This window comes from Nicotiana tabacum, chromosome 2, assembly GCF_000715075.1.
Source record: "Nicotiana tabacum cultivar K326 chromosome 2, ASM71507v2, whole genome shotgun sequence".
NCBI classification, from domain to species: Eukaryota; Viridiplantae; Streptophyta; class Magnoliopsida; order Solanales; family Solanaceae; genus Nicotiana; species Nicotiana tabacum.
Window position 1 is genome coordinate 24,448,738 of NC_134081.1, and position 72,089 is coordinate 24,520,826.

Consider the following 72,089-nt stretch of genomic DNA (forward strand, 5'->3'; position numbering starts at 1 on the left):
GTTAAATTACCCGAATCCATGGTTGTTTTTAACATTTAATTGGTGAATTAAGTTGAAAACTTGTGAAAACCCTCTTGGTTTAATTTGAAGATTTGAGGGTCGAGTTGATGTCGGATTTGAGTAAAATTTATATGGTTGGACTCGTGGTTGATTGGCCGTTCATATTTTGTAACTTTTGTCGGATTCTGAGATGTGGGCCCCACGGGCAATTTCTGAGCTAAATATCGAATTTTTATGAAATATTAGCATTTTCTTATGTAATTAATTCCATTAAATTTTATTGACCGAATCAAATTATTTATGGCTAGATTCGAGGCGTTTGGAGGCCAATTCACGAGGTAAAGGCTTAGCGGAATAAGAATTTCATGGTAAGAGGTAAGTAATAGTTTTAAATCTAGTCCTCAGGGTATGAAACCCGGGATTTTGTATCATGTGGTTATTTTGGAAGTGACGCACAAGCTAGGTGACGGGCGTGTGGGCGTGCACCGAAGGGATTGTGACTTGGTCCGTCCCGTGAAACTGTAAAGTTGAATAACTTGTTGTTAGCTATATGCTCTCTATGTGTTGAAGAAATTTGACTGTAAATCATGTTAGAAATCATGCTTAGGCTATGTGATAGTATTGTTGGGACCCACAGAGGCCAAGTACTTGTTGAATTATTTGCTAATTGCTATCTTATACTCAGTCATGATTTTACTTGTGTATCATACCTCAGTCTTTCTTGATATTTGTTGATACACTATATTATCTTTGTTTGGGCTGATCTTTATGATTTCCGAGAGCTCGAGAGACTAGAAACGTTGAGGACTGAGTAAGGCCGAGGGCCTGTTGGTGAGGTAAGGATATTATGGCACGTGAGTTGTCCGTGCAGGATATTATAGCACGTGAGTTATCCGTGTGGATTATGGCGCTTGGGCTGTAGGAGCCCCTCCGGAGTTTGTACTCCCCCAGTGAGCGCGGGTACCCATTGAGTGTGAGTGCTGAGGGCTGAGAGCCGAGTGGTTGAGCTGTTGTGACGAGTTGAGTGACTGTTGCCCTGAGAGGCTGTACTTGCTTTCCATTTGTTGTTGCACTTAGTTGCTATTTGTCATTGTTATGAAATTCTCTGAAATATTTTATATCCGAATTACATGAATTTGAACTGTATAAATTGACTTGACTTAAACTGGTGGATTTGAAAGCATGTCTACTCTCTGTTGGAATTACTGGAAATGAACTATAACTGTTTAGCTCGTCACTATCTTCAGTTCCTTATTTATTATTGTTACTTGCTGAGTTGGTTGTACTCATACTACTCCCTGCACTTCGTGAGCAGATCCAGGTGTTCTCGGACATAGCGGGTGTTGATCTTTTCGCGTTGTTGATTTTTCGGAGTTTCTGAGGTAGCTCCCGTGTTTCGCAGACCTTGTCTCTCCTTTAAATCTTGGCCTAAACTCAAGCTATAATTTATTCTCCATTTCATGCCCAATTTCGTGATCAAAATCCAAGAATACCAATTTCTAGGTTTCCTACCAAAACCCCACAATTTCTACAAATTTCCATGTCTAAATCCATATATAAACCATGTATTTAACTTACAATGTACGGGAATTACTTACCTTATAATAGATGATAAAATCTCCTCTTCAAAAGCTCCAAAAATCGCCCAACCAAAATGAAATGTGGAGAAAAATGACCAAATCTCGTATATAAAACTTCACTGCCCAGGTCCGCCCTTCTTCGTGATCGTGGAAAGACCATCGCGAAGGCCAAAGACACACTACCCCCAAATTTCCTCTTCGCATTCGCGTTCCTCACGACGCATTCGCGAAGCTTTCCGCCTTCACTGCTTCGCGTTCGCATACCCAGCCTTGCATTCGCGTAGGCCAAACATCCTCAGGCCCAGTCCTCCTTTCCTTCTACGCGTTCGCGACTCCCCACTCGCGTTCGCGTAGGTTCCTCAAGTTCTTCACCGCGTTCGCGTCTCAACCTTCACGTTCGCGAAGGCCAAATCCCAGCAGCCTCAAAGTTACTCTCCGTGAACGCGGGACTCCCTTCGCGTTTGCGAAGAAGGAAACCAGATACCAAATACAGCAAGAGCAAATCATTCCGTTTTGGTTCGAAACTACCCCGAAACACACCCGAGGCCCCTGGGACCCCGTCCAATCATACCAACCAGTACCATAACATAACACAAACTTGCTCGAGACCTCAAATCATATCAAACAACATCGAAATCATGAATCGCACCCCAATTCAAACTTAATGAACTTTGAAACTTCAACTTCTACAATCGATGTCGAAACCTATCAAATCACGTCTGATTGTCCTCAAATTTTGCACACAAGTCACATTTGACATTACGGACCTACTCCAACTTTCGGAATTGAATTCTGACCCCGATATCAAAAAGTCCACTTCCGAGCAAACTTCTCAAAAACCTTCAAATTTCTAGCCTTAGCCAAATGACTCCAAAATGACCTACATACCTCCGAATCCACTTCCGAGCGCGCTCCCAATACCAGAATCACCATACGGAGCTATTACCAGACTCGTAATCCCAAACGGACATCGATAACATTGAAATGCACTTCAACCCAAATTTATAAAATTCTTCCAAAATGCCAACTTCCACGATAGGCGCCGAAACGCTCCCGAGTCATCCAAAACCCGATCTGTACATACGTCCAAGTCCGAATTCATCATACGAACCTGTTGGAACCTTCAAATCCCGATTCCGAGGTCGTTTACTCAAAAGTCAAAGTTTGGTCAACTCTTCCACCTTAAAGTTTCCAAATTTAGAATTTTTTTCCAAACCGACTCTGAACTTCCCGAAATTTTATTCCGACCACACGTACAAGTCATAATACCTGAAGTGAAGTTGCTCATGGCCTCAAACTACTGAACGACGTGCTAGAGCTCAAAACGACCGGTCGGGTTGTTACATTCTCTCCCACTTAAACATACGTTCGTCCTCGAACGTGCTAAGAACTGCTCTGGGGTTGTCCGAAATCACTGTTTAATACCTCGTGCACTTACCTGTGCTGCCACAACTCAGTTGAGCACACTAGCTCAAGCCAGTCTGAAGATTCTCCCTTTTTACTTAGCCAAAATAAGACTTAGAGTCCAATTACAACATCTGAAATTCTCTGCCAGGCCTGTTCCCATCATACGAATACCGTATCGATCATTACACGATGCACCAATACATGATTGCATACCTTTGCGGAATTCACACTATGCACTGCATAACTCATATGACCATAGTAACATCCTCTGGTAATAATAGCCGAAATTCCACAAATCTGATGCTCACAATGCACCTCATGACATAAATAAGTCTTGTTCCAATTCTTGCAATACCGCCACGACGGAAGAGATGTGTACAAATCCATAACAAACTGCAGAGTCAACAAATCATTGAATCTCTCCCTTTGACTAGAATCATCACCCCATTATGAACAAAATAATGGTATCTGCTCCTTAATATACTTCATATAAATCCGATCGCACTGATCCCAGGTCCAATAATCTCGTCTCACCCAGTATAAGTTGCTCAGGCAATAAGCCACCTCAGACACTGCCAAAAGTCTCATAGGATGCCACAATGTGCCAACAATCCACAAACTCGAATGTGGTACATAAGGAAAAACAAACTCTAGAAAGAGTCACTCAACCCACGTAGCTAATTAAACAACCGAAAGGATGTTATGAACCTTCCCCAGAAAATAGAAAACAAAACAAACAAAAATAGATATATGGGACTGTAATCAACATCTCACTGTTGCAGCGTGCAACCTGATCCAAACAACATACCCGTGGCGGCGTGCCACCCGATCCACACATAAAATCTACATAAAGAGATACTTACCGAGCTAGAATGCTCATTACTACAAAATACCCGAATATCGTCCACAAGCATGCTAAGTGCATAATACCATCCCTGGGGAGATAGATAGAGCCATACGCTACAAAACTCAAGCACAACTAAGGTGTGATATATGATCTGAATCTCGAGAGCCATCTTGCTCACATAACACCATCGCTATGCGGAACCCCAACACATAAGAAATTTACCAATCTGTTTCACAACTCACACGGCACAATATAGTATTACACGAAATAGCCGATGACGAAACGACATCCAACGTCTGAATACTCCTCCACAAGGAGCACTATGCTGAAATGAACACATCCGGCCTGATATAGATCCCATATTCATATTTAAATCTATCCACAGACCTCAAGCCGATTCTGATCGCACCGTACTAGGCTAATAACCTTTCAAGGATCCATAATAACCCCTTTTTCCCATAACACACAAGAACAACCATCATAACTGGAACAAACTTCTGCAGTCCACAACCAAGTGAACCGAGCGCCCTCCAGGAATAAATTCTCACATGAACAATAGTACTGCAATCTCCAAACTTGGTTTCAATCGTCGATCAATCCAGTGACTATATGCCACACTTATACAATCTCCCAGTGGGACGTGCTCCCACGACCTTCCGCACTAGATAACAAGTCTGCACATCTATACCACCGGCCGCACAAATGCTGTAAAGCAAATCAAAAATCAAAAATCACTACTCAAAGCCTCTTACACAGGACATCAATCTCAGGTGACGCTAAAAACAATGCCAACTGGCTCTAACCATCTGAGTCCTTTCTCGCTCATTCGAGCTCGTGACATTCTTGCCAACACCGAACCGCAACCTTGAATCCTCAACTTCCAAATCCCGTGATGATCACTGCACTTAATCATGCCAATGCGCAAGAGCGCAAAAATTTCGTCTTAACCTCCAAACTACTAATAGGGTAAACACTTCATCACATAAAAACCTTTTACTCAACTCATTCCAAGAGAACCATTGCAACACGCTACTGAATCCTCATATCCGCAGAAAATACCAACCTCAAGTAGTGGTTTAAACCACCATAACTCTTCCGGGATCCATATGCACGTAACATGCTATAATACTCGAAAGCCTCCAAATAAGATCAGTTACAACGACTGTCAAACCTCGCACGTACCGTCACCAATCACATGAATAACCCAACTATAACACCCCGAAAAATTTCGAAGTACTTAAGTGTAAGGCCTGGTAAAATTTGTAAAGAAAATAATATTTCATGGTACCGGACTAGGCTTACGTGTTTGAGGATGGGTTGAACAATGCACTGGAAAGTAAAGGAAAATTTTGCCGGAATTGTGCATTTATGCGGTCCATTATGCGACCGCATAATCACTCTGCGGGCCGCACAATGGCCGCATAAGTGAGCAGGTGAGGGTTATTCTGGAAGCAGCTATGCGGTCGACTATGCGACTGCATAACTGTTATGTGGTGCATTATGCGATCGCATAACAGTTATGCGGATCTCATAGTGACCGCATACACAGGCAGTTCTTTTGGCTATTTTGTAACCAATTATGCGACCGATATGCGGTCCGCATAACCATTATGCGGTCGCATATGCGACCGCAAAACCTGTTCCGGAGCTCTATTTTTGGGTTTTTAAAACCCGACCCTATTTCGTTAAATACACTCTTTGGGTCATTTTTGAGCTATTATCTGACATTTTAGAGTGAGAGAGGGTGCCCTAGAGTGAGAAGGTATTCTCCAATAATTGTTCTTCAATTATTGCCCAAGTTTTGGAAGATTGAGAAGGGAAACTCACTAGGTCTTCATCCTAGAGGTAAGATTCTACACCCTAACCCTCAATTTCGAATTTTGTGTAGAAATAGATAATAAGCAAGATAATTTCTGGGCAAGAGGGTTGGTTATTTTACATGCATGTGCTATCAAAGGGTGTAGAAAGATTGTTGAGCTAAAAATGGTAAAGGTTAGGTTGTGGGATGATGGAATCCTCCATGAAAGGACCTTGAAACCTTAATGCACATCTAGTGTTTGATAAAATGCTCAAATGAGCTAGAACCATGATCATCTTCCTAATTTTGGTTCAATTTGTTATATTTCTAAAATAGATTGAAGTTGCTAAGAATTCTGGAACATTTAGAGTGTAAGGAAGCTCAAGTTAGGTATGTTGGCTAAACTCTTCTCTTAGAATTGAATCCCACGATATTCATGTAAATTATGTAAGTCCCGAGTGATTCATTATGAAATTGGCTATTCCGAGTAAGATTGGGTTGAAAGATATATGTTCAACAAGCATCCCAAATGCTCTATTCATGTTATGTTACCAATTGAGGATGTGTTAAAATATGGATTGTGCATTAATAATGCTTCAACTTTAAGTCAAGTTCAAATGAAGGCTATTATGCCAAATTTTGTGAAATATCTCTCTGTGCATTAGACTCTAAATTGCTCACATGTGTACTACACACTTTTATTTGAATTGTGTTTATTGTTGATGGTGAGGATGATATTTGAAATTGATAATGTGAGCATGAAATACTGAATATGGCCAACGTGCCAAGAATGATCTTATAATTATGGCCACTAGTGCCAATGAAATAAAAAGATGTGAAAGTATTATGAAATGCGATGATTGATATAAAAAGATTGATGTCTCAAATAAGACGGACTAGCTGATCGGGTTGTGATCGGACACCATGCCGCACACATGGTGGTGATTGTGCTCGAAATTGTAATTGAAATAGTAATTGTGGTTGATGTCTCTAATGAGATGGCCTAGCCGATCGGGTCGTGATCGGACTCCATGTTAAAGACGGTGGTATTGATATTGAGAGAAATTGTGGTTGATGTCTCTAATGAGATGGCCTAGCCGATCGGGTCGTGATCGGACTCTGTGCTAAGAGTACGGTGGTACCGGTATTGCGAATAATGGTATTGTGGACAATGGTATATCGATACTAAAAATCTCCCAATGTGAGATATGGAAATTAATTTGAACATTGTCTTGATCCTAAATTGAGGTTTGATGTTGATTAAGGCTTTCATTGATATTATGATAATCTTATTTGTATTATTTGTCATTCTATTGAGAGGGTGTTTAGTTATACATACTAGTGCTATTCGACAGTACTAACGTCCCATTTGCCGGGGGCGCTGCATCTTTCAATGGATGCAGGTGGTTCCACAACAGGAGATATTGGTCAGTGATAGTAGTGCACCTTCTTCCCAGCTGACTTGGTGAGCCCCACTTCATTCCGGGGTCATGAATCTTTTGTACTTTGAGTATTCTGTTTGAGGTATAGCCGGGGCCTTGTTGCCGGCATTATCATTGTACTCTTCTTTATCTATAGAGGCTCCGTAGACATAATGTGGGTTGTGTATTGGTGCTGGGGAAAGACAAACTATGTTATGTTGTGGACGTATTACTTGTCCATTTGAGACTTTAAAAATGATGAAACTATTGGAAATGAATTGGTATTGTAGACATGAACACATTTTCGTCTAATTAATGATAATATGTATTATCTCTATTCATGGATGAGTTTGGGTAGAATGAAATCTAACAGACTTGCTTGGTCGGGTTCACTCGGTTGAGCGTCGGTCTCGCTCCTCGGTTTTGGGGCGTGACACCAACACACTGAAGAAGCTGATCATTGCCATCACTATGCCGATTCAACCATTGCTAACCGAACCCGACTTCTCCTAATTTACTCTGGATCTTCCTTAGAAATAACAACAACTCCTTTATCAATATAACGACACAATCTGCACTCATCCTGAGTGACCCCATCTCACGAGACCACATTGTCCCCAAAATCCACGAACCATCTCACACTCTCCTTGTGCGCACATCCGCATCTTCAACTGATACACCCATTTTGATATTTCCTTTACGATTCCGAAGTTATTTTCTCCCATTCTTCCATTGCTACATCGCATACCGAAGATAACATAGAACACTCCAAGCCACTTTTATAATCCGCTACAACAGCTCAATACTTAACCATACTACGGACTCGAAATCCTTAGGCACCACACTTTAACTTTTGAATCTACTAGGACCGTTGTTGAGAGTCACCCACTCTAATTTGGTCCCGAATATAATCAAACTCCCAGGCTCCACTAGCACATGAACGCCCTTTCAAGAAGCACCCGGCTGAATCACTTTCCTTGTAAATCAATTTTACACGAAGCATAAATCCTGAATCTTCCCAAAACCTGAACATGAGTCAATAAGGCCTACTATAGCACACATTGCTCAATCCTTTGCTCAAATTACCGTTGATGTTCTCTCTTCCTTAGTCATAATATCCCACCAATATGCCGATAACTAGAAATCTCACAATTAGCCGACCATGCAATCCAACCGTAGGCGGTGGAACTCTCCCATTTAGCTTGAAGCTACCATTGCATAACTCTAGAACCCGCCAAGATTCTTTCTTCATCGTTGAACTGATCTTGCACAACCAACTGCCCAAATTCCTTGAAATCCTTCCATTTGACCTTTCATGAACACTCTGAATCACTAATCACATTCACATATTCGACCTCTTGCTGGATAACCAGTAGAATTCTTTCATGACAGCCCTATCAACACCATGCAACTGCTAACATGCTCATAGGAGATAACTCACCTGTGGAAATTCCATGCCGACATCATCCAATGCCGCTGCACTAGAGACAATACCTACGAAATCAGTAACCCATCCTGAGACCGTGCTCATTCACCAACTGTACAGGTCCTTTCACTCCTCATGGACATCAACTAAAGGTGCGATAATACATTCCAATCCAAAGTCATGTTGTATCCTTCTTCATATCAAGAAACTCCCTCCTGTCACACCCAATCTTCCTCAATATAGCAGCCAATACTCCAAATTAAGTCCATAGACCTAGTCACTGTCCACCATGAATCCCAAATTACTCTAAACTTTCTCAAGGCGTGTAGTCATCCTACCACAGAACCCATATGCTACCCTGCCCCAAAGGCGAATCGAAGAAAAAATCATAACACTGGCGAACTTAACACATTCAATCAAGGATGACGACACCACACCTAGGATGAAAATTCCATCACACTAGAAAATACCAAGCCTTGTTACTCCATCAACCCAAATCTGGACATTCATAGGCCAATTGATTTTCCTCCGCAGAAATAAGATACTGAATTTCGGAACCATGCACTAAGTAAACCTCCTTCCAAGTCATTCACTGCCCCGACACATAGGCAAGCATCCTACCATCACATCAATACTGTGCGACAACAACTCCTGAGCATTATAGCAACCTGTGCATAGCCTCAAAGCTCTCAGAAGTATAGTTACTGGGCTGAAATGACAGAATATCCTTCCACAAGGCAACGACAATAGTCCAATCTACTACGCAAGGAGAAACATCCCGCACCACATCTGCAGTACCATTACAATTCCTCAATTCCCCATTTATAACCAGCGTTTCACGTCGCATAAGAGTGAATGGGAAAGAAATGAAGGCATAAGCCTCAAAGGGATCAAATTGCACGATGAGGAATCAAGAAGGAAGTGCTCCTAACAGCCTTGTAGCCTCTCAAAGATAAGTACAGACGTCTCCGTACCGATCCGCAAGACTCTACTTGAACTTGCTCATGACTCGTGAGACCTAAGTGAACCTAGTGCTCTGATACCATGTTGTCACGACCCAAAATCCGTTAAGGGTCGTGATGACGTTGGACACCACTGTCAGGCAATCTAACACTAAATAGTTAATTAAATCCTCGTTTTAGTATTTCTGAAAACATAAATTTCCTTCAATTTACTAGTAATAAATGAACCTTAAGGAATAACATTAACGTTTTCCAATTTCAATATAAAATATCCCATAATCATCTCAGAACCCGATGTCACAAGTGCATGAGCATCAACTAGGAAGATAAAACAAAATACAGCACCTGTCAAGAATACAAATTAGACAGGAAAATACATAAGTAACCCTGATGAGGACTCTGCTGGATGCGGATCGTAGATGGAAATGCAGCTTACCTAAGTCTCCGTATTTGACCACACCTCTACGCCCACCAAGTTGCTAGTCATATATGCACCTGCACAAAAATGTGCAGCAAATGTAGTATGAGTACGTAAATCAACGTGTACCCAGTAAGTATCTCGCCTAACCCCGAAGAAGTAGTGACGAGGGGTCGACTTCGACACTTACTAGTGGTCCAATAATATCAGATACAGTAAAGAAATGAATGAATATGAGACAGAATAAATATATGAAACAAACAAGTATAAAATATGTGGTATAATTTCCCTCTTTACAATTTACTCAAGCTCTCAACTAGCGAGTCCCCTCCGTAACCGGAGCATATATATATATAGATGTAGTGGATCTCATCAAAGAGGTGGTTGTCATAATTCAAATAAGGGAAAACCCTCAGATACAATGGCTTCTTGCCAGATGTTACGCACGATTCCACGAGGATAATATATATATATATATAGAAAATGTCGAGGCGTACGGCCCGATCCAACATAAAAGTAAAATGTGCACTGCCGAGGGTCGAACGGCGCAAACCATAGATGCATCTATTAACCTGCCGAGGCGAACGGCCCGCACCCATGAGAGTGTGGTATATAAATTCTGCCGAGGCGAACGGCCCGATCCCATAAGAGTGGTAGAAGGAAATACCCCGCTTGCGAATCATACGTGCGACGCGGTCAAATGTAAATTTAAGGAATTTCCCCGCTCGCAGATCATACTTGTGACGCGGTCAGATATAAATTTAACATTTAAAAATCATATCTCTTTCTTGATTCTTTTCAAAATAAGAAAAATTCAGCTTGTAGCTTTTTAAGGAAATTACCCCGCTCGCGATCCATACATGCGACGCGGTTACACATAGATTTCTTAAGTTATTATAGTGTTCCTCAATTCTTTTCAAAAAATACAAAGTTCAAATGAAAACCTTTAAGTTTCCAACTTTTCCTCAATTTCAACTCCTTTCGAAACATTTAATAAGCTAGCTCAATCTCGCTTCCTTTCAAGGCAAGCAATAAATATAAATTCAACAACAATAGCAACAAGGAATGATGTAAGCTTAAAACTACCCCGACATAGGGATAGTTAGTAGCTACGTACGGACTCTCGTCACCTCGTGCGTATGTATCCCCCACAAATAGAATCATATAACAATTTAGTTCACCTATGGGGTTAATTCCCTCTTACAAGATTAGAAAGGAGACTTACCTTGCTCCGAAATTCCATATCCAGCTCCAAAGTCGCTCCGACAATTCAAACCGATGCACGTCGCTCCAAAACTAGTCAAATATGATGCAACCGAATCAAAATATACTCTAATACTCATAATTAATTATTTTATAACAATTTTCAACTCTATTCGAAAAGTTGATAAAATCACCCTCGGGCCCACGTGCCTGGATTCCGAAAATTTTCAAAGATAAACTTTACCCATAACCCCACGAACTCAAATATATAATTTATTCTCCATTTTATGCCCAATTTCGTGATCAAAATCCAAGAATACCAATTTCTAGGTTTCCTACCAAAACACCATAATTTCTATAAATTTTCATGTCTAAATCCATATATAAATCATGTATTTAACTCACAATGTGCGGGAATTACTTACCTCATAATAGATGATGAAATCTCCTCTTCAAAAGCTCCAAAAATCGCCCAACCTAAATGAAATATGGAAGAAAATGGCCAAATCCCGTATATAAAACTTCACTGCCTAGGTCCACCCTTCTTCGCGATCGCGGAAAGACCATCGCGATCGGGAAGGCCAAAGACACACTGCCCCAAAATTTCCTCTTCGCATTTGCATTCCTCACGACGCGTTCGCTAAGCTTTCCGCCCTCACTACTTCACGTTCGCATACCCAGCCTCGCGTTCGCGTAGGCCAAACATCCTCAGGTCCAGTCCTCCTTTCCTTCTACGCGTTCGCGACTCCCCACTCGCGTTCGCGTAGGTTCCTCAAGTTCTTCACCGCGTTCGTGTCTCAACCTTCGCGTTCGCGAAGGCCAAATCCCAGCAGCCTCAAAGTTCCTCTTCACAAACACGGGACTCCCTTCGCGTTCGCGAAGAAGGAAACCAGATACCAGATACAGCGGCAGCAAATCATTCCGTTTTGGTCCGAAACCACCCCGAAACACACCCGAGGCCCCCGAGACCCCGTCCAATCATACCAACCAGTCCCATAACACAAACTTGCTCGAGACCTCAAATCACATCAAACAACATCGAAATCATGAATTGCACCCCAATTCAAATTTAATGAACTTTGAAACTTCAACTTCTACCATCGATGCCGAAACCTATTAAATCACGTCCGATTGTCCTCAAATTTTGCACACAAGTCACATTTGACATTACGGACCTACTCCAACTTCCTGAATCGTATTCCAACCTCGATATCAAAAAGTCCACTTCCGGTCAAACTTCTCAAAAACCTTTAAATTTCTAGCCTTAGCCAAATGACTCCAAAATGACCTACAGACCTCCAAATCCACTTCCGGACGCGCTCCCAATACTAGAATCACCATACGGAGCTATTACCAGACTCGAAATCCCAAACGAACATCGATAACATTGAAATTCACTTCAACCCAAATTTATAAAATTCTTCCAAAATGCCAACTTCCACGATAGGCGCCGAAACGCTCCCGAGTCATCCAAAACCCAATCCAGACATACGCCCAAGTCCGAATTCATCATACGAATCTGTTGGAACCTTCAAATCCCGATTTTGAGGTCGTTTACTCAAAAGTCAAAGTTTGGTCAACTTTTCCAACTTAAAGTTTCCAAATTTAGAATTTTCTTTCCAAACCGACTCTGAACTTCCCGAAATTTAATTCCGACCACACGTACAAGTCATAATACCTTAAGTGAAGTTGCTCATGGCCTCAAATTGCTGAACGACACCGGTCGGGTCGTTACATAAAGTGAACGTATTTTCTACTCTAATTGCATAGCTAGTTATCCATGTTGGATATATATTTTATTAACTATGTGTTTGGATTGGATATAGTATTTATTATGGAATAATTTTTTATTGAATTTTAATAAAGTTTTAAATAGATCATATATTAGTATGTGTCATTTGCTTATATAGTAGATGATTTAGTATAGTTAAGCTTATGCACGGAAGATTAGATCATTAGTTCTTATAAATATAAAGTTTGAGTTCACATTCTAATGAAGGAACTAGACAAACCATCAGGAATGATAGCACAAGATTAAATATAATTTATCTTGATTATGAGAATGATTTAATTCTAACTTCTTGCGCTAGTACATTTTGTATGCATTAAACGAATCAAGTAGAGATAAGTATTTTATACTGACTTAATAAAATATATTCTCTAGCCATTAAATGTATTTATACTCTTAATCTTGATATAATTATTATTAGTTGTGTATATTATTATTGTTTTGATTTATTAAAAGGCGAGATCCTTTCGTGAGTCAATATGCCTGGTAAATTATATAATAATAATGTACATTGTCGAAGTATTAGTTAGTTGAAGGAATCTATGTCTCGGTTTAGAGATTGATAATACACCTTTATGAAAACTTATAAGTTTTCATGTGTAAACCCGGCTGGTGAATTTTGTATCTGACACATGAAATAAGTTAAGCGAAAGTCTAAATAAAATAATTAATAAATTAAATTGTTAGTAATTTATTTTAATTAATTAGTATCTGAATCTTAACATGGGGAGTTAAATAAGATTTAATGGATGCATTTCGAAATTGAATAAGGAGCGCAATTACAAATTTTTAGTTGAATAATTCGCAATTTATTATAATGGATTTAAATCTCTCAAAGGTGTAAAGCCCGCTTTGACACCTGTTATTAGTTTTAATGCACCAATTATATATTAGAGGGGGTGAGTATTATATATTAAAGGGGGTGAGTAGTGCATCTATCAATTAAATTTTCTACCATAAGTTTTACATTTTCCATGAACCAGATTCTTGAATTGGTTCTTGCAATTTATGTAACTAATAAATGCGAAAAATAAAGAAGATAGAAATTTTACGCGAAAAACCTCATTGCTCTGGGAAATAGAAACCACGATCCAACTTTGGATTTTTTTTTCTCACAAACTTCACATGTTTCAGGTTATAAAACTCTTTTATAATTTAAGAGACTAAATCTAGTCACTCAAACAGCCTACAATACAGATGATTGTAGCTACACACTCTAAACTAATCTTTTAGTCTAAAACAAAAGGATTGCCACCCAATAGTTCTTATAAAACACTCCTAGAACAGAATGTGTGAGATTACAACTCAATCATCTATTATAAGACCAAGACAAACTAAGTTAGACTTGAATTAATTGATTAAACTTGGTCCTTTAATTTAGCTTGCTCTTGTTGTTGTAAATTGCTGCTCACGTAAAGGATCTCTTAATTTTTTTATGTAGGTGGGACTGTACAAAAATAAACTCGTACTATATATATATATATGAATACTAGTAGACGGCTACGGTTATAGATGAGTATTAACCAAGTAGAAATAAATCTCCTAACCCTAGCAAATAAAGGAAGTAAAAAGATTCTCTTCTGATCTACCGGAGAAGTAAATTTTATTTCTATAAAGCACTTCTTTAAATCTTGGCCTAAACTCAAGCTATAAAAATCTGCCAAGATTTTCTGGCAATATCACATACCTGTTAGGTCAACATAGTTGAAATACATCCTCATCTGGCATGACATCCATTCTGCTCCAATTCGATGTGTGACATCCTTGTCAATCTCTCCATTTCCTTCTATTACCTACCCAAGATACTTGAAACTTTTTCTCTTGGGGATAAATTGTGTATCAAGTTTCACGTCCGCATTCACTTCATGAGTCACGTCATGAAACTTGCATTCTAGATATTTCGTCGTGGTCCTGCTAAACTTGAAACCTATAAACTCTAGGGTCTATCTTCAAACTTCCAACCTTGCATTAACACGGTCTCGCAGCTTGCCAATCATACAATATCATCCGCAAGTAATATGTACTATGGCATCTCTCCTAGAATGTGGCGCGTCAGTGCATCAAATATCGCCAAGGAAAATAAGAATGGACTAAGGTCTGGTCCCTAGTGCAATCCCATCACGGATCTCTAACAAAATTTTTAAAAAAATCCTAATGAATTTTAGACTTAAATAAGTGTACTAGTATAACATTATGATAATTCATCATAACTTTACTAGTTTTGCTTGATTATCCATTTATGGCAATCCTCATTTATTCGAACTTGAAAAGGACAATTTAAATAAACGTGATATGTAGACTAGTTTAATTATACTAATAATCTCTTCCGGATTCTTCCTCAAATATTTTTTTTCTTACTTTCGACCAAATATTGCACAAACACATGTTAAATGGCCTCAACAAATACAATTAAAAACATTTGACAAATGGGAAAAGAAAAAAAGAATAGAAAGCAACTACTTTTTGGATAAGTAAGAATGTCAGCATATTTTGTTGTATGTTACTATGAGTTTTTGTTTTTTCAACCATGAGTTTGCTTTTGCTTCCATATTCATGACATTGCAAAATGGGAAGGTGCATTTATCAGTCTCATGATATCTAAAAACAAAATGATCTTGCTAATAAAATACATAAACATAACCAAGGAAAAGTCAGTATTTAGACTAGACAGGGTACCAATTATTACTAACATACAATTCAAAAATAAAACACCAAGTTTTCCTTCTCTAACCTAAGTTAAACAGCATACTACTAAATTAAATCTTGACACTATGAGATCCTCCTCATATTAAATAGTTTGTCCTTGTGCAGCACAAAAGATTTCGGGCCTCCCAACGGCCCTTCGAGAGTTTGTGCCACGAGCGCTCGGAGTAGGGCATCTGTGAGACAATATCTTCGACCCACTCCTTGAGTCGAGGGACATCATTTAGAACTTGGGCGACAGCTTCACCACCACAAATACCAATGAGAAAAAGAGAGATGAACACGAAATCAACATTCGAGGGGAAGTTTTACTTACGTGATGCATTCTACTTCTCGGAAAATAGCCTGAATTCGGACGGGATCAAATCCGATGTCCACACCCAGACAAAATGACCCTACCAACCTCGGTCTCGTCCTCGTCCTCGACGATACTCAAAAATGGGGCTTTGTTGGCCCGGCGAACAAGATTTATCAGTCCCCTCGGAAGATTCGGAAATTGTATAAACATAGTAGATGATCGATGGTGAAGATGCACGAATCGATTTTACTCACAAACAATCAGAGGAGGATCACGATCCTCCACAATGAAGGGTGAATTTGTCCGAGACATACCTCGTACCTCTTGCAGAAGTCTATGATGACCGGATCCACTGGGCCCAGCATAAAGGGATAAGTGTACACACTTAGGTATCCCTCAACGGATGTAGTAATTGCCTCCTCAAAGTCGGGGACCACTATGTCTTTATCGACTCAGTTATAGTCCTTTCGGACTAAGGGGAGATCGTCTTCGGTGATCGAGCAAATAAATCTCGATGCCTCCTCACACTGACCTTGCACCGAGGAGGGTTTCTCGACCTTGAAGTCACCAGTAACCAAACAACCCCCGGAATGAACATCTTCAAGGGAGGTTCAGGAGCTGGTTCATCGATGACCACGTTAGCAGTGGATCTCCCAAGGTCGACCAAATCGGAAGTGGTTTCATTGGTTCCGGCAGTCGTTTGGGAGGTAGAAGCAACCTTTTGGGGAACAGATTTTGAGGGTTTTGCCATTGTTATAAGGGAAAGCTTGAAGGAAATAGAAAAATGTTGAAAGATGGAAGCTCAGATGTGTTGGCTTGAGTAGATAATGAGTAAAAATTTCAAAGGAATCTCGAATAACGGAGGTAAAAATGCCAGAATGTGAAAAGGAGTAGTGAAATCCTGAGGGTACGAGGGTAGACGGTTTGATGTAAAGTAAAAATGAACAAAAGAGGGGTTATTTATAATGGTTCCGCGACATTTCGCCTCCAGGGACAGCCGACCGGCGGCTGACGCGCATTTAATGCCATTATGACATGACTGACGAGATATTTCGGGCTTTTTGTTGTTTATGTCACGGTGTATTGAAGAAGGAATCGGGATGCTCATGTCGTTTCTCGTTAGCTTTCTTTTCGAGAAACGAGGGGACTATTTGTATACGGGTAAACACCGAACTCATGTTATACTCCGGCCTCCAACAGGGTAAAACGAGCTCGAGATATGATTGCGAAGGATCAGAATCGAAGCAAGGGTCTCATCGAGTCAGAATCCGGGGGCGATTGTCTGTCCTCGAGAATATTGGGGTCATGATTCGAGATCGATCCAAACACTGAGAGACTTGGGAGAACACTGTCGGGCAATCAAGCATGACCAACAGAAGGCCGTAATATCCGCGACCAACCGGATATCATGGCGTGGATCTCGACACGTATCGATGTAGAACCGGCAATCAGTTAAACAAAAGATTTTTTTACCTTTTATAGAGTTGTACTTAGAGTAGGATTCCCCTACTATATAAATAGGGGTCTAATAATTCATTAAACACATTGTAACACGCATTCCAATGCAATATACTATTATTTTCACTATTATTCTAAGCTTTTTCTTTCATTCATCAATATCGCACACCGTGAACCCGGATCGAGGGTGAATATTTCAATAAAGCTGGAATCATCCTCCTCGCGTGGTTTGAATTTACTGTATTTCTATTTGTTCATTCTAATCTAATTTATCGTTTTGTATCAAATTAATCCGCGTATCCTTAAAACCACTTACAAATTTAATTATTATCCGATTTTGAGGGTAAATAATGGTATTTGAAAATTTGAGTTGTGTTTGTACATGAATACAATTTGGAGCTGTTTTTGAATTTCTTTTTGAGTGATTTGATGAGAAACAGTTTTCTAGAGTTTTTAGAATTTTTAAAAAATTCTGAAATTTAACTTAAAACGAAATTTGAAATTTTCATCCCTAAATTGTATTCCAAAAACTTGGGGCCCTTAATTGCTCTTTCCTAATAAGATCACATGTACGTACTTAACATGTCTCTAATTCTCTCGGTTTTCAACCATCTATATCTTCCCCTTTCACTTTCAATTCTTCGCAATCGGTAAAATCCTGTCTTCGTCATGTATTAAGCCATGAATCTCTCTCTCTCTGATCACTCTCCGTCTTTCTCTCTCTAACATCACCGCCGCTTCATTTTTCTCTCCATCTAGGGTTTTGAAGTTTCGTGGTTTTTTTTGTTGTTGAAGAATCATAGCATTTCTACTTAATACTAGGGTTTTCCAGTTCGCCTTTACGGGATAAAGCAGGTTTGAATTCTTCTTCTCCTTCGTTTTTAGCTAAGTTGAGTTTATTTTTATTTTGATTAATTATTTGTATGCATTTTTATCAGCTCTTTTTTCTAAAATGTTTTTTTAATGAGATTTGGTAAATTTTAATTTAGAGTTTTAGAGTTAGGTTTAATCATATTTTAGGATTATTTTTATGTTCCGTGCACTTGTATGCAATGTGTTGATGTGGTATTGATTTTGATTAGTCTCTCTCTCTCTCTCTCGATTATTATCTTTTGAGCTTAATTCGAAATCGTTTTATTTTATCTGTTCGTGTTGTTTTTGAAAGATATCAGTGTAACGGCTTAATCCAAATTCATTTTATTTGTTATTTTCTGTTCTATCCTTGTTCAATTGCTTTTGTTTCTTGCACTTTTCTGTCTAAATTCATAGTGTAGCTTTGAAATTGAGACTGATATTCGCGATGATAGCTTCTTTTTTGGCTGCATTTGTCCGCTATTTTTTTGAGGAGCACATACTGTTTGTTTGTCCTTTTGCTGTCCTGAATGTCTTAATTGTGTTGGGGTTTGAATTGGGCTTTTACCAGGGTTTCTGAAATAGAATTGGTTTGTTATACTTGTTGGGGTTTCCGCTGGCGTCGGTGTATTGGAACGTTCTTTGCCAACCTGAAGACGTAGTTCACAAGTCATTTATTACTTGGAATATTGCATTTATAACTAATGGTGTTTTGTGTGCGGTGTTTTGTGTTCTAGTTATTGGCAGCTTTCGCCTTGGGGATTTGGTTCTATAAACGTAATGTGCATAGTTAAGCTGGAATTGTTAAATACGGAGAATTCATTAAGAAATACTTCCTCATCTCAATTTGGCTTGGCGGTATTTGTCTAGATGCGGAGTTTAAGAAAGAAAAGACTTCTGATATAAGCTTCAAGTGCCTTTGGTACCGAATTTTTCTTTTTTGTATTTAGTGGGATCTAGAACACGTCATATCAATGGTAAAATAGGAATGTGATAATTATTAGATTGTAAATAGTAAGGTGCCAATCTTTTTGAGATAGACAATAAAGGAAAAAGTGCCAAACAAATTGGCACAGGGAGTATTAAAATTGGTATAGAGATTTTAAATATTTAACCAGTTCTTAGGATTAATTTATGTTGAATTTGATCGGTGTTCTTCGACAAGTTTCATGTTATAGGAGGTTGTTCTTTCTATGCTTGGATGATGCCATTGTGCTTTCAGTAACTTTGTTATTGCACTTAATACCGTTGATCCTTTGAATGTAACGGTGATGGTCTTCCTTGTTCCGAAACACATGGGATTTCATTCTATAGATTAAGGTTTTTAACTGGCACATCTATAGTATGTAAGATTGCCACCAAGCAGAAGGTGTAGAGTTGCCTGTTTATAATGATTAATGATGGCTTAATTTGCTATTTGGTGCATGTACTCTTTAATGCTCGTGTGATTGAGATGATTTTCTGATTGTATATACTTGCTGCTTGTACACCTGAAACCAAATGAATGGGAGTTGAGGATGGAACACTGGAAGTTTGTAGGAAACGAATTTTATAAATGCAATCAAACAAACAGATCAACCTGGTGGAGATCACAGTTGTCAAATATGAATACGTGATTTTTTTTCCGTGGCTTGCTTATTTGTGAGGAGAGGATGAAAGATATGTATCGACTCGGATGCACATCTTTTAAGGTAGTTTGTTCTTTTATTGGTTTGGTCTGCCCGTGATCATTTTCTCTATGGCCTTTTCTAGTAGTTTCGGGGATGGAAATTTTTTCAAAAGGTTAACTTCTACTTGGTCAACTCAATCGAAAGTGGGTTGAGGTGGTTGGTTTTCTTTATTAGTTTATGATATAGAACCAAGTTAAAATTGGACTTTTATGAGTTGTCTACCACTAATAAGTCAAACTGGAGCCTCAAGCCAATTCTGTGATATAGTACTTCATCCTTTAGGTGAGTACTGAGTGGGTTCAAGAAGTTGTTCCGGGAAGAACAGATGGAGAAAATGGTTGGAAAATTGTAAATAATGTGAAACGAATCTACTACCTCTGGTTCTTGCACAAATTGGGTGTACCTTCTCCAATTTTGAGTCAAAACTCAAAACTATTGCAATAAGTCCCTAAACAAACACAAGCCAAAAAGAAGCAAGAGTAAGAGTCATTGCCTCGTGAATGTTGTGATGTTACTGGAAGGAGCACCATGTGTTGCATCTCATAGAAAAATTATAACGTGCTAATACTTTTTGGATTTAGACCCCAATACTAGCCACATCTCACAGGAGCTCATCAAGAGTTAGATTAGCTTCATAATAGTCGTGCTATTACACTGGATGAACTTCAAATCCAGGTGAGGTCTAGGTTTGCACGCACCAAGTGGAAATTAAATTGAGTGCAGCTGATGGAAGGGGTGGTCACTTGGTTGTAAAAGAATGCTTAATTCTAGTTCGCTTGGTTAAAGGTGGGTGCCCATAACATGCAAATAGGTATTGCCTATAATTAGGGATTGGTCTAAGGAGGTGGAGGGAGAACTTACTTTCTGGGACCATTCAGAGGTTGTAGAGTGCATTCATGATACCCGAATCTCCTTTTGTTTGAAGTTTGTTGGACATGAATGAACCCGAACAGACGTACCCGCTGCTTCTGCTTTCTGCCATATGGGCTCAATTTCATAATATTATAACCGGTCTCCATTTATTATCTTTTATTTAACAAATTTGTGAATTGCTGAAATAAAGTAGTTAACAACCTAATAAAAGGTAAAGTTCATGAAATAAATACTCTCATTCACCATTAAACGAAAGTTTAGTGATGAAATACATGCACTCTTTGCTAAATCTGTCATATGTTTCTCTTTGTTTGAGTTTCATTCCTCTTAAATGATTCCATTTTCCCAGGATTTTTTCAAACAGTCAGTTGTTTTTTAAACCGGAGTTGTTTTAGTTTCGCAGCCATAATTACAGAGAGTGAGTGAAAACATATGCATGTCATAAGTGAATGTCCCGAAATACAGGACTGCTCAGGCATTGGAGGTTTGTTTCTTTGCCTCTGTTACTTTTGCTGGAAAAGAGCAAGGCTGATTTGTGGTTAAATTAAACATTATGTAGTACGTAGCTGTTCCTTTTCTCCTTTTCTACCTAAGGTTTCCTTATTGATAGAGGTTGTATTTCTATTCAACTATAAATAAATTATGGTTTGAGTATAATTTTAAACCTCTCGATTTTCAGTGATTTATACCCCTCAGTTTTTTGAAATTGACAGATAAGGCTTCCTTCTTGTGATTGAAGTGAAAATATTAAAAGTCTCCATCTATTAATAACAATATTATTATTATTATATGCTGGAGATTAGCTTTGTTAATTCAAATTCTAAGATCATACAAAGGTGAGTTGGTAGATTTGAAGATATGTTAGGGGAGGAGGGCAGAGACGGACCATAAGATTGTAGTTTTAAATGAAGCGAGACTTTCAACACAATTGAGATCATTCGGAGCTTAAAGAATTTGATGTGCATTTCATAACTTTTATGCCATGTTGAAATTACATTATTTGAATTTCTTTATAACCATTATCATTTTTAGATTAAGATTTCTAAGTGTTTAGCAGTTGGGGGCGCCAAGGATATCATAGAGCTAATGTGCAGCTCATTAATAAATAAATGTTGAAGTTCCTGGCAAAAAATCACTAAGCGCTTGGAAATTTAATGTGTGACAGAAGAATGATTAAGAGTAAATTGTGTTAATGGAGTTCTTTTTTTTTTGGTTTATTAGATGTAATGGATATTCCTTTTTTTGGAGGGATGATAGTTTTTTTCCATTTTCCTGACCTGGAGATGTACTTATATGAAAAATGTACCTATTGTTTTGGGTCTTTCCTTGAGCATGTTATTTGTTTTTCCTTCTTTTTTAAATGTTGAAAATCCGGAGTGGTCTTCTATTTATATGAACACATGCTTTGTGTTAATGTATTTAACCATTTATTTATGCGGTACCACTTGCTAATGAATATTACGGTTTTAATAGGATGATGCCTTGTAATTATATTTTATCGTGGAACTAAAGAACCTAGCGCTGTTGCCTATAATCTGTACATTTGTGGATATTAAAGGGCAAGGGCTCAAATTAACTTCATAAACGAGGAAGCAAACTACCTGATTTAACGTGCATTTGAATTTGGTTTCTGATACTGGTGCATTAACATTCCTTGTGCAGGATGAAACAAATAGCCCTCAAGACGGTTCATGATAGCAGTTAATGGACAAGATGGTTGAAAAATAGGCTGTATTACAGAGTAAATAGCATTTTTTGGTAAATAGAGTTGTAACAAACATATTACAGGTTACTATAATTTTCTCCTCTGATCTTTGGTAGCACAGAAGTATTTTTTGACGTGCTGAATTCTCAATCCTTTTTATTGATACTTTAAAGTTTTTCGCGAAACCTAGGGTTTCGAGGTTCCTTCAGTTTTTTCTTTCAATGGCTTCTAGCTCTCATAGAGGCGGTGATTTCTACGGTGCTGCTTCCTACAGATCCAGGTATCCATAAAAACGGAAAAAAAAGTATCGTCTTCTTAAGTTATAATTTGTTATGGTACTAATTACTTGCACAATTTGAATTGTGATAGAGAAGTGTTGTGTAACAAACAATTACCAAAAGCATAACCTAATTAGGAGAAAATTAATAGAAATACATTTTTTTGCATTTTTGGGGTTTATTTTTGAGAAATTTAGTTGTTTTCTTTCGTTGTTTGATTGATCAGAGATGGATTGAGTACGAGGCAAGTAGGTGGTTCAGATGAGATACAGGTGCGGATTGATCCGATGCACGGGGACCTAGATGACGAGATTACAGGTCTTCGCAAACAAGTAAAACAGCTTAGAAATGTATGCTTACCTATCACCTTGTCTGTGGCTTTATATTTGTATTTTGTATTTTTTGTTGGAGGATTTTTTTTTTTTTTTTTTTTTTGCATAACCGGTGGCATATTTAATATGCATGTACATGTCAAATTTGGTGATGTGTTATGTCATGGATCCATTTCAAATAAGGTGATGTGTTGTCTTGGGACACTGATAATAGTATTTCTTAGAACACCACTGTGAAACTTGTTAGGCATATAGGTTGAAGATAGTTGAAGTCTCTTCCACGAGCAAACGAAAGCGTAATGACTATACTGTGTTCGGGATTGAGCGAAACAAGGCAATGTTGCATTCAGGAATGTTCTCTATCCTTTAATTTAGGATTTCATCTTAGAATTGGGAATGGAAATGTAGATTTTATGTTTTACCTTTAATTTATCGTATCGTACTGGATTAATAAAGCTGTTAATCAACCCAAGGTTGTTGCCTAGTAGTCAATGAACTGAGTTCAAACCTTGGAGATCAGGGTTCTAGTCCCAGCAGAAATACAAAAACACTAGGTTATTTATTTCCATATGCCTAAGCCTTGGCGGGTGGAATTACCCAATACTTGTGCCAAATTGGAGGTAGCAAGGACTCGGTGAAATGGCTGAGATGTGCACAAGTTGGCTCACACACCACTGTTATGAGAAAAATGTTAATTCACTCTTTGGCTTTACGTTTTCACTGGTAAGACTGCGTTGTTTTGGAAACAATGCCAACTGTCAAGCCATTCTGGTCCCCCCCCCCCCCGAGATATACTTTGCATAAAAGACATTGTATAGGAACTTCTTGTTGGATGGAATCAATTGTTTTGACTGTATGTGGAGCAAGTACTGACTTATTCCTGGTCACCAATCTTGAAGAAAGGTTGTGTTTTCACACCCATGACTCCTTTTTCCGGTGGTTACTTATATCTATCTTCATTTTTTATATCGGCATATATTGATGCTTTATCATGCTGACATACTTCAACTGGTCTTGAGGTGGATGCTAGAGAGACATCAGCGCTTATTTCTAGGTTGTAAATCTGTCCTAGTGAAATCTGAGAATAGGGGGACCAGTGTCATGTTATCCATATAGTTCATTCACGACAGGCTGAGAGAGAGGTTATCATTCCTATATCCTGTCCGTGGATCCATACAATGTTCCTTATAGGTCATTTTTTCCAATGTCTCATTTGTCTGCCTTGTCATTTCATCTTTGTCAGGGTTTCAGATTTTTATTCAAACTTACCCTTTTGCTAGTACTTATAGATATTTCTTGCTGCAGGTAGCCCAAGAAATTGAGTCTGAAGCAAAGTTTCAGAATGATTTTATTAACCAACTGGTATGCCATGAACTTGTTCTCCTTTTCTTCCAAGTATATTTGATATTCTTTAAGTCCTTTAAATCACTTTTCCATATATTTATGTACCTTAACAATTAAGTTTTTGTATATTGGAGCTTGTTTTGTGTTTATGTTCCTAAGGCTGGATAACAATCTAACACTCTCTCTCCTTCTATAAATGCTGGGAATTGCAATTGTTATTACTGTAAATATTTTGGAAATGACAGTGTACTCGTAGTCTTTGTTTGCCTTACGTACTGCCAAACCAACCTGCCTGAATGCCTTTGTTGCTCTATGCTTTTCTTTTAGGTTTTCTAGTACTTTGAAAGATACATCCTTGTTAGATCTAATAAAAAGCCCAAACTTGATTCCATTCTCTTTTTTTTCTTTGTTCTTAGAGGGTAATTTGTGCGGGGATATTGAACTACACACTGCATATGTTCAACTGATTGTAAATCTGTATTCTAATAGTTATCCCGTCTAGCAAATTGCTGCAATAGATTGCTTCAAGCCGTTAGAAGTAGTAAACTTTCCTAGAGTTTGTGTGGCATTGTTTATAAATGTGTTGGTTGGTCGGTCTATCTGAGATTCTCATGATGTATGCTTATTTTATTGATTATGGAATCATTCTTGTAAGTTACATGATTTCCCCGTTTCCTTAAAAACTTGCACTTCCCATTATCACAGCAAATGACACTGATCAAAGCTCAAGCAGGGGTGAAGAACAATATGAGACGATTGAACAGAAGTATCATCCAGGAAGGATCAAACCATGTGATGCATGTTATTCTTTTTGCGCTATTTTGCTTCTTTGTGATATATTTGCTGTCCAAGTTTTCACGGAGATAAAGGCGATCTTTTGCGCTATTTTGCATTTCCTGGTGCAAGTCTTGATGAAGATGAGAGAAACACACAATCTATTCAAGGCATCATACAAATGCTGCAGTGGTTAATTTTTAGTGATTGGGGACAGCAAGGGTGCAACTATAGGAAGTCCATATATCAGTCTTCTTATTAGTTTCTTGTTTTCTCTTTTCACTTTTATTTTTCTTTGTAATACTTGCTATATGACAATGATAATTGTGTGCTTATCCTAGAAAAAAGCTGAATATTTACAATGGAAAATGCTCTATACTTCATTTGTTTAAACAGCAGAGCCTGTTTTGCAGATGATGATGTTCGGCAAACAGTGTATACATTTGATTTTAACTCTTACAAAGTCTGCCCCTAACAGAAGGCTAGCATACACATGCTTTTGAATCATTTTGTTGCTGGTTTGCTTGATCAGCTGAGGCTTGCTCCACTTTGCTTAGCCTAACTTGATCAATGACTCTTCTAGCCCATTCTGCAAAATAGGTTTTGTTGTGTCCAACCATGCCATCTTTATGAAATGAAAGCATTGCAGACATCTTTTGGGGATGGACACTCCTCGCCTATTGTATCTCACCATGCACCTTGGTGTATCATCCCTGATTGATTCGCCATCTAGTGGGAGCCAAATGAAACCAAAGTTTCATGTTCGGTTTTAAAAATAATGAATCGGCATCGACTATAACCCCTATCCTTCCAAGCTAACGATGCCGGTTCGATTCCCGCTATCCACTCTATTATCTATTTATTCTAAATATTTTAATTTATTCATTAAACTAAATTTAGTTTATTGGTATTAGTACATCATTGAATATACAATAGGACAGATAGAGGTTTAATGAATAGATTAAACCCCTATACAATTGGATGCAATTTATTTTCTGGTTGAATATTTGAATCCAAGACACTTGCTTCCTTTTTTTTTTATTAAGATAAAGACAATAGTGATCAGTATTTCTTTAGTATTTCTTTATGCTTGTCCATTTGTTCGTGAATAGCTTCTTTCAAAAGGGCTTCTTTCACAACGCCATGCTTGATGAACATAATGACGCAATAATGGATGCAAATCTTACTGCACTCATATTTTTTCACAATAACATTCTACTTGAACAACAATATTACAACAACATTCTATTGTCACATTGTTGGGATTACCTAGTTAACTTATATGTCTTACTTTTCTTTTTTATTTATTTTAAAAATTGATACTCCTTTATAAAGTTAAAAATAAAATAACTAAAGGAGTATAAAAGGGTAAAAATGCCAATGATGCAACCAAAAAAATAAAAACAGGAGTATATAAACCTAAATTTGGAGAGGAAAAAGTAAAGCTAAATTTGGAGCGTAGGAACGTAATTTTGTTTTTAACGCTAATCGCATCTAAGCTTATTAGTTCAGAGAGATGTACAAAGAAAGTACCTTTACCTCAGAAAAGGGATGTCCAAAATGTTTGATGAGTAGAAAGAAGACTTTGTAATTGCACACCAAAAGATTAATAATATATTTATATTAATTTATTAATATTAACAATTTATTAATGTTAATATTCATTTAATAAATTAATCACAGGAAAGATTATATAATTTGATTTGAGAATCTTGACCAATTATCGTTCAAATAGATGGCTAATTTTATGTTAAGTCAGGTCAATATATGCATGGTTTTTAATTAATATGGGATTGATAAACCAAAAAGTTTTTGTGTTAACAAATTGCAAAGCTGTTTGGAAATATTATATTTGTGGATGTCTATTCCTTGTATAGTCGGTCTAGCAAAAGGAGGTTTGTAGAAGAAGAAAAATTATACTGTTACTTAAATTCTTTGTCTAATAATGACCTTTTCTTCGGCTATTTTCTCTTATTATACAACAAAAGCAGAAAAATGTACTCACTTTATCCATCATATAACTCAAAATCATAAACAATGTTACAGATGAAATTAACATAAAACTAAATACTCACACGCTTATCTTCAATGAATGTTACATTAGCAAGTGGAGTCATTAATTTATCTTTGATCAGACGGTGTAAGATCTTTTGGTAATATTTATTTTGTAAACTTGTAAGCTGTTAATTACGAGGCAAAATGGAGTTTAAGACATATAAAACAAGCAGTATAAAGGATGAAGACAACTTATAACACACAAAGTCAGTCTAATTATTTGCTGCAAACTGGAATAGTATATATGGATAAGTACACACAAACTAATATTGGCTTTTTTCACCTTTCTTTTTGTTGTTTATGCACACAACTAAATATTGACAGCATGATTATGGTGTCTTTTATGCCTTCAGAGAATTACTTGTCGACTTGTGTGATTGTTTTTAATTTGTTACGTAACTATGTCAGTCACGCCTTCTAAAAGTTTTACAAAGATCCAATATTCTTGTTTGTTGATAAGTTAGCTGTTCAAATGTGTTTTTCGATTCCTTAAACTGTAAAATTTCTAGTTTACATCGAAAGTACGACGTTGCACTGTAATTTATATAAGAAAAAAGTGAGACATTATTGAATAACTTTATTGTTAGTTCATATCTATGATTATTACAGAGCAACTTTAAAAACTGAAGTAGTACAAACACAAAGATAAATCACTAAAAAACTAAAGGAGAATATTAATAAAAATTATAAAATGAGTAGCATGGTCGTTTGGAGAGTAGGCTATTAGTAGTGTGTTTGGACTGCCCAGTTTTTGGAAGGTCTGATTTCCTTTTATACTGAAAATATTACTTATATGTTACTTGTTAGATAAACGATGTAAGTCCATGATTGTACATACAGTTGGGTTATTAGACTTCATTTTTAAGAAAATTTCTTTAGAAAATAGTAATGTACTATTCGTTTTACTTAGTTTAGTTTTGATACAAAATTCCGTTGTATAAAATGCTCCTTCTTTTCTTGCACTCACAAAGTCACAATATTGTATATTTAAACTAGTAAATTAGCCAATTATATAAAAAGATGTGTTTTCAAATCATGTGAAACATTTACAAAATGCTGGAAGGAATATTAACCAGACTCATAAGTACTATTTTTTTTTTATCCGCCACACATAGCAAAATTATCAAAAAAAAAAAGCATCTTAAGGGATGTGGGTTCGTGTGAATCCATGCTTCTCTTCCAAAATCATGTATAACAATGGTATATCTTTTTAAAATTACTTAAATATATGTGCGTGCACCTTAGCTCAAACACTCCTATAATGCAATCATTATTTGGTGCATCTCTACAAGTGAAATTGGCGGTTTAAATCCCTGTTTTCGATACGTAGTATAGATATATATATATATGTAAAAGTCACTAAATTTTAAAAAAGAATATAATTTTGAACCTATAATTTTAAATATATAATAGATTTTCATGTTAAGAGCATAAAGTTAAACCCATCAAATGTAAATTCTAGATCTATCTCTTTAAATATATGCTCATCCTTATGAAATCTTACATCAATCATATGAAACATTGATAAAGTGTTGGTGAAGAAATAAAACGCATAAATATTCTTTTGTTTTTTTTTTCTGAACGAGAAAATATATAATGATACTAATGATAAATGAATTAGAAAAAGAATCACATCATGACACTTACGTATTTCTTATACGATGCAATTGTCGCTTATTACCTTCATCTGCTTAACTGTTGGATTTTAATAAAACTCATAAACCTCCTAGTGCACTTTATATATAAACGGAAAATGACCAAAACCGCCCTTAGACTATTTGATTTGGTACAAATATGCCCTCCGTTCACCTATTGAGCCAAATATGTCCCCACCGTTATCTTTCTGGCTCACTTATGCCCCCATGACTATGGTCAATACCAAATAAAAAAGGTTTACTTAAATTACACGTGACAACTTTTTATTGTTTTAATTTTAAACCATGACCCCAATTAAATAAACCCACCCTTAACCCTTTTTTTTAACCCAACCCAAAAATCCAACCCACCTTAGAAAATGGCCAAACTATTGATTGTAAAAAAAAAATCAACTTCTCCATCTTTCCAATTCTACCACCATCATAGTCGCCACCATCCCCTTTTCTCCATAGCGACCACACTACCACCATATTTTTAGTCTAAGGGCAGTTTTGGTCTTTTTTTCATATTTTTATTATCTTCTTTATTTTGCATTTACCATTGGAGCTGTCATTTTTAAAAAATATTCGTCAAAAGATCCTAATGTTCACATTCATATGTCACTTACAATGGTAAATCTTTTTTTCTTTCTTATCACATAAGATAATCAACGAACCTATTATGAATTCATGGGCTTTAAATTCAGGAATCCAATTTTTTCTTCATAATTTTTTGTAAATTTTACAAACTCTTATTCAGTTGTTAGACCCAAATGGTAATAATTTGTAAAAAAATAAAAATTTATGACTTAGGTAATCCTCCTTGAACAAAATCCTAATTTTACAACAAAGAAAGGACATCAAATCGAAAAAAATTAAAAAAATTCTAATCGGACCCTTTCGATTAGCATAATATTCTCGATGTTATTGTTCGAAAATGGAGGAATGGAGCAAACATGAGAATCGTGGTTGCGGTGAAAACATGGTTGTTATGGAGGAAAGGGGATGGTGGCAACTATGGTGATGATAGAGTTGAAAAGATGGATAAATTAATTTTTTTAACAATCAAGAGTTTGGCTATTTTTTTAGGTGGGTCGGATTTTGGGGTTGGGTAAAAAAAGGGTTAAGGGCAGGTTTATTTAATTAGAGTCATCATTTAAAATTTAACCAATAAAAATTTGGCACGTGTAATTTTAATTTTAAAAAATTACTTAGTATTGGTCGTTAGTCGTAGGGGCATAAGTGAGCCAGAAAGTTAACGATGGGGACATTTTTGGCTCAATAGGTGGACGGAGGACATATTTATACCAAATCGAATAGTCTGATGGTAGTTTTGACTCTTTTCCGATATATAAATCACGTATCGTCTTCTCTCCATCCAAGGATGAATTTATAATCAATGCAACGAATACAAGAACGACAAAAGGAATTAAAAGAACAAAAGTTACTCACACATCAGCTTGTGACACTTGCGTGTTTCTAACACGAGACCATTGTTGTTTGGGTTACGATATACTATAAATCATGCGTATTGTTATAGTATTCTTTATGGAATAATTATTTATTTATTTATTCAATTCAATAAAGTTTTTTTTAAAAATAGATCATGTACTTGTCTGTGCGTCCGTTGCTTATATAGTAAATGATTTAGTGTATAGAATTTAGCTCATACACGAAAGATTAAATTATCGATTCTTATAAGTCATAAAGTTTATGTTCACAATCTAATGATGGAATTGGACAAACCATCGGAATGGTTGTAGCACAAGATTAAATATAATTTGTCTTGATTATGGAATGGTTTAATTCCGACTTCTTGTGCTAGTACATTTTGTATGTATTGAACGGATCAAGTAGAGATAAGTATTTTATACTTACTTAATAAAATAATTTTCGTAGTCCATTCAATGTACTTATACTCTTAATCCTGATATAATTATTATTAGTTGTGTGTGTCAATTATTATTTTGATTTATTAAAAGGCGAGATTCTTTTGTGGGTCAATAAGCCTGGTAAATTGGACAATAATGATATACATTGGCGAAATAATAATTAGTTGATAGAATTCATGTCTCGGATTTTGAGATCGATGATACTCCTTTATGAAAGCTTATAAGTTTTCTTGTGTAAACCCGACCGGTAAATTTTGTATCCGCCACATGAAATAAGTTAAGCGAAAGTCTAAAGGAAGTAATCGATAAATTAAATTATCAGTAATTTAATTTGATTGGTTAGTATATGAATCTTAACATGGGGAGTTAAATAAGGTTTTATGGAAGAATTTCAAAATTGAACTAAGGAATGCGATTACGAATTTTTAGTGGAATAATTCATGATTTATTATGGTAGAAATTAATTTCAAATTTCGAAATTAATTCAATAATAGAAAACCTTGTTAATTAAATTTTATGGTCCCTACTGTGTCTAAATAATAGAAAATAAAGGAAACATTTCCTTAGTGGAAGAAGAAAACTTATCAGGTTTTGAAAAAAGGTTTTAACCTAAAAAACGTGGCTATATATATTCCATATATGGCTGGCCGTTTTTGACACTGGTTTCATACGTTTTTCTTCCTTGGAATTTCGCCCACCCGAATTTTTTTTTTTTCCGGATATTATTTGGGTAACATAGTAGAAGACTGTGGAGGCTTTGCTGAGGTCGCGGTCTTGCAACTCTGGAACTGGAGACCGAGATTAATTTATTTTGTTTACGCTTCAAGAGGTAACTCGAATAATCTCTGTGTATGTTAATTGTTTGATTTACACGTGAATATGATTATAATTGCTTCCGCTGCGATATATAGTCCATCAATTGGTATAAAAGCCTACTCACGTCTAATTAAATGATTAGGATGAACATAAAAGGTAGTATCATGTTAATATGCAAGTTTTTAATTACATGCAATGATTATTGTTTTGTAAAACTAAACTATTTTTAGCATGAATATTTGTTCCGAATAGTATGATTATTCTGAAAATTATGTAATATTTGCTTATTGTTGATGATATTTGATTAGAATAATCTAAAAATTTCGTTAATCAAAGGAAAATGCAAAAGTCACTATTTGCCCGAATTAGCCTCCAAGGTTAAATTCTGGTGATATAATAATTTTACACGTTGACGCAGGTCTTCTTCCATATCGGATAAATTTATTATAGATAATCACTGGGTTATACTAGTTGTTGATTACTTGTATTTACTCTTCATCTGAATTTGCATGTTGGTTCGATGGGACTAGTATATTAAATATTGATATTCACTCGACTTAAATTAACAGTTTACTCTCCATCTGATTATGGCATGTTTAAATTCATGGAGTGAATAATTTGTCATTACATATGTATGTTGCAAGAATAGTTTTTTTTCTATCGAAACTTGTTGTTCAAGGTGCATGGATTATACGCACGTAATGCATTTTGAATTTTAATATTCAATAATACATGACTGATTTTGATTTATTTATTTAATTCTCTCTCAGATTAACAATGATTCAGTCCCCTTAATACTATTCTTACTCAAAAATAATTAGCCTATCAGTCACGTCCCCTTTTTCTCACATTGTCGTACGCACATCTCGAGCAGCAAATGCAACCTAGCACTTTGTTTGATTCAAACAATATCTCCTAACCAACCATCACCTATACTTGCTCATTTTATATTGACCCATTTTATTCTACTACTCGATGATTAGGGATTTTTATTTTCTTCTACAGAACGCAATTTAATCATATGAACTACTTGCATTCATTTGCAAATGTGATCGTTTACAATAATTTAATATGATACATATTGCATATATTCTTAATCAATTCTTGTGTTTATACAATTCGAGGTAGATATAATTAAATTTTGTTTTATGCACTGTTATACCTAAAATTGAACATATTTCATAAAATATGAGTATAAATAAGCTTCGTATTATCCAAGATTTTAGTGGAATGAATAAAGTATTTCTTCGATTAATCAGACCTTGCAAATTTGAGGCTCGAAAATAGAAAAATCCTAATAGTAAGTGCTTCTTAGTCGGAGCTCTGGTGTGGATACACTCACTAGGGGTATCAATAGTTCGGTTCTGATGGTTATTTTATAAAATTTGTATGAGACTAATTTTTTGATTGCTTTATTTTGTAGAACAAAAATTAGACTTTTCGTAACTATACCAATCATATTAGTTTCTCTTCGGTATCGGTATCGGTATCGGTACAGTTTGATTAATTTTTGATATTCTTTTAAATGTCATGTTGGAATCGCTAGTAGAAGTAAAACATAATAACATGCATATGACTGAAAAACTCTCCGTGTTTAAGAGGTGATAAATCAAGGGAACATGAAAAATAGCCAGAATAAAGTCATCTCACTATTTTATAGCAGCATAAAATACATTAAGTAAAGACGAGAGGAATATAAATCACGAAAAATATTAATCATTGGGACTCAAGAATAAAATCTATTAGAAGATTAAGTATTCAACAAATAAAATCTAAATCATACGAGAGGGAAGATATTCAATACCATATTGTTTGCTACTTAAAATCGTTGGAATACTTTGTGACTTTCTACTTAAAATGCTGGAACTAATTTAATTTTAACAGGAGTACCAAAATAGGTTTAGGAGTTAGAACTTTGGGTGTCAATCACATGTTAATTCGTTTTCACAGGCGTTAGGAAAAAATAAATACTTTATTTTTTTTAAATTTAATATACGAAATAATATATTTATATAAAAACTTACGATCTTATCAAAATAAAGTCTGATAATCAATACGATTCCATTGGGTTAGAGGATGTTTGGATTGATTTATTGTAAGTGCTTATTGACTTTTAAACACTTTTCTAATTTTTGTAGTGTTTGACAAAAAATACTTAAAAGCGTTTAGTTTTAGGTATGAAAAGTACAAAAATAAGCCAAAAGCTTAAAATTGGATATTATTAACTTAGACATTTTACTTTTAGCTTATAAGTTTTTATTTTTTATTTTTTTAAAGCAATCTAAATTTTTTAGAATTTACTCACACCTCAGCACCCTAAATAGCCAACCCCCAAGTTCCAACCTCCCAGCCCCAGGTTCGGCTCTTTTCTTAATTATTCTTTCCTAATAAGATCACATGTACGTACTTAACATGTGTATAATTCTCTCAGTTTTCAACCATCTATATCTTCCTCTTTCATTTTCATTTCTTCGCAATCGGTAAAATCCTTTGTATTCGTCATGTATTAAGCCATGAATCTCTCTCTCTCTGATCACTCTCCGTCTTTCTCTCTCTAACATCACCGCCGCTTCATTTTTCTCTCCATCTAGGGTTTTGAAGTTTCCATTTTTTTGTTGTTGTTGAGGAATCATAGCATTTCTAATTAATACTAGGGTTTTCCAGTTCGCTTTACGGTATAAAGCAGGTTTGAATTCTTCTCCTTCCTTTTCGTTTTTAGCTAATTTGAGTTTATTTTTATTTTTATTTTTGGACTAATTATTTGTATGCATTTTTTATCAGCTCTTTTTTTTAAAAATGTTTTTATGAGATTTGGTAACTGTGTAATCTACAGTTTGGAGCTAGGTTTAATCATACCTTAGTTTTTTTGTATGCTCCGTGCTGTTGTATGCAATGTGTTGGTGTGGAATTGATTTTGATTAGTTTTTTCTCTCTCGAAGTTTTAGTTTTTATAGTGGCTGACACTGATATATTTGGGGAGCACGTCTGTTTGATTATTATTTTTTGAGCTTAATACGAAATCGTTTATCTGTTATTTGTTGTTAGTGTTGTTTTTGAAAGATATCAGAGTAAGGCTTAATCCAAATTCATTTTATTTGTTATTTTCTGTTCTATCCTTGTTCAATTGCTTTTGTTTCTTGCACTTTTCTGTCTAAATTCACAGTGTAGCTTTGAAATTGAGACTGATATTCGCGATGTTAGCTTCTGTTTTGGCTGCATTGGTCCGATATTTTTTTGAGGAGCACGTGCTGTTTGTTTGTCATTTTGCTGTCCTGAATGTCTTAATTGTGTTGGGGTTTGATTGGGCTTTTACCAGGGTTTCTGAAATAGAATTGGTTTGTTACACTTGTTGGGGTTTCCTTTGGCATCGGTGTACAGGAACGTTCTTTGTCAACATGATGACGTAGTTCACAAGTCATTTATTACTTGGAATATTGATTTATAACTACTGGTGTTTTGTGTGCGGTGGTAGAATCTAGTTCTTGGCAGCTTTCGCCGTGGAGATTTGGTGCTATAAACGTAATGTGCATGGTTAAGCTGGAATTGTTAAATGTGGAGAATTCATTAAGAAATACTCCCTCATCCCAATTTTGCTTGGCGGTATTCGGCTAGATACGGAGTTTAAATACTTCTGATATAAGCTTAAAGTGCCTTTGGTACCGAATTGTTCTTTTTTGTATTTAGTGGGATCTACAACTCGTCATGTCAATGGTAAAATGGGAATGTAATAATTATTAGATTTTAAACAGTTCGGTGCCAATCTTTTTGAGATAGACAATAAAGGAATGAGTGACAAACAAATTTCCAAAGGGAGTATTAAAATTGGTATGGAGATTTTAAACATTTAACCACTTCTTAGAATTAATTTGTGTTGAATATTGTCGTTGTTCTTTGACAATTTTCATGTTATAGGAGATTGTTGTTTCTATGCTTGGATGATGCATTTGTGATTTCAGTAACTTGGTTATTGTACTTAATACTGTTGATCCTTTGAATGTAATGGTGATAGTCTTCCTTGTTCCTGAATACTGGGATTTCATCCTATAGATTAAGGTTTTCAACTGGCACATCTTTAGTATGTGAGATTGCCCACCAAGCAGAAGGTGTGGAATTGCCTGTTCAGCCTGTTTTTAATGATTAATGATGGCTTAATTTGGTATTTGGTGCATGTACTCTTTAATGCTCTTGTGATTGAGATGCTCCGGCTGTATATACTTGCTGCTTATACACCTGAAACCAAATGAATGGGATTTGAGGATGGAACGCTAAAAGTTTGTAGGAGATGAATTTATAAATGTAAATCAAACAAACAGATCAACCTGGTGGAGATCACAGTTGTCAAATCTGAATAAGTGTTTTTTTCTTCTTCCTGGCCCAGGTATTTGTAAGGAGAGGGTGAAGGATATGCATATATCCATGTTATCGAATCTGATGCACATCGTTTAAGGTAGAGTGATCTTTTATTGGTTTGGTCTGCCTAGGATCATTTTCTCTATGGCTTTTGGTGATGGAAAGTTTTTCAAAAGGTTGACTTCTATTTGGTCAATTCAATCGAAAGCGGGTTGAGGTGGTTGGTTTTCTCTATTAGTTTATGATATAGACCCAAGTTAAAATTGGACTTCTCAACTATGAGTTGTCTACCACTGGTAAGTCAAACTGGTGGGTCTAGCTAATTCTGTGCTATGGTACTTCACCCATTAGGTGAGTACTGAGTGGGTTCAAGAAGTTGTTCCGGGAAGAACAGATGGAGAAAATGGTTGGAAAATTGTAAATAATGTGAAACGAATCTACTACCTCTGGTTCTTGCACAAATTGGGTGTACCTTCTCCAATTTTGAGTCAAAACTCAAAACTATTGCAATAAGTCCCTAAACAAACACAAGCCAAAAAGAAGCAAGAGTAAGAGTCATTGCCTCGTGAATGTTGTGATGTTACTGGAAGGAGCAACTAATTATCTCATAGAAAAATTATAACGTGCTAATACTTTTTGGATTTAGACCCCAATACTAGCCACATCTCACAGGAGCTTATCAAGAGTTAGATTAGCTTCATAATAGTTGTGCTATTACACTGGATGAACTTAATCCAGGTGAGGTCTAGGTTTGCACACACTAAGTGGAAATTAAATTGAGTGGAGCTGATGGAAGGGGTGGTCACTTGGTTGTAAAAGAATGCTTAATTCTAGTTCGCTTGGTTAAAGGTGGGTGCCCATAACATGCAAATAGGTATTGCCTATAATTAGGGATTGGTCTAAGGAGGTGGAGGGAGAACTTACTTTCTGGGACCATTCAGAGGTTGTAGAGTGCATTCATGATACCCGAATCTCCTTTTGTTTGAAGTTTATTGGACATGAATGAACCCGAACAGACGTACCCGCTGCTTCTGCTTTCTGCCATATGGGTTCAATTTCATAATGTTATAACCGGTCTCCATTTATTATCTTTTATTTAACAAATTTGTGAATTGCTGAAATAAAGTAGTTAACAACCTAATAAAAGGTAAAGTTCATGAAATAAATACACTCTCATTCACCATTAAACGAAAGTTTAGTGATGAAATACATGCACTCTTTGCTAAATCTGTCATATGTTTTCTCTTTGTTTGAGTTTCATTCCTCTTAAATGATTCCATTTTCCCAGGATTTTTTCAAACAGTCAGTTGTTTTTTAAACCGGAGTTGTTATAGTTTCGCAGCCATAATTACAGAGAGTGAGTGAAAACATATGCATGTCATAACTGAATGTCCCGAAATACAGGACTGCTCAGGCATTGGAGGTTTGTTTCTTTGCCTCTGTTACTTTTTGCTGGAAAAGAGCAAGGCTGATTTGTGGCTAAATTAAACATTATGTAGTACGTAGCTGTTCCTTTTCTCTTTTTCTACCTAAGGTTTCCTTATTGATAGAGGTTGTATTTCTATTCAACTATAAATAAATTATGGTTTGAGTATAATTTTAAACCTCTCGATTTTCAGTGATTTATACCCCTCAGTTTTTTGAAATTGACAGATAAGGCTTCCTTCTTGTGATTGAAGTGAAAATATTAAAAGTCTCCATCTATTAATAACAATAATATTATTATTATTATATGCTGGAGATTAGCTTTCGTAATTCAAATTCTAAGATCATACAAAGGTGAGTTGGTAGATTTGAAGATATGTTAGGGGAGGAGGGTAGAGATGGACCATAAGATTGTAGTTTTAAATGAAGCGAGACTTTCAACACAATTGAGATCATTCAGAGCTTAAAGCATTTGATGTGCATTTCATAACTTTTATGCCATGTTGAAATTACATTGTTTGAATTTCTTTATAACCATTATCATTTTCAGATTAAGATTTCTAAATGTTTAGCAGTTGGGGTAGTCACTTGGTTGTAAAACAATGCCTAATTCTAGTTCACTTGGATAAAGGCGGGTGCCCATAACATGCAAATAGGTATTGCCTCTAATTAGGGATTGGTCTAAGGAGGTGGAGGGAGAACTTACTTTCTGGGACCATTCAGAGGTTGTAGAGTGCATTCATGAGAGAGAAGGTTAACATAAGCTGGGAATGAGGAATAGAGAACAGAAACGGTTGTTTGCTGGTGGAGAAAGAGGGAGGCCGCAAGGGGCTAAATAGTGCATGAAACTTGCTTCTAGGCACCAGTTGGGGCTCGTTGTTGCTGAGTGATAAAGGGCAAGAGAGTACTATTTAATATTATCCTTTTTCAAGGAGAAAAAAAGCTCCTTTTTATTTTCTGGACTTATGCCCATCTGATATGCTTTTCGCTTTTGGTGAATTTATATTTAGGATCACAAGTGAACACAAATTCTGTAAGAAGTACTTCTGCAGCCCAAGTTATGTTTGGTCACTTCCTTGAGTTCTCGAATTACGCTTGCATCCTCTGTCATGAATCGTTTCTGCTAAAGTAGGCATAATTACACTTAGTTGCCCTCTCAATTCGCAACCATGGTCATTCATAAACAATTATCCTCTCTCCATCAAAATTGACCATGCTGCGTATTTGAGAACCCAAATGAAACTCAAATAATGGCACTGGAGGAGATCACTATGAGTTTCTTTTCTCTCTAGTTCTCTGGTCCTAAAAAAGGTTGTATTCTTTGACTCGAGTCAACTATTATATTGTTTCAAATCATCTCGACTCCATCATCATGTCCTTTTGTGTCCTATGCATTGATGTATTTCTTTAATATTCAAATTTATGATGTTTGTTTGCTTCATTAACTTATGGTGGCAATTGACTTGAGCCTTGGGGTTTGCTCCCTTTCAAGGTCTTAAGTTCGAAACCCACTGGGTGCAAACAATTTCTGAGGGCCATCGGACTGGGTAAAACCTGAATTAACCGTGGTGCACTTGCGGGAAACTCCTTGCCGAGGGCCTGTGCACCCCCGGGATTAGTCGGGGCTCAAAGAGACTCGGACACCCGGTGCAAAATCAAAAAAAAAATATTTGAATGATGCATTGGAATTTTATTTATCAAAAAACTATGCATTGGATTTGAATAAATTCAGCCTTCCCCACAGGGTAGTTGAATAATTCTATGTGCGATCTTATTTGTTGTAAGAACAGAATATAAATTGCTTACAGGCACCTTGACATATGCTTTTGGTGAGACTTGAATCACCAGCATGGATCTGAATGCCTCGCCACAGCCACAGGATGACGATGAGATCTTTGGACAACAATTAGAAGAGGAAGCGGAGGAATCCATTGTAGAACATAGTGATGACCGTGCAGATTATACGAGTGCGGTGGAGATTTCACGTCGCGTACGTCTCTGTTTCTACTGCTCCCTACATCAGCTATTGAGCTGTACTATTACTGGAACTTGCTTCTTTATTGGATATCTCTTCCGCTTTTTGTTCGATGCATGTCTCCTTTATATTAGATATTTGCTTGCTGTTTGTCTTCAGCAGATTAATTCCTGTAGATAGCTTTGTGCAACGTCTTTAAGACAATTTTTTTTTTGGAGAATGCTATTTTTATGCATCTTTCAAACAGATGAACAGTTGCTTGAGAAAGCATCCGAAGTGTTGAAATTTCCCCTTTCTTTTGAATAAGTCTAAGTGCTGGATTTTTCTTAACCCATAAACTAGCACAATGAGAAGCTTGAGTTGTCTACAATGAGTGGTAGGCTGAAGCTGCTGAAGTCTTACTGGTATACAGCTGATAAAACTACCTTGGTTCACTAGTACAGAGTTCGTGTTAATCTGAACTCTTATATGGTGGCTCAAGGTCCTTGGTTGGGGCCTTAGCATAGCATGGTTGAAGAATGAAGATTAGCTTATTTTATTTTTGGCCAAATACATACGTGGGCACCTTAACTTGTCCTAATTTTTCGTTTAGACACTTAGACTCGAGCTAGTACCTATTGAACAGTGAACACCACAACTCTTCCAAAAGTGTTCCAATTAGACACATTTTGCTGACATGGCAAAGTGTGTATTTCTCACTCTTAAAGCGCGTTTAGTATCTCAAAAAGCAATAAATTCATTTTTTTTTCTTTTTCTTTCTCTTTCTCTTTTTAAATATTTTTTCTTTTATTCTGGTTTTGCCTGAAGGACGACCTACCTTGCCGGAAATTTTCATGGCCGGCAGCAAGCCCGCTTCTTGCTTCTCCAACAAAACACCACCACCAAGAACAGTAAAAAAACCTCAGATCTGGTTTTTCCAATCCCACCCAATTCTAACACCACCATAATCAGCTTCAGTTTTCCTTGTAAATTTAATGATACAAAACCAGTGTCTGAATCAGTTGCCGGATATGTGTGCTGAAATCAGAAATTTGCCTTAAAGATTTGCATTTGTCAAGCAGAAACTTGCTTGAAATTCAGGAAGTTAAGTAGAGATGTTTTCCTTATTTGTCTATCCTCTTTACATATTTTATTAGCATTGTTTTTTCTCTGTTAATGGAGTTTCCACCTGGGTCAGTGGTGATTATATCAAGATCTCCTCTAAAGCAATTCTAGTTCCCGATTTCTGCTCAAAAATCCCGTTTTGACATTACAGCAACTGAGTTTTCATGTCTTAAGCTGCGAAAAGCTCATGTAAATATTAAGGAAAAGTTACTGGAAAAATTGAAAGAAAATGTATGGAGAGAGAAAGAGAGATTTGGCGGGGGGAGGGGGGGTTAGCTATAACGGAGTTTTTTATTTATTTTTCCCTCAAAACTCTTTTTTCCTTATTAGTTGTGGGATCAAATTCCAGGTGTCTGTCTCATTGGTTTGTTTTGCCAAGTCAACTGCATTTGAAATGCACGCACTTTATTATTTGGCTATCTCAGCAAAATGTGTCTAATTAATACACTTTTAGAGGACTTTAGGTGTTCAATAGGTACTAGCCCGAGTTCAAGTGTCTAAATGAAAAATTCGGACAAGTTTCGGTGCCCGCGTATGTGTTTGGCCTTTCTGATTAAAGAAATATATTGGTGAGTTGAACTCTCTTATTCAAAGACATACGTCTTTCCCTTCTTCTTTCGCTTTTTAGTCAGGCAAGCAGTTTGGGATCAACAAAAAAGTATGGATGGGGAAGTCGCTTAGGTCGTTGAACAGATTATCCTCTGATTAATGGGGATATTCAGCATTATTGGTAATCTGGTTATCTCCAAGTCAGCTTAGTTATATAATGTGAACTATTTTTTGGTGCCATACTCTGTACCTCCTCCTATCAATCTCCCCTCTGCCAAAAGGGGGAGAAAGTAAAAGAAATAGAACTTGCTTCTTTGTTGCTTCTTTCTATAAAAAGTGGAAAAAGATAAGGGACAAGGGAAGTAAGTGCCCATTGATAGGGGTATGTTCTTGTGAATTTTATTACTGTGGGGGACCTACATATTATTTTTAATATATATTTTTTGATAAGTATTCTTAATTTATAGTTTCCTATCTCTTACATGTCAAAAAAGAAAATATCTTCTAATTTCCATGCCCTCTTTCTAAAAAGGCTATTTGTTTTAGGAGCGGGAGGAAAGGATTCAAAGAATTAAAAGACAACGTCCAGATGATAGGCCAGCATATCCATCTCAGCCACGAATACGCGATGAGATTTTTCAGACCAAGAGACAGAAGCCTAGCAGCAGACTTCCTCCAGGTTATTTGGGTTTTCCCTAGTGTGCCAGTTGTATAAGACGTACTATGTGTGTGTTCTCTCTCTTTCTCTCTCTATCTCCCTCTATTTATATGTATCTCTTTCTCCGTGTGTGTGTGTGTGTGGAGGACTTGTTGAAGTAGCAATTGATTCTTGCTTCCCTTTGTGTAGTCCATCTTTCTTTTCTATTCTTGTCATCCAAGTGTAACTTTAGGTTGCACATAACTTTAATAGGATGTGTCTTCTTTGACTATTATTTCAACAAAGGTTCTTGTTCCTTTTTCCCGCTCCCTGACTTCCCTTAGTTCTATTACATCATTTTACCTTTTCAATTGCTTATGCAGGTTGGTTGGATTGTCCTGCATTTGGACAGGAGATAGGTTGCATTATTCCTTCAAAGGTTCCTCTGGATGAAACTTTCAACGACTGTGTTCTTCCCGGCAAACGATACTCGTTTAGGCAAGTCCTCCACCAACAGAGAGTTTTAGGAAGAAAGGTGAGTGTGTTAACCTGAATGTGGTTCTTTGTTCATCCTCTTGATCTGGATTTTATCTTTAAAAATCTTGATTCCTAGATGTTATCATGAGGCAAAATTGTATTGCTGTTTGATGCTTTTCTTGTTACGTTGTGGGCAGTGCATTTGTTTGTTATATATCTTGTAGATTCTAGGTTTGACTTAGATAACTAGTGCAAATCAGTTTCTGAAAACAAGGTGCTGCTTATGAATTATGGTTTTAGAGATGTTTTATATGACTGATAAATTATATTGTCTTGGAGATGTTTTATATCAAACCCGAGGCTTATTTGCTACTTTGTTGTGCGACTTAGTATGATAGAATGTCAGTAGATGCCTTCTTAATTCTGGCCCGTTAATTCATTTAGGTTACTTTGACAACAGAGGATCTGCTAAATCCTACAACTGACTCATTTCATGTTACAAATTTCAGCTTGGGATGGTGATTGATCTCACAAATACAAATCGATATTATTCATTGTCAGATTGGAGGAAGGAAGGCATCAAGCATGTTAAGGTTGGTACATGGTAATAAAGTCGTGGAGGAGGATAGGTGGTGGGGGAGTAGTTTTTTCTCTCTGAATTATGGTTGTTGTCCTGAATTTGAATCTCTTATGTCTATTAGATTCAATGCAGAGGCCGTGATTCTGTACCTGACAATGAGTCTGTAAATTTATTTGTCTATGAGGTAATTTTATTTATGTTAGTTGCAGTTTTAGTTGAATTCTGTACCTAAGAATGACCTTGCATTACTTAACATGTAAAAGTACTGCAGATTTGTTTATTTACCTTTATCCATCCATGGTTATATCTACTCTGTTTGTTACGGATTTATCTTCACATGTTACACTTGGTGCAATTATTAATGTTTGTTGTTTGTTAATCAAGTGGAAAATGCATGTGTATCGCTAGTTAGTTTGTAATCTTTTAGGTATATGCCCCCAGGGCTTTGTTCTAGTGATAAGGGTGCAACGCGTGATCTATGAGTTAGGCACACATCATGGGTTCGATCCCTGGCGCAGACAAAAGCCGTGTATTTCAGTAGAGAAGGGTAGAGGGGAAGGCCATTATCCACCGAGTTCGAACTGTGCACCGATGGCCCTCGTGGATTTCTAGGTTATCAAAAAAATCTGTTGGGAATAGAAAAAAAAATATTGAGAAAGGTAGGTGTAGATGTGATGTAAATGTTTATATTATATTATGAATGTACTCCACTCTTTGAAGGGGAGCCTTAACGTAATGGTAGGAGTTGTCGTCGTGTGAATAGGAGGTCACGTACAATCCATGGAAGTAGCTCTTGTAGAAATACAAGGTAATGCTGCGTTACAGTAGTTATGGTCTGGCGCTGGCCCTTCCCTGGACCTTGTACTTAGTGGAAGCTTAGTGCACTAGGGCAATGCTCTATTATTAATAGGAAAAATAACATTGCTGGGTTGTCCCAATTTACATAAGATTCCCCCCCCCCCCCCGGCGGTGTGGTTCCCCTCCAAAAAAGTAAAGGAAAACACGGAAGAGAGAATGGTCAAAGCATTATGAACTTGAACATCCTTGTAAAGGAGTTCTGTTTTTCTTTTCCGATAAAATGTCAAATTGCAGGATATCGAGAATTTTTCTCAGATAAAAGGAGTTCTATATTTTCTTAGAGCATAGAAAGGTGTTCCGTTAACTTCTAGTTAGGTTTTCTAAGCATTAGGAACCTTAGCATTGATGAGAAGCATGCTCTGAGTTTTATTCTGTTTAGGCGAAGAAACGGTAACTTTTTCACATCCTCAGTGAATACTGTATGCTATTGAAAGGAATTGGATACTAATAATGGCTTACTATCAGGTTTCACAATTTCTTGCACGTCAGAAACATGCGAAGAAGTATATTCTTGTCCATTGCACACATGGGCATAATCGCACTGGGTTTATGATCATTCATTATCTGATGCGCACGCTGCCAATATCTGTTAGCCAGGTTAGCAATTTTGCTATGTTACTTCCTTCTTGCTACAAATTTAACTACTTATCTCTGAATGATCAGAGTACTTTTATGCAGGCAATTAAAATTTTTTCTGATGCTCGACCTCCTGGGATCTATAAGCCGGACTATATTGATGCCTTATATGCCTTTTATCATGAGAAAAAACCTGAAATGGTTGTCTGCCCTCCAACACCTGAGTGGAAAAGATCTTCTGAGCTTGATTTGAATGGCGATGCTATGCCGGATGACGACGACGATGGAGGTCCTGCGGTTCCTTTGCCTGTATGTGTTTCTGCAAGAGAACTTTCCCTTTGATATATTGACACTTTATTCATGGGTGAAATGTTTGGTTAATTCCTTCTCTGCTGAAAGTTTAAGCCTTCGATTTTCACCAGGGCAGTGTTGAATATGATTGAATGTGAACACTGCCGTGCTACCATGCTAGTGGCTCTCAACATTAGAATGAGAAACCCATCCCTTTCTGATACTTTTTTGGTGAAGAAGTAGTGAAACTTGATTTTGAGTGCAATATTAAGCTTGATTTTGAAAATCACCAATTTATGACATTCCCAAGTTTTTTGCTAATGGAACTTGTCAACAAGTAACTCTTAGTAACGACCTTGCAATACTTGGGATGCAATGACTGCAGCAGCTTTTTAATGGCATGGTCTGTCCATTAAGCCTCATGCTTGTCAGATTAGTTGATTGGAGTCTCCTTCTGTCAGCCATGAGATGTCTTCCCTGTTTGGTTAGATGAAATTGAACCTGTCGATATGGTATTCTTAGAGTGATGACTTCTTTTCCTTGGGATCTTCATTAACTATGCTTCATCCAAAATAGTTTCAGCCTTTCAGGTCAGGATATGAATCCTCTATATAATTTGCTCTATTAGACCCAGTTTCGTTCTAATTATGGAATGATAGAAAAATGATCTCTTGTTCTCCTTTTTCTATTCCATTTAAATAAGTGTGAAATAAGTAGCCAAAATTTAATGCTGCAGAATAGTTTCCATTTCTTTTTTATTTCTAACCTGGATTGCCTAAGGTTTCCTACCAGGAAAAAAGGGGGCATTATTGTTTCTTGACAGATAAAGAATTTCTCATATAATCCCTCAGAACTGTGTACTTTGCTATATTTCTTATTTGCATTTGCAGCTTTCGCGCCTCCATGTTGTTACTTATTCATCGCCTTTGCCCTTTACTAATTAAAGAAAGATCTGCTCAAGAAGAAATCTAGTTTTTCTTAAAGGCTTGACAAGGGCACTAAACGGTGCTGGAAGAGATCTTACTTTGCTTAGAACTTAGAAGAAGCATAATATTTTCCGGCTTGGTAAAGAGTGTTTGGGAAGGGAAACTAGAAAAAAATACACATCCTAATGGTGTCATATTTGCTGACCTTCTAGTCCTTTTTCTCTAGTATTTTGCTGGATAATGCATTTTGGTGTTTTTTATGTTATGACGACTCCTCCCCCTTTTTTCAAGCTTTTGGCAATTGGTGCTTAAATGGTTACGGAATAGTTAATTTGTCGGATAGCATCTTCGCAGTTCACAGAAGGGTGAGAATGGCAGATGTTCGACTATTTTTTTCTGATGTTCAACTTGATTCACCTTTTACTTTTTGAAAGTTTAGATTCCCAATAAACAAACTTGACTGAGAGCCAGAGAGTTGAGCGAGAGAGGTGGGCCTGGTGGTGTAGTGAACAGGTGGTGTGTTGAGCAAAGAGAGGGAAGAGGAGGGGGGGGGGGTTGTAGAAGAGAGACAGGAAGCAACCCGGATGGATATAATGGGGGTTGCGAGGAGTGTATTGAAGTGAGAGGAGGGGTTTTTGGTTTAAGAGGGTATCATGCTTATGCTTTAAGAAGAATGACCTGCTTGCTTGATCTGACCTAATCTTCTACTCCCTCCATTACAGTAAACCTGATTTTGCTTTTCCTGTGGTCTGTCCCTGAAAACACGACCTCCTTCGTTAAATGAAAAGTCTTTTTTTTGTTAAATGAAAAGTCTTTCTCTGCCCCATAAATCAAACTAAGAAAATCATTTGGTACTTCAAACTGGATTTGACATCTTACCAACTAACTGTTCGACAATTCGAACAATTGTCTAGAAAGCTATCCTAGTAAACTCAATGTAATAATCTATTCAAACGGTGCAGGTCAAACTAGGAGTATAAATTTAAGCATGATAACATTGATATCAAGGCTGTAGCTGCTTGTGATTACATCTTTATACCAACATGTTATGGTTTTGGTTTCTACACTTTTGCCTTGCAATTAGGTTTATTTATTCGACAGAGCTTTTAGAATTTCCTTATAACTCATTTTCTTCCTTTTCAGGATAATCGTGAAGCGCAAGTGGTAATGTCAAATGACGACATTTTGGGAGATGCAATCCCACAAGATCAGCAAAATTATATGCGGCAGTTCTGTTATCAAGCACTGAAAATGACCCCAGGGGTAGGAATGTTGCAACAGCTCGCTTGATGTCTATGTAAAATTGTTGCACGGAGAATTTATAAATGATGATCTGTTCTGTTGTTTATGCATGTTACTTTTATTTTTTGGTCTTGCTGTGGACTTCAGTTGTGGATTATGTAGACTACTTCCTGCAAAATATGGACGTGTCTGCTCTATTCTAACTCAAAAATCCTTTTGGTGTATGTCTTTCAGGGTAGAGGCCCACAATTTCCTGGCTCTCATCCAGTCTCTCTTAGCAGGTTGATTTTATCTCTGTTCGGGGAACTGTACTTCATCATATTCTTTTTGCTGTACACAGTCAGGTGGAACCTTAGGTCTAGCATTTTGCGCTTAGCCATACATACAAGAAGCGTCTGTTCACCCACAAATTGGAAGTAACAAAGAAGTTATCACCCTTGGTCCTGCCTAAATCAGATTGGAAACTGTGTACAATTTAATTTTGAAATAAGAGAAAAGATTCAACATAAAATTCCATTGTTGATACATGATGCTATCTACTTTTCCTGGATATGTGGAAATGACAGTAGAACCCTTGCTATGTCATGTAACATGGTTGGTTGTCTTTAACATGCGGATAATGTCAGCAAAGGAAAACTAGAAAGTAAACTAAGAAGCAAGGAGAGATAAACAGAGAAAACTGCTATAGGACAATCAGAATTGATAGAAGATATCGCCGGAGAAACTAGTCTGAACAGAAAGAAAGAGAGAAATATTGTCAACACACTTACCGAGAGAGAGAAAAATGGAAGCATCTCCTCATGTCATTGACATGTTATCGCAGTTAAATATAAGTTTGAAGACATCGAAGCCTGAAATCTAAGTTATATAGCTGCAGAATGAGTTATCCTCGTTGCCACTGAGATGGATTAATTGAAAGCTGGAAACATGTTGATTTGATGATTTGGCAATAGCTTTGATCTTTGGAAAAGAAAATATAGACTTGTTTAAACTGTGTTAGTAATTAAGTTTTAACACTAAATTGTGTATCAAACCCCTCATTATTGTGTTCACTTTTCTCCACCTCCTGAGAATTGCTCAAGCATTTCATTCTCTACCTCTTGATTTCTTACTCCTGCCATTTATTCTGCTTCTTTTAATCTGTCATTAGGAATCTTTGCCCAATCTTCATTAGCTTTTTTGTCTCCCAACCATGAAAGTGTCCCTTGGCCATCATTTGGTGCTGCAGAAGTCATGCACTTTTCTCCGAAGTATGTTTAGCTCTGTTTCCGCAAATGTTGCATCTAACCTTTTCTTGGAAGTCTCCTGATGCTAGCTTATATTTTCTTAAACCACATGTTATAGTTGTGTTTTTGTTAGTTCTGAAAATATAATAACTACACTATCACATAGAGAGGGTTTTGGGGAGATCATAAATGTTCAAGTTCTTGCGATGACTTCCGAATATTCAGACTGAAAGACATTGATTATTTGACCTGTCAATAAGCAGCAAAGGCAGACCTTTTTATTTTGTATAAATTACCTTGGTTGGGTGGATCTGTTGCTCCTCGAAGGGGCTGTCTCCATTGCGGGAAGAAGTATATGAGTCTATTATTTTTAGAACTCTTCGAAGTTTGATCTTCATCGAAGGTTTTAAAATCTCCCGATCCCACTGTTTTTCTATCTTTTCATTTTGCGTTCTTTACACGGTGGCCAACATTGAACCGACTAGTTCCTGATGCCTCTGGTCAACTTGCATGGTTCGGCAGTGTGCCTATTTTGTCTGTGCAGCTAACACGGTTTCAGACTTTGAAGGTCATGCATGGAGGAATGAGTATCTCTGGTTATATTATGCTTGCAAGGCATGAATAAGCTTGTTTTGCTTGTTTATTTGGCTAGTGTTTTTCTTTGTTCTGCATGATAGCTTGTCAATCAATGTGTTTTGAGTTAGTTAATGTATTTTCTTTAGATCCCTTTTACATATTTTACTCATGGATAGTAACCTTATTGTATTTTCATATTTGAACCTCATATGGACTCGGATATGGATATTAACATAGTCTCTGAGAAAACAATTGTTTATTTATTAAATTGGCTAACTGCCTTCCAAACTTTGGTAGCATCCAATACAAAGCAAAGACTGAGAAAACCCATAAACTAGAGTTCATCGTAAGGTAATTCTTTTTTGAGAATTGTTCATCTCAAGGTAATCTTTGTCATTTTGTGCAGGGACAACTTGCAACTGTTGAGGCAGCGTTACTACTATGCCACATGGAAGGCTGATGGAACACGGTATATGATGCTGATCACGATGGATGGTTGTTTCTTAATTGATAGACTTTTCAACTTCCGAAGGGTACAGATGAGATTTCCATGCAGACACACTAATGAAGTACGCTCATATCTAGTCAGCTATCAGGATGTTCTGATCTTTTCTTTTTGTCTCCTTTTTATGTCTCACTGTTGGAAACTAGCTGTGTTTTATGTGAAGTTCTCGTTTTTTCTCCCAGGGTTTGGCCGAAAAGACGCACCACTTCACTTTACTTGATGGGGAGATGGTAATTGATACTTTGCCTGACACACAGAAGCAGGAAAGGAGATACCTCATTTATGATCTGATGGCCCTTAACCATGTGTCTGTCATTGAGGTTGGATTCTAATACAGGAATTCATTTTCATTTCCTTAATAAAAAAAATTAAATTTGGCTATACGCTTAGGGGTCTTTTTGGTTCTCTGTATTACTGGGAATTATCCCGCTATTAAATTCTGCGTTGATTGCCATGTGTTTGGTTGTCTGTTTCCTGATTTTGTGTATATATTAACCGCATTAGTGATGTGGTAAATGTATTAGCCAAAAAAGATGTGGTAAATTTTTAAAAAAGCCAATGAGGAATAATATTAGCAATATCTATAGATATGATAAAGTACCTTTACACTGTTATTTGTTTATTTAACCATCTCCTACTCATTACCTCTGCTCTTTCTAGTAATGATTTTAGAATTATTGGGAAGTGTTTAGAACAAATTATTAGGTACGATGTCTTTTTAGTTTGTTTGCTGGTAGGAAATATAGAGGACCTCTAGTGTTAGAGAACCCCTAATTCCTCTGAAAGGACTAACTATTGAATATTAGAATGAAAAAGGGTGATGTACTTATTAATGCAGTAGGAGATGAATGCATTATCTATTTATTCTTTTGATTGTTGCATTATCTATTTATTCTTATCTCTCATTTATTTCGAAGTTCCGGTAGAATTTTGGAGGTACGTGGATAGAGCAGGCTTGGAGTGGCTGACTGGGCTGTTTAATGTTCTTTTCAGGACGAAGAGGATGCCAGATGAGTGGAGGTGGAGTACGATGATTCCGCTGTATAAGAATAAAGGTGATATCTAGAATTGTAACAACTATAGGGGTATCAAGTTATTAAGTCATGCCATGAAAGTTTGGGAGAGGGTGGTGGAATGGAGGGTAAGGGGGGCGGTGTCTATATCGGACAACCAGCTCGGGTTCATGCCGGGTCGTTCTACTACGGAAGCTATCCACCTTATCAGGAGGTTGGTGGAACAGTACATGGATAGGAAAAGGGATTTGCACACGGTGTTTATTGACCTAGAGAAAGCGTATGACAAGGTCCCTATGGAGGTTCTTTGGAGATGTCTGCAGGTGAAAGGTGTGTCGGTAGCTTACATTTGGGTGATAAAGGATATGTATGATGGAACTAAGACTCGGGTTAAGACTGTGGGAGGTGGGAGGTGACTCAGAGCATTTTCTGTTTGTTATGAGGTTATACCAAGGATCTGCGCTCAGCATGTTCTTATTTTCCCTGGCGATCGATGCACTAACACACCATATTCAAGGGGAGGTGCCATGGTGTATGTTGTTCGCTGATGATATATTGATAAGACGCGAGGCGGCGTTAATGAGAGTGGAGGTTGGAGACAAGCCCTGGAGTCGAAAGGTTTCAAGTTGAGTAATCTGGAGTGCAAGTTCAGCGACGTGACGGGGGAAGCGGACATGGAAGTGAAGCTTGGCTCAGAGCATTTTCTGGTTGTTATGAGGTTATACCAAGGATCTGCGCTCAGCCTGTTCTTATTTTCCCTGGCGATCGATGCACTAACACACCATATTCAAGGGGAGGTGCCATGGTGTATGTTGTTCGCTGATGATATATTGATAAGACGCGAGGCGGCGTTAATGAGAGTGGAGGTTGGAGACAAGCCCTGGAGTCTAAAGGTTTCAAGTTGAGTAATCTGGAGTGCAAGTTCAGCGACGTGATGGGGGAAGCGGACATGGAAGTGAGGCTTGACTCACGTCATCCCCAAGAGAGGAAGTTTCAAGTACCCAGGGTCAATTATCCAGGTGGATTGGGAGATCAACGAGGATGTCACACACCGTATTGGGGTGGGGTGGATGAAATGGAAGTTAGCATCTGCAGTTATGTGACAAGAATGTGCCACGAAACTTTGGTAAGTTCTATAGAGCGGTGGTTAGACCGGCCATGTTGTATGTGGCTGAGTGTTGACCAGTCAAGAATTCACACCCAGAAGATGAAAGTAGCAGAAATGAGGATGTTGAGATGGATGTGCGAGCACACTAGGCTGGATAAGATTAGCAATGAAGATATTCCGGGGAAGGTGGGCGTGGCTCCCATGGACGACAAGATGTGGGAAGCAAGGCTTAGATGGTTCGGGCACGTGCGGAGGAGAAGCCTAGATACCCTGGTTAGGAGGTGTGAGCGGTTGGCTTTGGCATGTATGAGAAGAGGTAGAGGGCGACCTAAGAAGTATTAGGGCGAGGTGATCAGGTTGGACATGACGCGACTTCAGATTGTCAAGGATATGACTCTTGATAGGAATGTGTGAAGGTCGAGCATTAGGGTTGAAGGTTAGGGGGTAGTCGAGCGTTTTTCTAGAGCGGTGGTTAGATCGGTCATGATGTATGGGGCTGAGTGTAGGCCAGTAAAGAACTCACATATCCAGAAGATGAAAGTAGCAGAAATGAGGATGTTGAGATGGATGTACGGGCACACTAGGTTGGATAAGATTAGGAATGAAGATATTCGAGACAAAGTGGGCGTGGCTTCCATGGACGACAAGATGCGGGAAGCGATGGTTCGGGCACGTGGAGGAGAAGCCAAGATGCCCCAGTTAGGAGGTGTGAGTGGTTGGCTTTGGCAGGTGTGAGAAAAGGTAGAGGGTGGCCAAGAAGTATTGGGGCGAGGTGATCAGGCAAGACATGGTGCGACTTTAGATTTTTGAGGACATGACTCTTGATAGGAAGGTGTGGAGATTGAGCACTAGGGTTAAAGATTAGGGGGGTAGTTGAGCGTTTTTCTAGAGCCGTGGTTAGACCGGCCATGTTGTATGGGGTTGTGTGTGGACCAGTCAAGAATTCACATATCCAGAAATGAGAATGTTGAGATGGGTGTGCGGCACACTAGGCTGGATAAGATTTGGAATGAAGATATTTGGGAGAAGGTGAGCGTGACTTCCATGGACGACATGATGCAGGAAGCGAGGCTTAGATGGTTTGGGCACGTGCGGAGGAGAAGCCTAGATGCCCCGGTTAGAACGTGTGAGCGGTTGGCTTTCGCAGGTATGAGAAGAGGTAGACGACGACCTAAGAAATATTGGGGCGAGGTGATCAGGCAGGACATGGCATGACTTTAGATTTTCGAGGACATGACTCTTGATAGGAAGGTTTGGAGGTCGAGCACTAGGGTTGAAGGTTAGGGTGTAGTCGAGCGTTTTTCTAGTCTGATAGTGTTTTCCCTAGAACTGCTAGTGGCTTATGTTGTGTTTACACTATTTTTTCGTTTTTCATAGTTTTGTGTTATTGCTTTTCCATCTATTTGCTGTCTCCTACGATGCTGATATTATTTTTCTGGTTTCTGTTGTTACGGATCTATTGTCTCTTTTCGTTTTCTTGAGCCGAGGGTCTTTCAGAAACAATCTCTCTACTCTTTCGGGGTAGGGGTAAGGTCTGCGTACATTCTACCTCCCTATACCCCACTAGTGGGATTTTACTGGGTTGTTGTCGTTCTTCTCATTTATTATTAAGAAATTATAATGGGTGTTTTTGGAAGGGGAACCTTGAGGCAACGGTAAAGTACCTGTGTGAACTATAGGTCACGGGTTCGAGCCGTGGAAGCAACCACTAATACTTGCATTAGGTTATGTTGTCTATATCACACCCTTTTGGGTGTTGCCCTTCCTCGGACCCTGCGTGAATGCGCGATGCTTTGTGCATCGGGCTGTGGGCTGCCCTTTTTTTAATTTAATATAATGGATGTTTTTACTCTTAATTATATTATGCTTATTATTTTTAATCAGAAAAGTAATACAGACCAAGGATATTACTGGAAAGTGGAAACTAATCTGTATCTGATTTTGAACCAAACTCATGTTTTAGATTATATACTATATCCAGAATTCAACATGAATGCGCGATGCTTTGTGCATCGGGCTGTGGGCTGCCCTTTTTTTAATTTAATATAATGGATGTTTTTACTCTTAATTATATTATGCTTATTATTTTTAATCAGAAAAGTAATACAGACCAAGGATATTACTGGAAAGTGGAAACTAATCTGTATCTGATTTTGAACCAAACTCATGTTTTAGATTATATACTATATCCAGAATTCAACATACTTTACACAATACAAGTTATCCAATGATCATTGTTCGCTGTATTAAGATTCGTACCTTACAATCCATGCATAATTTCTCTGACCCAAATGACCACTTATAGTGGTCAGATTATAGTCGTAATTTTCTGTGATTGTTTATGTGCACAAGTTGCAGTTGACAGATTTTGAATAATGATGTCACATGTTCATTAATATTTCCTGTTTGAGTATCTTGTAGCAGTTTCGATATTGTCATTTCTCACAGGTATTCAAACAAACCTGGAGCTAACACATCCTTAATTTATGTTATACGTATACTGGTCTGAGATTATGTGCGTTGTGTTTAACATGTCTTTTGAAGTCTGTTAGTGTTTCGTGGCAGAGTAAGATTTCCTTATGTGATTATTTTTTCTTTAATCTGAGTCTTCTAAAGTCATTTATGCTTTGTAATTTTAGAAAATCACTACATGATGTGTTTACCCATGGGAATTCCTCGTGTTGCATCCCTCTTTTCAGCCACTGATGCTTGCATCAGGGTATGCTGCCTACATCACACCCATTGGGGTGTGGTGCTCCCCCGGACCTTGCGTGAACGCGGGATGCTTCGTGCACCTGGCTGCCCTTTTTTTTATTACTACATGATGTGTTTACTTCTTTAATCTGTTGTCTGATAGTCAGTGAGTTGAACTGGTGTCCCTAATTTATCCCCTTATCATTTGGTGCCAAAAGGATCTTTTGACATGCATCTTCGAAGAAAAAGATGTTTGTTTTCTGGTATAATGATGCATGTGTGTTGCATATGAATTTCTTCTACCTCCGAACTGTAACTGTCTTAGCAAAGCATACTATGCCAAAACATTTTAAAGATAATATTCTATTAATGGCAAAGAGCTATATTATAGAGCTATGAGACCTTACAGATCTTGTAGTGCTCTGAACAGCTGTAGGTGTAGGATGTCAAAACATTGTATGAAGACATAGCATACTTTCTTTTAATACACATTATTCAAAGAGTTACATATATCTGCTGTTTGGACATATTGTTACTGGTTGCCATTAATTAAAAAAATCTTCAAACCCAGTGGATAATGGACCCTCTACAAAAAATGGAGCTGCAGGGATACATAGTTGCATTTGAATCCTTAAAGTGGAGGAATGCTAATATGCTATTTGCTAGGGAATGGAAAAGAACTTGTTTACATAGTTTTCATCATGTGAGCTCCAGTGGCTATCGTGTCACCTCTAGTTGAGGCATTTACTGGCCTGATTAGTCGAAGTATTTTTATTTCTTAATTGAATCTGATATGCATCTCAACCATGTGGTTACCTAAGAGGGTCATCAATAAATCAACTATACACAAATTCCAGACTATTGGGTTCTTGATCATACTTCTATGTTTTCTCTGTATGAGTAATTCAAAAAGTTTATTTGTGTTACTGGCTTACTGCAACTAGAGCTCCTACACCCTAATAGGATCGAGTGAAAGAAAGACAGAATTGCTTTGCTACAGCCCAACGCCTATCAGTAGTGTGTATGTGGCACATCATATTTCGTTTATCCAAGCCCGATTTACTTCAGTAGAAGTAGATAACCAGCATGTTTCATATGCTTCGATCATCGTGTTCTCTTAATCAGCTCTGTATTGTGGTGTGTGATTATGGTTTTGTATGGTAAAAGACATAAATGTCTTGGAGGCCATGAAACCTATGTATTTCACGTATCCTTCTCATTCTACACTGGATAAGCATTGCTAACTTCTTCATTCTGTTTTGCTTGAGTGTGCTTTTTTCTACAAACATTATCTGTCCATTGAGGTTGCTCAGTCTCTGTTCTGGTATTTTACAGCGACCCTTTTATGAACGGTGGAAAATGATTGACAAAGAAGTGATTGAGCCCAGGAATTATGAACGTCAACATATATACCAGAGTAGAAACCCTTACTATAGATACGAGTTGGAGCCTTTCAGGGTATGTTTCGTCAACTTTGTAACATAGTGTCATCAGATTAATTATAGTTGATTTCTAGTATCATTTTTTCTAGCTAAAGTGGCTGCTGATCTCTCAAAGTCTACCAGGTGAGGAGGAAGGATTTTTGGTTGCTCTCTACTGTCACGAAACTTCTCAAAGAATTTATTCCAAAGCTTTCACATGAAGCAGACGGTCTCATTTTTCAGGTTCTAAAGAGTGACAAATCTTTTAGAGTGATTATACTGAATGCCCTCTTGTTCTAGTGTTGTATTGAGTTTCTCCTGAGGAGTCAGTTTTTTGCATCACTTTAGATGTTTCCAAGTTATATGGCGTGTATGTTTTGATTGCTATCTTGATGAAACTCTATTTGAAAGTGGTTCAACCTTTATCTTTGTTTACTGTTATGCTGCAGAGAAGTTATTAAAGATGATAGCATATCCTCATTCAGTTAATTGCAAATGACATATTTACGGCTAACAGTGACAGAGATGCACAAATCATACAAATGTAATTGTTTTAGGTTGTACGCTCAGCTACTGTTTCCTTTCTGTGTTAGGGTTGGGATGATCCTTATGTTCCTCGCACGCATGAAGGTCTCTTGAAGTGGAAATACCCTGAAATGAACTCAGTTGACTTTCTGTTTGAGGTTGTGTTCTCTGCTCTCCTAGTGAATAGAGCTGTTTCAGTTTCCTCCTTGTCCTTTGGTTTCTTATTTTTGTTTTATCCCTACCACTTACCTGTTAAATATCATTTGTCTCCACGATTTAAGTGGAATGGCCTTTATGAAGTGGGTCATGTTTCATACTCTCCTATTGGAATTAAGTGTGAGTATCTCTGATCATATGGCAGGTGGTTGACGGTCGTGAATTGCTTTATCTACATGAACGAGGGAAGAAGAAACTAATGGAAGGGAATAGAGTTGTTTTCCCAGGTTAGAAATTCCCAGTTATATTAGTTAATACCTCTTGTCGTATCATGCAGGAATGTTTCCCTTACTTGGGGTTTGGTTGGAAATATAATAGGCGTGAATATCTTCTGCACGTGACTATGAACAAGATAACCCACATTTAGGTGTCTCCTTAGTCTTAATGGTAAAATTCTGATTAACAAGATCATCTTTGTCAGACTATGACGTGTACCTCTCGAGATTTTGACAAGAATTGAACAATTTTGTTTCTTCTCTTACTCTTTAAGATGGTCATTCAAATGGTTGATCCTTGTTGCTTGTGCTTTATTTGTATCCCGTGAATTTGTTTTCCTGCTTCTCTGGGTATTTACCTCTGGTGCATATCCTAAAATTGGTTTCTTTCATGATCACAGATAGTTCTGACCCGTCAGACTACTCTGGTAAAATAGTAGAGTGTTCTTGGGATACCAGTAACCAGGAATGGGTGTGGATGAGGACCAGAATTGATAAAGGAACTCCAAATGATTACAACACTTACAGAAAAGTATGTATTATCGCTTTAATGGCAAATACTAAGTTATGCAGTTGATTTGTTGATACGTGGACTTGTGCTTTAATAGAACCTCTTCCATATTTTCTCATTTATTTAAGATGGATAGCCCCTATTAGACTAATTATGGTTCATGTACAACAAAATTCAGGTATTTAGAAGTATTACTGACAACATCACTGAAGAAGTGTTGTTGAATGAGATCTATGAGATCATACGACTGCCAATGTATGCTGATAGGATACAGAATGATAGCAAAGCTCACCATGTACGACGCAGATGAATGAATTTGATTAAGTGGACGGCATTGTTATTGGTGGAAGCTAGTGATCGGATTAACTTCTCATTGGAAGTTAGCTGCGTTCATATATATCAACGGAAGGGTATTTGCGAGCATCCTTAGTCCCTAGGCATGTAATGTGTGCTACACACTGGGTTTATTGTATGATCCAGTTGGTACGCTGTAAACTTAGTGGTGCATGACTCCGGCCTTTAGTTTTTCCTCCTGTTAGAGGGAATTGGCAAAAAGGTCGTCATGTATATTAGTTTATTTTGTTTCTTTTTTTCTGGTTACTGTTAAGTTGGTAGGTTTCTCCAGCAGTAGTGAAACTTAAAGCTCTATGTTGTCTGTTCTGTGAATATGAGTCTGTTATACAAGTAATTTGTAGCTTATCATTTGCTCTTGTTCTTCGTTATATTCAGATTGGCTACCGAGAGTACTCTGTATGTGTTGCACTGTCCTCCCTCCCATTTAGTAGATGTTCCGAATTCCGATGTCCTTGACCTTATGAATTACTCCCATCTGTTCTAAAGGTGGAATTATTTTCTTGTTAGATCGTTAGAAGACTGAAACTTTTTTATATTTGAAAATAATTTCACTTTCAAGGGTTGTGGTATCTTTAATGGCATGCTTTTGTAGCAATATGTTTAAAATTATAAGTTTCAAAAATATGTCTTTTCTTTTTATATCTGTGCTCGGTCAAATTACGGTAATTGGACGGGAAGGAGTAAAACAATAATTAATAGTTTTTGAGATCATTATTAAAACGTAGAGCATAATCCAAAATATCGACATTAGAATAGCAAAGCTCCTAGAGTAATGTTGGAATACAAAACAAGTGAACACCAGTAATCTTATTTCTGGCAAATGTGTCAAGGATCTCTCCAACTCTAACGGTCAAAGCCCTAAATCTAACTCCCCAAGCGCCTCGCCGTTGAGACCGGCGTACACAGGTAAGTCCTCTTGTTCCTCTTTCTCTCCTTCTTTCGTCTTCGTCTCTTTTCTTTCTTACTACCCGTCTCCTCTCTCCCCCCATTTTCTGGTAGCGATCTACGGGTATCCGTCCAGGCGTCATCCCCCCCCCCCCCCCCCAAATCCCTTTCTTGTGCCCTTCCTTATCTCACGCCTCTCTGTTCCCCCCTTTAGTGCCACATTCTTTACTTTCCTTCTATTAGTGTAACGACCCGAGCGATCGTTTTGAACTCTAGCGCGTCGTTCGGCGGTTTGAGGCCTTGAGTAACTTCACTTCATAATCTATGACTTATACGCGTGGTCGAAATTGAATTTCGGAAAGTTTGGAGTTGATTCAGATGGAAAATTCTCAATTCGAAAGTTTTAAGTTGGAATAGTTGACCAATGTTTGACTTTTGAGTAAATGACCTCGCAATCGGGATTTGAAGGTTCCAATAGGTTCGTATGATGATTTCGGACTTAGGCATGTGTTCGGGTTGAATATCGGTTCCGGGGGCGATTCCACGCTTATTGTGGAAGTTGGCATTTTGAAAGTTTTATAATTTCCTAAGTTTGGTTGGAAGAGTACTTTGGTGTTATTGATATCCGTTTGGGATTCCGAGCCTTGGAATAGGTTCGTATCGTGATTTGTGACTTGTGCGTAAAGTTTGGTGTCATTCCGGAATGTTTAAGTATGAATTGGATGTGTTCGTCGAAGTTGGAATGTTTGGAAGTTAAAAGAAGGATTTTGATCGTCGATTCGTAGTTTGGATGTTGTTTGGTGCGATTTGAGGCCTCAAACAGGTTTGTGTCATGTTTTGGGATTTGGTGGTGTGGTCGAACCGGGTCCCAGGGCCTCGGGTAAGTTCAGGGGTGGTTTCAGATCATTTCTCCGTGTTTTGCTATTGCTGGTGTTGGTGTCTGGTTTATTGTTCTTCGCGAACGCGAAGGGATTCATGCGTTCGCGAAGAAGGATTTGTTGGCTGCTGAAATTTTGTGCTTCACATTCAGGACTAGTGCCTCGCGTTCGCGTAAGGTAGGACAACAAAGCTACACGTTCGCGTAAGGTAGGACGGCAAAGCTACGCGTTCGCGATATCATCTTCGTGTTCACGATGAAGAAGTTGGCCTGGGGGAGATTGGCCTTCGCGTCCGCGAAGGAGTGGACGCGTTCACGATAGAGCAACCTGGTGAAGCATCGCGTTCGCGAAGAAGAGTTTTGGGTCCAGAGTTTGCTGAGCTTAGCGAATGCGAGGGCTGTGCCGCGTTCGGGAAGAAGGGTCGTCTGGGCACTGTCCTTTTTAATTCGGGAGTTGGCTCACTTTTCTCTCATTTTTCACTTGGGTGGCCGAATTTGGGGAGCTATTTCGAGGTGATTTTCATCAAGCAACACAAGGTAAGTGATTCTCATTTCTTGTAAGCTAAATACATGACTTGTATATTGATTTAAACATGGAAATTTGTAGAAATTGTGGAGTTTTTGAAGAAAACTTAGAATTTGGTATTTTTGGCTTTTGACCACGAAATTGGGAATAAATTTTATATTTGAGTTCGTTATGTTATGGATAATGTCTATCTTCAAAAAATTTCAGAATCCGAGCTTGTGAGCCCGAGGGTTGACTTTGTTGACTTTTCGAGCGGAGTTGAAAAGTGTTATGAATTAATTAATTATGATGTTGGAGTATATTTTTATTTGTTTTCATGATTGTTTGACTAGTTTCAGATCGATGAGCATTGGTTTGAGGTGCTAGAGAAGCGTTGGAGCCGGTTATAGAACTTCGGAGCGAGGTAAGTCTCCTATCTAACTTTGTGAGGGGGAATTTACCCCGTAGGTGTTATATCTATTATGTGGTACATGTTGTGGAAGCTACATACGTATGAGGTGATGAGTGTACGTGTGTATGCTAGAATTCTTGATTATGTCCGGGTAGACTTAGATTCACGTCATGCTTTAACTGTACTATTTGAGTTATCCTTGCATGTTTAATTACTTTGGTTCGCATTATCACCTGAGACAGACTCGCACAGAGTAATGGACTCTCTATGTTAAATACTCGACGAGATACTTGATTAGCCGCGGAAAATTAGGCTTCCCTTACGAACTTCTCCCGCGTTGTGCGTATTTATCGAAAAGTTTTCTTAAATTTCATAACTCACACGTATATTCGTGAGTGGGGTCAAAGACCCATTAAAGCTTCATATTCTAATAGTATTGGACTGTTCGCGTCGACATGATTATGTATCACACTCTTATGGGATCGTCTTGTTCGCCTCGACACGATTATGAAACCCACTCTTATGGGATCGGGTCGCTCGACTCGGCAAAATCGTGCGAAATACTTGATAAGAAGTCCGCGTATTCATGAATTTTCCAAACTCGAGATGTGACCGTTTATTTGGTGTTGACCATTTCGTACTCCATTTGAGAGGTATACAGTATTTGTGGACTTTGTATGCACTGTTCAGCTGTAGACCGTATTATTTGCCTTTACCTGTACTCATTGTTATCTACAATGTTTTCATATTTGCATACTTGTTATATTGATTTGCTGGACCACTAGTAAGTGCTAATGTCGATCCCTTGTCACTACCTCTTTGGAGGTAGATTAGATACTTACTGGGTACACGTTGATTTACGTACTCATGCTGCACTTCTGCACTAAATGTGCGGGATTTGACAGGTTCATTTGATGGTCACTTGGGCGCGGAAGCGCCGCTGCTGAGGGGACTCTATGGTGAGCTGTATTCCATGCCACGATTCGCAACACACAGAGTTTCCATCATAATTATTTACTTTATCCTGTCTACCTTGTATTCCAGACAGATGATATAATGTTATTGTACTTCCTAGTAGATGCTCATGCACTTGTGATACCAGGTTTTGTGGTGTTCTAGAATTTATGTACAATTGCTTTACATTGGCACACTATTACTTTATATTTCATTTAAATTGTACATACCTACTATTTTTAATGCATTGATCTCTCTATCTAATAAGATTCATGATTTCAAAAATAATAAAATGAATAATTAAGCTGATAGTTCATCGTTGGCTTGTCTAACGATGACGTTGGGCGCTATCACAACCTATAGTAGATTTTGGGTCGTGATAGCTTGGTATCAGAGCTCTAGGTTCACTTGAGTCTGAGCGAGTCTAGTAGAGTCTTACGGATCAGTACAGAGATGTAGTGTCTATCTTCGAGAGGCTACATGGCTATTAGGAGCACTTTCCTTCTTGATTCCTCGTCGTGCGATTTGATCCCATTGAAGCTTATGCCTTCATTTCCTTCCTACTCATTCTTATACGATGTTGAGCGCTAGTTATCACTTGGGCATCGAGGAGTTGTAATGGTACTACAAATGTGGTGCAGGATATTTCTTCCGACGTATTTTAGTGGGCTATTATCGTCACCTTGTGAAGGGGTGTTCTGTCATTTCAGCCCAATGTCAGTATTGCCTACAGTCGAGATTTAATATTTTCGAATTTTGTGGAATTCTTGTTAATATTGTGGTGTCGCCGTCCTTGATTAAATGCATTGAGGCTCATCGGCATGTTGGTCTTAATTTGTTTGCCTCTGGGCACTGTGTTGTGAGATGGAACCTAAGAGGAAGTTATCAGAGATAGTTGTGTGTTGCAACTTCAGGATCGAATAAGCGTTTCTAGTATTGATGATTCGAGCGAGATGATCTCTGAGGTTGTTTCTATGCTTAGAAATTTTGAATGTGACGAGAAGGGCTTGATTGGAATGTAGGGAAAGGTGAAGTATTCGATCATTGTCTTGGATGCAATACTGCTTCGAGTTTCAAACACATTGTTGGACCTTCGGGTGATGTTAATGAATGGGGGATTCTTATGGCTGGCAGATCAGTGTGGACCCAGGGAGGTTAGTTGATTTTATGTTGGATGTAACTATAGCAATGACGTTGGAGGAGGTCGACATGAAGTTACATAGGTGGACTATCTCCTGTGAGCAGGTTAGCGATTGTGTGGCTTTGTTGAGGTTCCTATGAAGAGTTCTACTTTCTGCCCAACATAGGATGCATATACTGCTATGTGAGCTTGGATCGTTGGAAGAAGATAGTACAAATGTTAAGAGGTCGAGTGTGCAATTGTGGCTGATAATTCGGGATGCGTTATGATTAGTACAACAAGAACTTATGAGAATTTTGGCCGAGCAACGGCGTGGGATCATGGTGACTAGACAGAAGAGGTCGTTGTGGAGTCTGGATCTATGTGATTGTAGAGTAAATCTAAGTGGGGGAGCCCATCATCTATGTTTGAGTCATGTGGTTGTGTGCCTGTTTAGTTTTTGGTTATCGGTGCATTAGTGGATTAGTTATGACCAAGAGGAGAAAAAACATCAAGGGTATTTTGGACAAAGAATTTGACGTATATGTGTTACATCTCGCTTTAACGATTCATGTGCAGGTGTTGGGATGACTCATAGTTTATGCTTTTGGTGGATGTGATGTATAAGGAAAAGAATTCATTTGGTTGCTTCTTTGGAAGTGTTCATGTGCTAACGGAGCACCAGTGTTTGGTTATGTACTCGGGACCAGGTCAGAGTGAGTGACTCTTAACAATAGTTCTAGTGGGTTTGAGAATTTAAAGTGCGGTGTTTAAAGATTTTGGGTTCGTTATGTGGCCGAGGACTGGGTTTTACGGCAGAGTGTGAAGAATACTTGGGGAATTTCTATGTTACCATCTGGTCTACGGTGCGGTGTTGGAGGAATGCCAGAAACAACTTTGGATTCGTGGAAGGTCTTTCAGAATGGGTGTATCAGTTGGAAATACTATCGAGTGCCTAAGGAGGGTATGAGATGACTCATGGGTATTGAGATGATGTGGTCTTGTGATTTGGGTCACTTGGCATGAGTGTTGTTTGAGGTCTATTATGTGTTTGAATGGAGCTATTATTATTTCGAAGGCAAGTCAAGAGTAAATTGGAAGAAGTTGTGTTAGTTAGTTATGGCTTGAATCAGCATGGTTCTACGGTTATGGGAATTCGGTTGTGTGTTGCAATTGTTCTTCGAAAATGAGTTGGGTGAAAGGGTTCTAGCCGATGAAGTGGTTATTCTACTGGTGGTTCAGGGTTTATGATAAAATTCTTGTACTTTTGCGTAGCTGCATGATAAGTGCAGCGAGCTATCATGCAGCGAGCGACATGGAGATTGGAAGTTGAGGATCAAGGTTACGATTTGGTTTTGATAAGAACGTCACGAGTTTGGAGGAGCGGGGAAGGATTCATATGTTTAGAGTAAGCTGGCATTATCCTAATGTCGCCTAAGGACAAAGTTCTGTGGAAGAGGCATTGTATATTGGTTTGTGGATTCTTGATTGGCATTACAGAAATAGCATGGTCGATGGCCATTGATATTCAAATTTTACTACCCGGTGCGGAAGGTTGTGGGAGCACATCCCCCGAGAAGATCGTATGAGTGTGACGTGCTAGACATTCGATTGTTATAGATTGAAATCAGGTATGGAGATTATGGTACTGTCGCCAATGGGAGAGGTTATGACTGAGAGGCGTTATGTTTCTTTGATTGCGGATTGTGGGAGTTGTTCCGGATTTGACGACTGCTCGTATGTGTCATGAATAGGGTCATTGTGGATCCTTGAAGGGTTATTGGCCCAATATGGGATGATCGGAATCGGCTTGAGGTTCGTTGGTAGATCTAGTGTGAATATATGTTTTACATCAGGTCGTATGTGATCATTTAGCACAACATTTCTTATGGATGAGTCTTCAGGCGTTGGATGTTTTCCGTGTCGTCAGTTATTCTATGTAATACTCTATTATGCTATGTGGGTTGTGAACCAACTTGATTATTCGCACATGCATGGTGATCTTGTGTAGCTTGTGGTGTTAAATGAGCAGGATGCCTCTCTAGATGTAGGTCATTTATTTCACCTTAGTCTTGCTTGAGTTTTTGTAGCACATGGTGCTACCTGTCTCCCCAGGGTTGTGTTTATGCACTTGGTATGCTTGTGATCGATATTCAGGCATTTCGTAGGTATGAGCATTATGGCTCGATGGGTATTTCCTTATTGATTGTTATGTGTGGATCGGGTGGCACGCTGCCACATGTACGTTGTTTGGATAGGGTTGCACGCCGTAATGGTATCATGTGTGTATCGGGTTGCACGTCGTAATATTGAGATGTTGAGTACGGTTCCCTATACTTATTTTTGTATTTCTTGTTTCTCATCTATGAGAAAGTTTCATAGTATCTATTGACCATTTTATTCATTATGCGGGCTGGGTAGCTCCTTGCAAGAGTTCGTTCTTCCTTGTGTGTCATATTCGAGTTGTAGCTTGTGTGCGCATTGATGGCGTCATATGGGATTTTAGTCAGTGTTTGAGGTGGCTTATTGCCTGAGCAGCATGTACTGAGTGAGATAAGATTATTGGACTTGAAATCAGTGTGGAATTTATGTAAGGTATATTTAAGAGAAGATATCACTATTCAGTTCAGAATGAGGTAATGGTTCTTGTCAAGCGGGGAAACTTCATGAGATATTGATTTGACGGGTGGTTATGAGTTCATGCACATCTCTTTCCTCGTTGCAGTATTGTGAGGGTTGAGACCAGGCTTATATGTTTATAGGGTATACTACGAGCATCTGGTTCGTAAATCTACAACTATTGTAGTCAGAGGATGTTATCATGGACATACGAATTATGCGGTGCACTGTGTGATCTCAGCATGGGTGCAGGATCCTATTTGGTACAGTGGGTTGAGATTATTACGGTGTTCACATGTTAGGATCGGGTCTCTTAGAGAATTTTAGATGTTGGAATTTGGTTCTAATGCTTGTTAGCTAAGGCAATAGGGAGGATCTTCAGTCTGGCTCGAGCTAATGTGCTCACGTGGGTTGTAGTGGCACAGAGGTGTCAAATAGTGATTTTGGTCAACTCCGAAATGGTTCTTGGCACGTTCGAGGACGAACATATGTTTAAGTGGGGGAGAATGTAACGACCCGACCAGTCGTTTTGAGCTCTAGAGCGTCGTTTGGCGGTTTGAGGCCTTGAATAACTTCACTTCATGTTCTATGACTTGTACTCGTGGTCAGAATTGAATTTTGGGAAGTTCGAAGTTGATTCGGATGGAAAATTCTCAATTCAAAAGCTTCAAGTTGGAAGAGTTGACCAAGGTTTCACTTTTGAGTAAATGACCTCGGAATCGGGATTTGAAGGTTCCAATAGGTTCGTATGATGGCATAGGACTTAGGCGTGTGTTCGAGTTGAATATCGGATGGTCCGGGAATGATTCAGTGCTTATTGTGGAAAGTTGGCATTTTGAAGGTTTTAAAATTTTCTAAGTTGGTTTGAAGCGTACTTTGGTGTTATTAATGTTCGTTTGGGATTCTGAACCTTGGAATAGGTTTGAATCGTGATTTGTGACTTGTGCATAAAGTTTGGCATCATTCCAGAATATTTAAGTATTAATCGGACGCGTTCGTCGAAGTTGGAATGTTTGGAAGTTAAAAGAAGGATCGGGTTGTTAGCCTCGGCAAGATTATGTATCACACTCTTATGGGATCGGGTCGTTCGCCTCGGCAGGATTATGTACCACACTCTTATGGGATCGGGCCATTCGCCTCGGAAGTATCATATACCCCACTCTTATGGGATCGGTCCATTCGCCTCGATAGTATCATGTATCATATTCTTATGGAATCGAGTCGTTCGCCTCGGCATTTCTATAAAATTACACTCTCATGGGATCGGGCCGCTTGCCTTGACAGAATCGTGCAAGATACTTTTTAAGAAGTCCGCGTATTCATGAATTTTCCAAAGTCGAGATGTGACCGTTGATTTGGTGTTGACCATTTCGTACTCCATTTGAGAGGTATCTAGTATTTGAGGACTATGTGTGCACTATTCAGCTGTAGGCCGTATTGTTTGCCTATACCTATACTCATTGTTACCTACCATGTTTTCAAATTTGCCTACTTATTATATTGATTTGTTAGACCACTAGTATGTGTCAATGTCAACCCCTCGTCACTACCTCTCCTGGGTTAGGCTAGATACTTATTGGGTACACGTTGATTTACGTACTCATGTTGCACTTCTGCACTAAATGTGCAGGATTTGATAGGTTCATTTGATTGTCACTTGGGCGCGGAAGCGCAGCTGCTGAGGGGACTCTATGGTGAGTTGTATTCCATGCCACGATTCGCAGCACACTGAGTTTCCATCATAATTATTTACTTTATCTTGTCTATCTTGTATTCCACACAGATGATGTAATGTTATTGTACTTCCTAGTAGATGCTCATGCACTTGTGATACTGGGTTTTGGGGTGTTCTAGAATTTGTGTACAATTGCTTTACATTGACACACTATTACTTTATATTTCATTTAAATTGTACGAACCTACTATTTTTAATGCATTGATCTCTCTATCTAATAAGATTCATGATTTCAAAAATATTAAAATGAATAATTAAGATAATAGTTCACTGTTGGCTTTCCTAATGACGACGTTAGGCGCCATCACAGCGTATAGTGGATTTTGGGTCGTGACGGTTAGTTTCTCCTTCATTCTCCGTCTCTCTCTTTTTTTCTTTTGCGTTTTTCTCTTTTTATTACTTTTGTGGGCGTGGGTTAAGAAGCAACCCGACAGTCTCTCCGGTGTGTACTTCCGGTGGTTTTATTAGCTCATGCAGCAGAGGTCTTTACCCCATTCGGCAGCTTCTTGGCATCCTCGATACTAATCTAGGTTCTATTGTTCTATCCTTTGGTAATTCATATTTGTTTTTGCTAGTTTTGCCTGCCATTCCATTATTTTGCCTTAGAATTTTGTTTCTAATTTAACTTGTCATTATTTAGTTGTGTTTGTTTACATTTGGACTTGATTTGATTTCCTTTTCTGTAACTAGGGTCTTATATAGTGGACTTTATTCCTTGCGTAGTTTATCTTGCCGTGGGTTGTAGTGGTGCTAGCATAGTGTCCGTTAGAGGAGTGGCAGGTGTGAGTGATGGTAGAGTGAGGTCATGTCCTCGGGTGGGGCAGGGGTGGGGGGAAAGGGTAGTAAGGGGGGTAAGGGCTCCGCTAGGCTGCGTGTTGGGTTCTGGAATATAGGTACATTGACAGGGAAATTTATAGAGCTAGGGAAGATTCTCCAGAAGAGGAGGATCAATATAGCGTGTGTCCAGGAGACTAGATAGGTGGGTACTAGGGCACGTGAGGTTAACGGGTATAAACTGTGGTCCTCAGGGGGAGCTCGGGGTACTATGGGTAAGAATGGGGTAGGTATCTTAGTAGACAGGGATCTCAGGTAGCTGGTGGTTGATGTTATGATGGTGAACGATAGATTGATGGCTATTAAGCTAGTGGTTGGTGGGCTCACTTTAAGCGTGGTTAGTGTATACGCACCGCAATCGGGCTTAGTAGAGGAGGTCAATAGGCAATTCTGGGAGGATTTAGATAAGGTGGTGTGTGGTATCCCGCCCTCTGACGATGTGCATGGCGGGTTCAGTTTTGGGGTTAGGAATGAAGGTGGTACTTCGTTGCTGGATTTTGCTAGAGCCTTTGATTTGGTGTTAGCTAACTCATATTTTCAGAAGAGGGAGGACCATTTGGTCACGTTCCGGAGCACCGTGGCCAAGACTCAGATTGATTACTTACTCAGTAGGAAGAGGGATAGAGGCTTATGCACTGATTGCACGTTATTCCGAGTGAGTGGCTTTCGACCCAACATATGCTCTTGGTTACGGACTTGGAGATTAAGAGGGAGAAGAAGAAGAGAGCAGTGTTTGGTCAACCTAAGATCAAGTGGGGAGCCTTGACTAAGGACAAAACGCAGGAATTGGGGGAGAAGTTGTTAGATATGGGGGATTGGAAGAGTTGTGGGGACGCAAGTAGTATGTGGACCTTGACAGTGAACTGCATTAGGGAAGCTGCTAGAGCGGTGTTAGGGGTCACAAAGGATTACTCCAGGGGCCACAAAGGTGATTGGTGGTGGAATGGATAGGTCCAAGGTAAAGTAGAAGCCAAGAAAGCGACATATATGAAGCTAGTGGAGAACACCGACAAGGAGGAGAGGAGGACACTTAGGGAGTGTTACAAGAAGGCTAAGAAAGAGGCAAAGTTAGCAGTCACGACGGCTAAGACCACAACATTTGAATGCCTGTATGCGGAACTTGTGGGCAGAGGCGGTGACAAGAGACTGTTCAAGTGAGACAAGGTTCGGGAAAGGAAGGCTCGGGACCTGGACCAAGTGAGGTGCATCAAAGAAGAGGATGGCAATGTGTTGGTGGAAGAGGCATGCATTAGGCGCAGGTGGTAGTCATACTTCCACAAACTCTTGAATGAGGATGGAGACAGGAACATTGTGATTGGCGAGTTAGAGAACTCAGAGAGCCGGTGTGATTTTAGGTTTTGTAGGCATATTAAGGTTGAGGAGGTAATGCGAAAGATGAGTAGAGGCAAGGCGACTGGGCCAGATGAGATCCCTGTAGAATTATAGAAGGTGGTGGGACGGTAGGCTTGGAGTGGTTACTGGACTTTTTAATGTCATTTTTAGAACTAAGAAGATGCCCGAAGAATTGAGGTGGAGTTTGATGGTTTTGTTGTACAAGAACAAGGGTGATATCCAAAATTATAACAAGTACATGGGTATTAAGTTACTGAGTCACACTATGAAAGTGTGGGAGAGGGTTGTGGAGAGGAGGGTGAGGAGGAGTGTGTCAATTTCGGAGAATCAGTTCGATTTCATATCGGGGCGTTTGACCACAAAAGCAATTCATCTTGTGAGGAGGTTGGTGGAGCAGTACCGGGAGAGGAAGAGGGACTTGCATATGGTGTTAATCGATTTTAAAAAAACTTACAATAAAGTCCCAAGGGAGGTTCTATAGAGATGTCTGGAGGTTAGTGGTGTTCCGGTAGCGTACATTACGGTGATTAAGGATATGTACGATGCAGTGAAGACTAGAGTGAGGATTGTGGGAGGAGACTCAGACTATTTTCCTGTGATAATGGGGTTACATCAGGGTTCAGCTCTTAGCCTATTTTTATTTGCCCTGGCAATGGACGTGCTGACACACCACATTTAGGGGGAGGTAACATGGTGTATGTTATTTGCAGATGACATAGTGCTAATCGATGAGACGCGCCGCGGGGTTAACGATCGGTTGGAGCTATGGAGGAAAACCCTGGAATCTAAAGATTTCAAGTTGAGTAGGACAAAAACTGAATAATTGGAGTGCAAGTTCAGTGTGGGGACGCAGGAATCAAAAGTGGAGGTGAAGCTTGGTACACAAGTCATACCCAAGAGAGATAGTTTCAAATATCTTGGGTCTGTTATTAAGGGGAATATAGAGATTGACGAGGATGTTACACATCGTATTGGAGCGGGGTGGATGAAATAGAGGCTTGCGTATGGTGTTTTGAGTGATAGGAATGTACCACCAAGACTGAAGGGCAAGTATTACAAAGTGGTAGTGAGGCCGACTATGTTGTATTGAGCCGAGTGATGGCCAGTCAAGAAATCTCATGTCCAAAAGATAAAAGTATCATAGATGAGGATGTTGAGATGGATGTGTGGGTATACCAAAAAATATCAGATTAGGAATGAAGTTATTAGGGACAAGGTGGGTGTGGCTCCTTTGGAAGACAAGCTGCGGGAATCGAGTCTGGGATGGTTCGAGCATGTGAAGAGGAGAGACACGGATGCCCCAGTGAGGAGATGTGAGAGGTTGACCATAGTGAGGCAGAGGAGAGGTAGAGGGAGGCCTAGGAAGTACTGGGGAAAGGTGATTAGGAAGAACATGACACTACTTCAGCTTACTGAGGACATGACCCACGATAGGGGTGTGTGGAGTTCGAGAATTAGGGTTGTGGGTTGACAGGTAGTCGGGAGTCTATTCTTGTTGTACTAATGGTAGTAGTACCAGTCTTGTATTCTCTTATTCCGAGTTCCTTGTTGTTAGACGATGTGGCAGTATTGTCGGTAGTTTTTGCACTTCTCTTATAGCTTTGTATTCCTAGTCCCTTTGCTATTACAAATCGTGCTATTTGTTTCTGTTATCTTATTTCCTTTCCATTGTTACTGTTTGTTTATTGTGTCTTTTTCACTATTCTTGAGCTGGGGGTCTATCGGAAATAATCTCTCTTCCTTCATAAGGTGGGGTAAGGTCTGCGTACATATTATCCTTCCCAGAACCCAATGTGTGGGATTGCACTGGGTTTGTTGATGATGTATTGACTTATTTGTTGAGACGTGACGAGTAAGCAATGGTTAAACCCATTATAGTCTCCTTCCTTAATCCTCACTCAACGGATATTGCAAGAGAACAAAACCCAAGAGGTTCAAACTAGTAGGTGAGTTGAACTTATTTGACTTGTCACCTATTTGTACTAACCCATGTGAGGAGTGACCTCATATGATTTGAAGGAAATGATTCTCTTCCGATCTATTATTATTATTATTATTATTATTATTATTATTATTATTATTATTATTATTATTATTATTATTATTATTATATTATTATTATTATTATTATTATTATTATTATTGGCGAAACAGGAACTATCTTCTTATATGTTAAAACTTCTGCTTTGCATGTTTGAGGTGGTTTGATTTCTCGTCCATCTTCTTTCCTCTTTACTTATTTGAGTTGGACATACTATATTACAGATCAAAAGTTTACCTTTCAATCTTATGTTTGTGTAAAAGAAATAAAAATAGGTACATAAACAAGAGCAGACCAATAATTTTAAATCTTAAATTTGCCACTGCTAATACAAATTTGCATGGAACTATAGGTATATATCATTGATTCACTAATTTGTGCCAATTATGACTTAGTAGAAATTATATATGCAAATCATTGTACTTATAGGCAAAACTAATTTATGCACGTTACAGTATAGAGAGAGTACTTTCTCTCTCTAAAATTATTCCCTTCCCCTAGATGGCCTCCCCTCCTCCCCCCCCCCCATAGGTCATCACTGGCACTAAAATCCCCCGACCCAGCAGATACCAATTCAACTCCGATGGAAGTTGAATCAACTCCAAAAGAAAAGGTTAACACTTTTAAGAAAATACTAGCGGACAAGATACAATTATCAGTACCACCAAATGGATGCAACTCTAAATTCAACCCCATGCGATACAACTGGGCCCATCATTCTCAGCCAAGAACAAAAGAGTAGACTCTACCACCCATGACGTTTCTCATTATTCATCAAGATCTTTGGGAAGAAAATTCCCCACCACCTATTGAAACATAAATTACAGCACCTATGAAATCCCAGTGAACAACTAACACTGATAGATATAGGCTGAGATTTCTTTGTGGTGAAATTTGAAAAGGAAGAAAACATTATGACTGGGACACTTCCTATCCGTCAGAAATTGGGAACCGAACTTTATTCCAGCGGAATAAAAAATACACGCCACCGCCATCTGGATCCGACTGCCCAATTACCCACGGAGTTCTATGATAAAGAGATCCTGGAAAGGGTGGGGAAAAGGGTTGGAAGGCTATTGAAAATCGATACGTGCACCTCTGCTACATTAAAAGGTATATATGCATGGATCTACATCCAGATACCCATCGAGGTACCGATACAAATGATGGTACTCATTGGGGAAAATAAACAACCAATTAACTACGAAGGAGAGGGCATCCTATGCTAGGGATGTGGGCGATTGGGTCATGTACTCAAGAAATTCCCAAATCAACGACATATAGGGGCGAAGGACATAACATAAACATCGTCGGTGTGTCACAAAACCAACAAAGATGATGACTGAAAAGTGGTGGAACTCCCACGAAAAGCAAAACGGCAAGGGAGAATGAAAGTTTCCAAAGCCTAGGTACGACCGGAGACAACAGAGAACAAACCGGGGAGCGGAAGGCGACCATCAGACTCAGGTAAGTTCTCTATCCTTAGTAACTTAGATGATTTTGAGGGCGGAAGCAGGACTGTGGAACATGGAGGCGCTAGGCTGGGGGAATTATGGGCCAAACAAAACATGTCCAAATCAAGCCACATGGGTCTCGTAAAGATAGGCCCCAACAAGACATGCAACACAGCCCAAACTAACTGCACAATTCATAACCTGTGCCGAGTATAAAGCACACACTGGGCACGTGCCCCCTTACTTACACACATAAAGCATCGCACGCGACCCAAAGGGGAAAACACGCACCCATTTCGGGTATGAAAAATACACCAAATGCAATCCCAAATATGATACCCCCTGTTTTGACATAAATCAAATTTTGGGGTCTACCAATGGGGCTACACCTGATCTCTCTAACAACACCAC

The 72,089-nt window shown here is 38.3% G+C and overlaps 2 protein-coding genes across 5 annotated transcripts; both read left to right on the plus strand.

The window, feature by feature from the left end:
- Positions 1 to 17,894: 17,894 nt before the first annotated feature.
- Positions 17,895 to 25,568, plus strand: LOC107787894 (bet1-like protein At4g14600). Of its 2 annotated transcripts, none has more exons than XM_075231844.1 (6): positions 17,895 to 18,165; positions 22,368 to 22,493; positions 22,601 to 22,690; positions 22,915 to 23,038; positions 24,326 to 24,382; positions 25,070 to 25,568. In XM_075231844.1, exons 3-6 carry the CDS (start codon positions 22,632 to 22,634, stop codon positions 25,229 to 25,231), a joined length of 402 nt encoding a protein of 133 aa, XP_075087945.1. In that variant the 5' UTR covers positions 17,895 to 18,165; positions 22,368 to 22,493; positions 22,601 to 22,631; the 3' UTR covers positions 25,232 to 25,568. The 2 variants fall into 2 exon arrangements, with proteins under 2 accessions (XP_075087945.1, XP_075087946.1); XM_075231845.1 differs by lacking the exon at positions 17,895 to 18,165 and adding an exon at positions 21,101 to 21,189.
- Positions 25,569 to 33,868: 8,300 nt separating this feature from the next.
- LOC107818261 (uncharacterized) lies at positions 33,869 to 57,288 on the plus strand. 3 transcript variants are annotated; one of them, XM_075231849.1, is made up of 20 exons: positions 33,972 to 34,221; positions 35,914 to 35,982; positions 37,290 to 37,383; positions 39,119 to 39,300; positions 41,485 to 41,617; positions 41,959 to 42,110; positions 42,562 to 42,645; positions 42,754 to 42,816; positions 43,956 to 44,087; positions 44,169 to 44,375; positions 46,427 to 46,546; positions 46,760 to 46,806; positions 48,734 to 48,896; positions 49,015 to 49,152; positions 54,983 to 55,105; positions 55,213 to 55,311; positions 55,662 to 55,751; positions 55,955 to 56,036; positions 56,426 to 56,556; positions 56,714 to 57,288. In XM_075231849.1, exons 4-20 carry the CDS (start codon positions 39,160 to 39,162, stop codon positions 56,843 to 56,845), a joined length of 2,037 nt encoding a protein of 678 aa, XP_075087950.1. In that variant the 5' UTR covers positions 33,972 to 34,221; positions 35,914 to 35,982; positions 37,290 to 37,383; positions 39,119 to 39,159; the 3' UTR covers positions 56,846 to 57,288. The 3 variants fall into 3 exon arrangements, with proteins under 3 accessions (XP_016499732.1, XP_016499733.1, XP_075087950.1); XM_016644246.2 differs by lacking the exon at positions 37,290 to 37,383 and having other exon boundaries at positions 33,869 to 34,221; XM_016644247.2 differs by lacking the exons at positions 35,914 to 35,982; positions 37,290 to 37,383 and having other exon boundaries at positions 33,884 to 34,221.
- The last annotated feature ends 14,801 nt before the right edge of the window (positions 57,289 to 72,089 follow it).

Coding starts and splice junctions, on each gene's coding strand:
- LOC107818261 (XM_016644246.2), top strand. CDS start 39,160: ATGGATCTGAATGCCTCGCCACAGCCACAGGATGACGATGAGATCTTT. Junction 44,088..44,168: donor TGCCAATATCTGTTAGCCAG/GTTAGCAATTTT, acceptor ACTTTTATGCAG/GCAATTAAAATTTTTTCTGA. Junction 55,312..55,661: donor CAGACGGTCTCATTTTTCAG/GTTCTAAAGAGT, acceptor TTTCTGTGTTAG/GGTTGGGATGATCCTTATGT.
- LOC107787894 (XM_075231844.1), top strand. CDS start 22,632: ATGGCTTCTAGCTCTCATAGAGGCGGTGATTTCTACGGTGCTGCTTCC. Junction 23,039..24,325: donor AAGTAAAACAGCTTAGAAAT/GTATGCTTACCT, acceptor TTCTTGCTGCAG/GTAGCCCAAGAAATTGAGTC. Junction 24,383..25,069: donor ATGATTTTATTAACCAACTG/GTATGCCATGAA, acceptor CCATTATCACAG/CAAATGACACTGATCAAAGC.